At 44.1% G+C, this 68,647-nt stretch overlaps 1 protein-coding gene across 1 annotated transcript; it reads right to left on the bottom strand.

The window, feature by feature from the left end:
• Positions 1-17,085: 17,085 nt before the first annotated feature.
• Positions 17,086-19,974, bottom strand: LOC148042704 (uncharacterized). The gene has a single exon (XM_087728515.1). The coding sequence runs from the start codon at positions 19,852-19,854 to the stop codon at positions 17,440-17,442; it is 2,415 nt and encodes an 804-aa protein (XP_087584641.1). The 5' UTR covers positions 19,855-19,974; the 3' UTR covers positions 17,086-17,439.
• Between the last annotated feature and the right edge of the window lie 48,673 nt (positions 19,975-68,647).

Genomic DNA, 68,647 nt, shown 5'->3' with positions numbered 1-68,647 from the left:
TTGTATTAATCAAGGAGAGAAGCAACTTAGAACTGAGGAGAAATTTCCTGACAGTGAGAACAATTCATCAGTGGAACAACTTGCCTCCAGAAGTTGTGAATGCTCCAACACTGGACATTTTTAAGAAGACGTTGTAGAACCATTTGTCTGAAGTGGTGTAGGGTTTCCTGCCTGAGCAGGGGGTTAGACTAGAAGACCTCCAAGGTCCCTTCCAACTCCGCTATTATATTGTATTGCATAAAAAGCCTACTGAAAACCCAACTTGGAGAATTAATTCTGGGCACCAAAAAAAAAAAAATCATCTACTTCACACATGTGGTTGCAATTAGCGTTACTGACCAGCACACCTGCCATGGTAATCTAGAAGCTTCTGCAGGCAATTCTTGTGAGGAATTTGTTTAATGGTCAAACTAAGACTTTGAGAAATCCTTTGGAGAAAAACCTTACAGCAACCTCCAGGGAAGACAAAACTACCCTGGTAAGTCAATTTAAGGGTTATTTTTTGCAGTATTCAACTTGGAGTGATTCAAACAAACAAATAATAATTTGCATGAGGGAAAGAAATACTGTAGGATTCTAGCCCACCATAGTTTTTTCTTTTCAAGGCTATAGAAATGTGTTGGAAATGTTTGTTTATTCTTTAAAGTGTTTTTTTTCCAATTCAGTAAACTGTATCTCCCCCGCCCCTGTGTTTATTTATTACTAGTAGTAAATACCCAAAAGGGGCTGTTTCATTACTGAGAAATAACATTTCTCTGGACTTGTAAAATGTTTGTACTTCAATGTCTCTGGAGAATGTGCTTGACATATGTTACACATATGTTGCTTCCTTCAGTTGTGTAGTTTGAAAACCAATCAATGTTTCGTCATCTAAGTCAGGGGGTATCCCACTGTGGCAACTTTAGGACTTGTGGACTTCAACTCCCAGAATTCTACGGAGTTGAAGTCCAAAGGTCTGAAAATCACCAAGCCTGGGCAGCCCTGCTCTAAATTAAGAGGTTGACTGGGGAATTCTGGGAGTTGAAGTCCACAAGTCTTAAAAGTCACCAAGGTTGTTCACCCTTGCTCTAAATTAAGAGGTTGACTGGGGAATTCTGGGAGTTGAAGTCCACAAGTCTTAAAAGTCACCAAGGTTGTTCACCCTTGCTCTAAATTAAGAGGTTGACTGGGGAATTCTGGGAGTTGAAGTCCACAAGTCTTAAAGTAACCAAGGTTGTTCACCCTTGCTCTAAATTAAGAGGTTGACTGGGGAATTCTGGGAGTTGAAGTCCACAAGTCTTAAAGTCACCAAGGTTGTTCACCCATGCTCTAAACCAGTGGTCTCCAACCTTGGCAACTTTAAGACTTGTGGACTTCAACTCTCAGAATTCCCCAGTCAACCTCTTAATTGTTGTTCACCCTTGCTCTAAATTAAGAGGTTGACTGGGGAACTCTGGGAGTTGAAGCCCACAGGTCTTAAAGTTGCCAAGGTTGGAGACCACTGCTCTAAACCAAGAGCCTGGCTGGGGAATTCTGGGAGTTGAAGTCCGCAAGTCTTAAAGTTGCTAAGGTTGGAAACCCCCTGATCTTAAGTTGATCCTTAGAGGGGACTAATGCAAACTGCAATGAAATTTTGCAGTATTTCCTCATCTTGTAGGCGTGCTCTGATTCAGTTTGCTACTTAGCCTGCCCCACATGTGGGCATTTCTGCCAGGCCCTAAACCAAGGACAACACGAGGCTACTGCTTTCACACATGTAGACAAAATCTTGCCAGACTGAGCACTCAACTATCTGCATCTACAATTCACAGAGGAGTCCTTGACTTGCAATGGTTTAATGACCATCTGAAGTTACAACTGCCCTGCTCACATGCATCCCCCTGGTCACGGGATCAAAATTCAGATCCTCAACTCATATTTATGACGGTTGAAATGTCCCGGGGTCATAGTGATCCTCTTTTGTCACCTGACAAGCAAAGTCAATGGGGAAGCCAGATTCATTTAACAACCGTGTTACTAACTTAATGACTGCAGTGATTCACTTAACAACTGTGACAAGAAAGGTTGTAGAATGGGGCAAAACCCATTTAAGAACTGTCTTGGTTAGCAACGGAAAGTTTGAGCTCAATCTTAGTCATAAGTGTAGTCTTTGAGCTATTAGGGAAGAGTCTGTCTTCACCCTCTTTCTCTTTCACACAATTTCCAGACTGAGGTTCTAGTAAGTCCAGACTTACTCTTCTGGACTGCACCCCCTACCTCCTGGAGTCCCACCTCCCTTTTACATTCTACCACATCTTAATTTTTTTTCTCTAATTCTCTATAAAATAAAAGCCAAATACCACTCACTCATCATGAAATCTCCAGAACCGTAAAACCTACAAATTTGAAATTTGGCATATTTGTTCCTCTTGGCTTCTCACTAAGAAAGAATTTTTCAAAATGAATCATTAGTATTTCTTATATAGTAATTATCACGCTCGGATGATAAGGAGTTCTACTCCCCCTGCCCCACCTGAAAGGAACTCTGTTCCAACTGCCAGTCGCCTCACATTCCGTTACCTCAGTTCAAACTAGCAGACGTTCCACTCCTTCACTCAGGAGCAGCCTGGGGCTTCCTTACAGTACTAAACATCAGTATCTCACCAAAATGTCTACACCTTCTACCCATGAAGCTGCTTCCAGAATCAAGGCAGTGGGAGCAATATGTGTTTCAATCACCGACAACAACTGAGGTAACCGAGTGAAGCGGATTTCTCCTGCATAGCCCGATCACATAGTTTTGTCATGAAGTATGGGTATACAGCTGGTTCTCTATAAAAAAAAGGGCAGTCAATTTGGCTTTTGTCTGTGAAACTAGGGATGCCCCATCAGTTCATATATTATCTCTATGAACGAAGACATGCAATTCTATCTCATCCTCCACCCCCACCTTTTCCCATTAAGCCCCTTTGGGCTCCCATGACCTCAAGGTGACAATACTTGAGAAAACAAATTACACAGTCCGATTAGATCACCGAAAACACGGTGCTGCAATTCCTTAGCAGGTTCGACATCATTTCTCATAGATTAAACACAGATAAAAGGCTATTTGTCACCCCTATTAACTAATTGCTAGTTTATGTGCTGCCAAAGTGAACACAATTAATTGTTAATTAACTGTTCAGTGCAAAGAGTCTGGGTCACACCTAACCTCTATTAATATCTGGCCATTAAAGCAATTTCGGCCTTCTGCTTTCTCCTCACTGCTTCCTTTTTTTTTTTTTTTTTTTTAAATCCTCTGTCAAGGCAAGAGGGTGACTTAATAAATTCCTTTGTCCTTGAGATGCTGTGGGATGGTATCAATCACTCTTGATTGATTGATATGCAGGTGGCCCTGGACTTACGACCGCAATGGAGCCCATGATTTCTGTTGCAAAGCAAGACAGCTGTTATGTAAGTTCTGTCCCGTTTTACGACCTTTCTTACCGCAGTTGCTAAGTGAATCTCTGCAGTCGTTAAGTTAGTAACATGGTTGTTAAGGGAGTTGCGTTTCCCCCCACGGATTTGGCTTGCCGGAAGGTCGCAAAAGGGGCACTTGGGACATTGCAACCGTCATAAATATGAGCCAGTTGCCAAACGTCTGAATTTGGACCATGGAAATGCTGCAGCAGTCGTAAGTGTGAAAAATGGCTATAAGTCACTTTTTTTCACTGCTGTTGTAGCAATAGCATTTATATACCGCTTCACAGTGCTTTACAGTCTTCTCTAAGCAGTTTACAAAATCAGCCCATTGGCCCCAACAATCTGGGTCCTCATCTTACCAACCTTGGAAGGCTGAGTCAACCTTGAACCAGTGAGAATCGAACTCCTGGCAGTTGGCAGTATTAGCCTGCGGTACTGCATTTTAACCACGGTGGTCGATGGATGGATGGATGGATGGATGGATGGATGGATGGATGGATGGAAGGAAGGAAGGAAGGAAGGAAGGAAGGATAACACTTGGACTTATATACCACTTTCCAGTGTTTTACAGCCCTCTCTAAGCAGTTTACAGAGTCAGCCTATTGCCCCCAACAATCTGGGTCCTCATCTTACCAACCTTGGAAGGATGGAAGGTTGAGTCAATCTTAAGCTGGTCAGGATCGAACTGCTGGCAGTCGGCAGTCAACAGAATTAGCCTGCAGTACTGCATTCTAACCATTGTGCCACCACGGTAACTTCAAAAAACCATTAAATGAAGGGTTATGGGCAGGGGTGGGTTGCTGTCGGCATTACTGCCTGTACAATGCATGCAAAAATTTTGAGAATAAAATACAGTCTTAGTAAATTATTTGACAGTGTTGTTGGAAGAGTTGTTAAGCAGAACAATTAGACACAAGGATAGCTTTTCGCCCGAATGCCATCACTCTGCTTAACAATTCTTCCCACAACGCTGTCACATAATTTACTAAGATTGTATTACTATTATTATTCTCTTCCTTACTAGTATCTATCTCTTCCAACTTATTACCGTAACCATGTTGCTTGTATCTTTCCATTTGTATTGTTTTTATTTGTTTCCTAATAGGATTTGATAGCTTATTAGTAACCTTGATTATCACTAAGTGTTGTATCTTTTCATTCTTGATGAATGTATTTTATTCTCCTTATGTACACTGAGAGCATATGCACCAAAGACAAATTCCTCTTGTGTCCAATCACACTTGGCCAATAAATAAAGAATTCTAGAATGAGCAATTTCAAGCAAACTTGGTACACAGGTGACTTACTCTCTGGAAACAAATACTGTGAGGTAAGACACCCCTAACACCCCTTGGGGTGCGTGTTCTGTTACAATACAGCCTGTTGTGCCTTCAAGTGGCTTCCACAGTACTGCTGTAAAATGGCTTCTACTGTACAGCGCGGTGGAGTTGCCATGGTAACGGCTTCACAGTACTCCACAAGGGGGCTCCCTCTGGTAAGGGGGGAAAATCCAACGTTAGAAATTACGTTTGGTCCAGTTATTTCCCCCCCTATAAATAAATACCCAGGCAATGCTGGGTTATCATTTAGTGGGCAATAAGACTTAAGTGAGATGAGTTGGTGCCTTTGGGTTCTGCAGTAGAAAAATGGATAGATATTTTTTCCAACTGGGAAGTCAGAGCACCTCCCGAGAGACATCTTGACAGTCTTGAGATCGGGGTAATGAGCTTAGAAGGAAGTTGTGAAGCTGGAGAGCAGCTAACAAGAAGGAAGGAAGACATGGGAAAGGGATGGTGTTATTAGGAGAGAGAGCTTTTGCTTAAAGACATTACGGTGGGCCCAGGCAATTATTGTGGAGACCACTGACTGCAGTGTGTAACACACAAATTATTCAAAGAAGAAGGTACAGGTCCTGTCTCCTTAGGAAATTAAAAACAAACAAACCAATCCTTTTCCCCAATATATCAGGACATCGTATCATTAAAACTCCATTGTTCATGTGAGCTAACTGCCTCTTGATTGATGATAATGACTCTATCTTTTCTTAATTGACAAGTAAACTCTTCCAAAGATTCTTGTTTCAAAATTTTAAATCAATCTATGGGTAAGCAAAGGTGGTTTCTTTTCAGTTACGGTCCCAGAAAGAAATTTTAGCTGTAATGCAGAGTCCAAAAAAGGAATCTTTTCTTTCTGTCTTTCTTTGTCTGCCTTTCTTTCTTTCTTTCTTTCTTTCTTTCTTTCTTTCTTTCTTTCTTTCTTTCTTTCTTTCTTTCTTTCTTTCTTCTTTCTTTTTTCTTTCTGTCTTCCTTCCTTCTTTCCTTCCTTCCTGTTTTTCTTCCTTTCTTCCTACCTTCCTTCCTACCTTCCTGCCTTCCTTTCTTTTTTTCCTTCCTTCCTACCTTCCTTCCTACCTTCCTTCCTTCCTTTCTTTTTTCCTTCCTTCCTTCCTTCCTTCCTTCCTTCCTTCCTTCCTTCCTTCCTTCCTTCCTTCCTTCCTTCCTTCCTTCCTGTCTTTCTGTCTGTTTCTCTCTCTCTCTCTCCCTCCCTCCCCCCCTCTCTCTCTTTGTTTCTGCTTTCCATATATCTACTTGCAATTTTAATCCCTCTGCATATGCAGTATTTAAAATGTTATTCTACATTGCCACAAAGACAAAAGGCATACTTTTGATCTGTACAGGTACTAGCCCAACTACTTATTTTAGATGATACTGGTTTTGCATTTCATGTATTCACATCTTCTGGACATTTATTTTATATGCATTTCTGTGTACTTTCAAATCAGATCAAAACAGAAAATTTGGGGTTAATTGTGGTTGTAAGTTGAGGACTATCCCTAGATGGAACCCTCTATGGGGAACCCAAACCAGGGGAATATCTTGTGACAACATAGTATTTTTGGAGCCAACCAATCTCTTTGCAATGAATAGCTTAGCTCCATTGTTTCCTATGTCATATGATGAATGTTTTTTGACCTAAGGTTGATGAAGTTATTGTTATGCCCTTGCCATAGAAATAATAATTTTTTTCCTGTTCTTCCTAAAATCAAATCTACCAGGAACGTATTTTCACATATTTGATGCATTTGAGCTTACTAGTTTTATGGCAAAAGGCAGATGGTTCTCTCTTACCCACTTACCCAAAAGCTATTCCCCATATCAGATTATTTTCTAATGACACGGTCTACATTATTTGTAAACATTGGAAAACACTATTTTAAAGTCATTAAGAAAACAACAACAAAAGGGTGCCTTGGAGGGCAATATTCTTTTTCGTTCAGTTGAGTGCTGAACTGTCAGGCGCAAAGAATCAGGACCAAAGATTAAGTTCCAGCTATCAAGATTTATTTTTCACATCTGTACACAAGAATCTGGCCAACTAAAGGCCAGCACTACATTGGCGCTAGATTAGAATCAACAGCAGGGGTGCCAAACTCAATTTCATTGAGGGCTTCATCAGGACTGTGATTGACCTGGAGGGGTTGGGTGGGCGTAGCCAACTGGGTGGGTGTGGCCAACTGGGTGGGTGTGGCCAACTGGGCGGCCACAGTCAGCTTAGCACCACTCCCCAAACTGCTGGCATCTTTCCTCTTTGCATTGAGTAGACCGGGCCGAAGTAACGCTGGCTCGATCTTTCTTTTTTTAAATTTTAAACACTTAAACACATCGACAAAACCATACACATAACACACAAACAACACCGGAATGACACTGTCAGCCCTTCTTACAGCAGATACCTATCGGTGCATCTTTACAGTTATTGTTTCCCCTACTATACATTCTAATTTTACACTTAAGTTCCTTTTATTTCTTACTCCTTTGCTTAGTACTCTGTGTTTAGTCATTTGTATCAGGCAATCATATTACCCTTATTCTATTGTATATCTTTTTCTACTTTTGTATATTCTACTTTTCTGTTCTGACCCCTCTCATCCCACACCAACACACTCCGAGCCAAAGATAAGTTACGGCATTTAATTAACAGACAGACAGGTCCTTGGCAGCAAACCGGCTCAGACAAGCTTGGGCAGCAATCCAGCACAGATAAGCCGTGGCAGCAATCCAACCTGCCAGGCTCACAATAATGTTCTCCAATGTTAGTTCCTGCGTTGACTTCTGCAAGAGGGGCGTGTGCACAAGCAGTCCTTTTTATAGTCTGGAGAGGAGCCTAATGACCACCAGCTGAGTGCAATTACCTCCTGTAACTGCGCAACTGTTCCTGACGCCTATTAGCTCTTTGGTGCTGGGCATCCAGGAACAACTTACTGCTGGCATCTGGATCACTCTGCCTTGTCTCCTCCCCACTGGTTCAAGGCTCAGGTGCCTCCTGGTGGCCAACCAGCTTCTTTGTGCCCTGCTCGGAGTCGGAACCCTGTCCAGGATCCTCCACATCCTCCAGAGCTGACTCATAGGGCTCCTCTCTGTTGGAGTCCGGTGGCAGCTCCAACGGCTCCTCCTGGGCCACAACATTTTCCTACTTCCTTATCACTGTTTCCTAATTCTTCTACAATGCATTTTACACCTCCCAAATTCTTATATCTTATTTCTATCATCTAACCATTTGTACCATTTTCCCCAAACTAGATAGTCCTCTGATTCCTCCTTTCCTTGAATTTCCTTGTTCAAGGAGGCCCTCACAACAGTCACTCGTGCCCTTGTGACCTCTAGACTGGACTACTGCAACGTGCTCTACATGGGGCAGCCCTTGAAGAGCATTTGGAGACTCCAGCTTGTCCAGAATGCAGCCACGTGAGCGATCATGGGTGCACCTCGGTTCACCCACGTAACACCTATCCTCCGCGAGCTGCACTGGCTGCCTATTGGTCTCCGGATACGCTTCAAGGCGCTAGTCGTCACTTATAAAGCCCTCCATGGTATTGGACCTGGGTACTTGAGAGACCGCCTGCTGCCAATTACCTCCACTAGACCGATTAGATCCCACAGATTAGGCCTCCTCCGAATTCCATCCGCCGGCCAGTGTTGACTGGCGACTACCCGGAGGAGAGCCTTCTCTGTGGCTGCTCCGACCCTCTGGAACGAACTCCCCGTGGAGATTCGAACCCTCACCACCCTCCAGGCCTTCCGCAAAGCCCTTAAAACCTGGCTGTTCCGACAGGCCTGGGGCTAAAGAGCTGTTGCCCCCGTCTCGAATGGTATGACTGTTGTGTGTTTTTAAATTGAGTATTGTTTTGTTTGTCTTTTTTATTCTTTATTTGTACCCCTTCCCTTGACTTGGATTGTGAGCCGCCCTGAGTCCCCTTCGGGGGGAAAGGGCAGCATATAAATATAATAAACAAACAAACAAACGAGTTGTCTATCTCCGCACATTCTAAGATATTCCGCATTACCTCGTCTTCGTTCAGTAATGTGTTGTTGTTTTGTTTCTGTACATATATTATTCTGTCTGGCCCGACCTTTCATCTTTGCATTGGGTAAATCATGTGGCCCCGCACTCCAGATCCAATCCTATTGCGGTCCTTGATTTTGACACCCCTGATCAACAGAATACAGGAGGGGTTGCTTGTGGGAATGTAACGAGCCCAGGATGATTCCTCTCTTGACTCCACCCTACATGAATAGGACCAACTTTGATAGCACGCTAAAAAATTGCAATTGCATTAGATTTACTGAAAAATCACCAGAGAATATAATTCCCGGAACCAATTTTTTCTATTCCCCGCCCCCTGAAAAAAAAGTGTGTCACACTGCAGAAATATGTTTTTTTCTGCCTTTAAGGAAGCAAAAAAGATTTGTTGGACTCTCGGGGAAAAAAAAACTTTTCATGTACAGGCTGCCTTGTGATACCCACTAAAGTAGCTCTGTTTTGGCAGCGTAATTTATTTATTTTTAATTGTTTTTCTGCAGGTGGCGGTTTTTAAGTATTGACGGAGGGACGACGCACAGCCAGGGTTTCAAACAAGAAGAACTCTTTATTCGGTTGAAGGCGATTCAAGGGACGGAAAACTCCCGCCAAGGTATTTATATTCTTGTTTAACCAATCACTGGCCGGGGACGCGACAGCAACTGCTGACGTCAGTCCCTCGGCCAATCAACAATAACAGTGCGTCGGCAACACCCTCTGGAGCTCTCAGCCAATCAGAGAGCTCAGAGGATGTTACTGACAGTCAGAACAATTAACCAATATTTAACACCCCTTTCCCCCAGTTCTGCGCATGCCCGAAACGGAGCATGCGTAGTCCTTAAGATATGCTGGGCGGCGCCGGACCCGCCCAGATCTTCTCATTGCAGGAGAAGTCGTCGGCGGAGGAGGACCTCCTCGTGGTAGCTCCTCCCCGAAGGGAGTGTAGCTCCGAGGCACGCCCTTTCGGGAAGGCCCAGAAGGCGGGCTCAACTGCAACGGTAGGTGTAGCCGTGGGGGCGCGTCACTTGTCGTGGGGGGAATTCTCTGTGCGTCCTCGGATTGAGTTGTTGGATTGGCGTCCCCTTGGGCGGCGCTTGGGTAAGCAGGGCCTGGTGTGGCGAAGGCCCTCGGTTGCGGACTGCCGGATTGAGGACGCTGTTGTTGAAACAGGAGGGGGCCTGGTGTGGCAAAGGCCCCTGGATGTGGTCTCTCGGATTGAGGGGTTTGTGCTTGGTGCAGGTTGAGGCCTGGAGTGGCGAAAGCTTCACATTGCAACCCCGGGGCTGCGGTGTTGTCGCTCAGGGGTTCGCGGCCACCAGCCTGCGACGGGAGACGCCTCCTCAATTGATCCAGGTGGCGTCTCCATTGGGTTCCATCAGCCAATTGGACCCTGAAAGAACATGGGCCAGTCAGGGCAACGATAGCACCCGGCACCCATTTTGGTTCCCCCGTAAACGACCGAGCCCACACTGGATCTCCTAGCTTAAAGGACCGGGGAGGGAGGACCCCCAGATTGCTCGGCTGATCCCCTGAATAGAGCGGGTGAAGCCTATCCAGGGGAGTCCGCAGGCGCCTGCCCATCAAGAGCTCCGCGGGGCTTTTGTTGGTAGTTGGGCAGGGGGTGGAATGTTGGCTTAGCAGGTAAGCCGCCACCCTCGCCTGCCAGTCGCCCCGGTCCATGCGGCTCAGTGCCTCCTTAGCTGAGCGGACCGCCCGTTCCGCCCGGCCATTGCTGGCCGGGTGGTACGGGGCTATGGGCGCATGCCGGATCCCCTGCTCGGCCAAGAACTCCTGGAAGGTGGTGGACGTGAACTGTGGCCCATTGTCCGAGACCACCACGTCCGGCAACCCGTGGGTTGCGAACATCCTCCGCAGGGCCCTGACCGTACTCTCGGCTGTGGTGGAGCCCATGAGGACTAGCTCCACCCATCGAGAGTAGGCGTCCACCACTACCAGGAAGTTTTGGCCGTGGAAGGGACCGGTGAAATCGATGTGGAGGCGAGACCATGGGCCTCTCGGAGCCTCCCACTCACGAGCAGGCCCGGCTGGGGGGTTGGGCCTGGATAATTGACAGGTCGTGCAGCGGCCCACATGGGCCGCTATTTCTGTGTCCAGCAAGGGCCACCAGACATAGCTACGGGCCAATGCCTTCATTCGTGCTATGCCCGGGTGGTCCTTGTGGAGCAGATCCAGAACCAGTGGCCGGAGTGCGGTGGGGATCAGCACCCGATCCCCCCAGATGAGACAACCCCCGTGGAGGGAGATCTCAGCCTGGCGATTTTTAAAGGGCTGGAAGCCCTCTGCCACTTTGTCTGCTGGCCATCCCCTTAGAACCCAGGAAGAGACCTGGGACAAGATCGGATCGGCCTTCGTGTGGGCCGCCACGTCCGCGGCAGAGAGTGGGAACCCGGAGGCGGCAATGGAGAGGACTGAGAGAGAGGGCACGGGGGCGGTGTCCGTCTCCGGGAGTGGGCAACGGCTGAGGGCATCTGCATGCCCTAGCTGTTTGCCTGGACGGTACAGCAACGTATAAGAATACGCTGCGAGGAACTCCGTCCAGCGAGTCATGCGGGGGGATAAAATGGAGGGGGTCGGCTTGTCCCCCGCCAAAAGCCCAAGGAGTGGCTTATGGTCGGTGACAAGGGTAAAGTGCCGACCGTAGAGGTAATCGTGGAACCTCTTAATCCCGGACACTGCAGCCAGAGCCTCCTTGTCGATCTGGCTGTAATTGCGCTCCGCCGAGGAGAGTGTCCGAGAATAAAAGGCCACAGGGGCTTCTGAGCCATTAGGGAGGATATGGCTCAGGACAGCCCCTACTCCAAATGGGGAGGCGTCACACGCCAACGTCAGAGGCAACCCATCATGATATTGAATGAGGACTGCCGATGACGTCAGCGTCTCTTTGACAGCCGCGAACGCATGCGCTTCGCGGCTTCCCCAGTGCCAGGCCGCGGATCGGTCGAGCAACCGATGCAGCGGCTCGGCTAGTGACGCCTTGTGAGGAATAAAGGGGGCGTAAAAATTGAGCAGCCCTAGGAACGCCTGTAGCTCCGCCCTGGAGGTGGGAGCAGGGGCGTTCCTAATGGCGGCAATCTTAGAGGGTGTAGGGTGAATGCCTTGGGCATCTATTAAGAAGCCCAAGAATTCTACCCTAGGGACAGCAAATGAGCATTTGCTGCTTTTTAATTTTAATCCCGCGCCCCTGAAACGACAGAGGACCTTCCTTAATACTTCGATGAGTTCTGAGCGGCTTGTAGCAGCGATCAGAACGTCATCGAAATATGGCACTACCCCCGGAAGTCCATGGAGCAGGCGCTCCATGAGACTTTGGAAGATCCCCGGGGCCACGGATACGCCGAATTGTAGGCGGCGACAACGAAAAGCCCCACGATGAGTGACGATGGTCTGGGCAGCCGCCGCATCGTCATCCACCGGGAGCTGTTGATAGGCTTGCGCCATATCCAGTTTAGCAAATATGCAACCCTGCCCCAGGGAATGGAGCAGGTGTTGCACAACAGGGACTGGATAGGGGTTTGCCTGAAGGGCCAAGTTGATCGTCGACTTGTAGTCGGCGCAGATTCTCACCGAGCCATCCGGCTTGACCGGAAGAACTATGGGAGTCTCCCATGGAGCATGATCGACTGGCTCGATGACACCCTGCGCCAATAATTTGTCAAGTTCGGCGTCAACCTTGGCCCTTAAGGCAAAAGGCACCCTGCGGGCTTTCAGCCTAATAGGAGCAATCTGAGGATCTAAGCTAAGGGAGATGGGGGTTCCCTTATAACACCCCAGCTGTCCATCAAACACATCAGAGAACTCCTGCAGGACGTCCTCAATTGTCGCAGTTTTCACTTGGTGGACCCCCCCAATGGACAGTCCCAGTGTCTTAAACCAATCAAGGCCAAGAAGAGCCGGCAAATTGTGTTTTACAATTATGATTGGCAGCTCTCCCTTGAAATTGCCATATCTAACAGGGATAGGAAAGGATCCCAGAACAGGGATCAACTTCCCTTGGTAGTCCCTTAAGAGTACCCGGGATGGGGCTAACTTATTTTGGGAAACTGTAGGGCAGAGGTTTGAGAACATGTCCCAAGATAATAATGATCGGGAGGAGCCGGAGTCCACCTCCATCTGGCAAGGCTGACCTGCCAGGTGGACATTGGCCTTGATCTTGCGGTTGCCTGAGGAGGCCTGGTTGATGGAAGTCTCCACTTCCTGCGGCTCGGAAACAGTGTGGCAGTCATCTCCTCTGCGAGCTGGTCTCTGCTGGCGGCGCTGTTGCTGTTGCTGCTTGGTCCTCTCAGAAGATTGGAAGAAGGCAGGGGCCGGCAAGGAGGCTCGGCACACTTGGGCGATGTGCCCCTGCCTCTGACAGCGGTGGCAGATTGCATTTTTGAATTGGCACGTTTGGCGGTCGTGGCGGCCTCCGCAGCTAAGGCAAGGCACCCTGGCGTTTTGCGGTGCGGCTGTGGATTTGGCAGGTGGCTTCCGCCGTGGTTGTGCGCGGACTTGATCGATGTTGTCTGGCTCCCGGTCCTCACAAGGGATTATATCATCATAGTCAATGTCATGCACTTGTGAGGCCGGTGCCGGGTTAGTTGACAGCTGTAGCCGTTCCAAATCGGCGGTCGATTGCTCCGAGAGCTCAGCTGCTCTGGCGATCTCGACTGCTTGGAGCAGCGTAATGTCATGGTGGCGGAACATGCGGCTTCTTAAGTGTACATCCCGCACACCGCACACAAACTGCTCGACTAGGTTTTCTTCTAGGTTCGAAAAATCGCACTGGGCCGCCACAGTGCGCAGGGCCTCCAAAAATTGACTGATCGTCTCCCCCGGCTTCTGTACCCGCCTCCTGAATGCGAAACTGCGGGCAATTTTGGATGGCGTTGGGGCATAGTGCCCCTTTAATTTGGCCATCAAGTTGTCCCAGCCCAATTTGTATGCGGGTCTGGGAGCAGCCATGGCTCTGGCTGAGGCAAACATTGAGGGTTCGCAGCATGATAAGAAAAAGCTGCACTTCTCCTCATCCGTTTGAGCCTGATTTTTAGTTGCGATTAAATATGTTTCAAAGCGCTCCATGAATCCTTCCCAGGATTCGCCGGCGGAGCCGAAAGGAGCGAAAGGCGGCAATGAATTCATACTGGCTAAACTGACTTGTGAGGAGCGGATGGACTGAAGTCGTGACAGGAAAAATTTTCCTCAGCGTTCGGTGCTGGCGCGGACAGCGACTTACAGCAGCTAGCTGGAATAAACTCTCTGTCTTTAAACCTAGGCTTGCGTGGAATCGCCGTATCCCACCCTCGTCGCCAGTTTTAAGTATTGACGGAGGGACGACGCACAGCCAGGGTTTCAAACAAGAAGAACTCTTTATTCGGTTGAAGGCGATTCAAGGGACGGAAAACTCCCGCCAAGGTATTTATATTCTTGTTTAACCAATCACTGGCCGGGGACGCGACAGCAACTGCTGACGTCAGTCCCTCGGCCAATCAACAATAACAGTGCGTCGGCAACACCCTCTGGAGCTCTCAGCCAATCAGAGAGCTCAGAGGATGTTACTGACAGTCAGAACAATTAACCAATATTTAACACCCCTTTCCCCCAGTTCTGCGCATGCCCGAAACGGAGCATGCGTAGTCCTTAAGATATGCTGGGCGGCGCCGGACCCAGCAGCGGTGGGGGAGTGGGAGGTGAGGGAAACAAATGAAGGCCTGTCAAATTTTGCATGCGCAAGGAATATTCTCGTTATCTTTGCAAGACAAAGAAATGGCTTGTTTTTCCCAGTCAGACAGGATGTTTGATGCATGAAATGAAGCTTTATGTTGAGAAATCATGTGAACATTTCCTCCCTTCCCGCATAATTCTTCGGACTTTATATTAAAATAGGAGGCAGGCTGTTACAACTTATCCTTACTCTCTGTTGTGGCTTGCCAAAGGCCAGCAGAGCTGGCAGCAGATTCAGACAGTGAGGAGGTTGGGGAGGAACATGGGCCAGTCCTGGAGTCCGGGGAAGGCTCGGATGAGGGCTCTGTGTTGGAGGCAGAGAGGGGGCCAGGGCCATATGCCAGTTATCAGCTGCCTTCAGAGTCAGACATCAGTGAGGCAGTGGAACAGCTGGAGTCTGTTCCCGGTGTGCACATCCGCAGAGTTGCCAGACGAAGGGAAGAGCTAAAGACAGGGGTTGACTTGGGAGTAAGGCCACAGGTGGATGATGAATGGCCCCTCCCATAGGAAATAAAAGAGGAGCGAAAGGGGAGTGGAGTTTGCAGGAGACAATTAGTTCGCTTAATTGGTTCGTGACTCTCCGAGACTCCATGACAAGTTCTGCAGATATCGGCCTGTGAGCTCTCCAAGCCAGAGAAGGTCTGTGACTAGGGTGACCAAATTACCCGATTTCAGCGGGACAGTCATGATTTTTAACAATTTTTCCCGCGTCCCTCCGCCTTTTAAAAAAGTCCCGATTTTTTTCTGGCTTCATGTTGAAAGCCCAGTGGATTTGCTTAAGAAATCCTAACCAGGGCAAGACAAAAGACACCCTGTCTAACCTCTCTTTCTGTCTCAGTACTTTCACTGAAGATATTAAAACGTTAAAGCAACAAAACGGACCTCCCCCCCCCGCGCCACTTTTTTACCTTATTTTATAAGAAAAAAAATGAACTAGTACCATAGAGCTGCAGGAAATGGCTAGAGGGGTCGCCAGTGTTACTTCCTGGATTTTCTGGAGGGGAGGGGCACGGAGGTTGCAGGACTGCTCAAAATGGTGGGAAAAGAAACTTTCTGGTAAGTGTGCTGGGTTTTTTTCTTTTATTTTTTAATGCATTTTAAAATAATGTAGGTTTTTAAAAATGTGCAGCTGCTGTTTTTTTTATTCAAAACAATATGTGATGTGCCATGGAAAAATCATTAATAAAAAACCCTGAAAGAATAAAAGGTTTTTTTTAGGGTATTTTCCTGATCAAAACTATAATTGTTTCTGCATGACACCCTTAATCAGAAATAGCCAACTACGCTTCATTCTAAATAGTTTTATTTCCTTTATTGTATGTGATTACTCAAGTCCAAAAACTGAGTTAATTGGATAAACCCAGCTCCACAATTTACTAAATATACAGTTACAGGAATTTCATGTATAGTATGCTGTCTCTTAGGGTTCATTGCACATAGGAGAATAATATGAGAGGGATTTGATGTAAAATAAGCTCTTTTAATGAATTCAAAATCAACGCAGCAGACAAGACATGGGAGTGAACATAATACACACTTTAACAATATATTTTTTTCTTTTAGCCATCAAATACTGCAGCAAGTGTGTCAGTAATAATAGCAAGACAGGCATAGGATTTTCCAGCCAGGTTAATTTTACTTTTTTATGGTTTTGATGTTGTATTTAATTTTATCTGTATTAGAAACTTATGAAGGCTGTGCAACATTTTGAGGTGATATAGAGTATGTAAAGGCATGAATACAGTAGAACCTCTGGTCACAACCATAATTCGTTGCATAACTTTGGTCGCAAACCGATTTGGTCATGAATCAAACCTAATTTTGGAAATTTGGCGCTTACAAAAAAAATGGTGCAGAAGGGGAAATCAGCAGCGGGGGGGGGGGATGTGAATATTTTGGTCAGAAGCGTTCGTGACCAGAGGTTCTACTGTATAACATCTTCACTTAAGACTTAAGATTCACTTAAGATATAACATCTTCACTTAAGATTCACTTAAGAACTGTGGCAAGAAAGGCTTAGTTACCAAAGTTACAATGGCATTGAAAAAAGTGACTGATGACCATTTTTCACACTTAGCGACCATTTTCACACTTAGCGACCGTTGCAGCATCCTCATGGTCACGCAATCAAAATTTTGATGTTTGGCAACAGATTTGTATTTATGATGGTTTCAGTGTCCTGGGGTCATATAATGGGGAAACCAGATTCACTTATGTTACTAACTTATCAGCTGCATTTATTCACTTAAGAACTGTGGCAAGAAAGGTGGTATAGTGACCAAAGTTACAATGGCATTGAAAAAAGTGACTGATGACCATTTTTCACACTTAGTGACCATTTTCACACTTAGCGACCGTTGCAGCATCCTCATGGTCACACGATCAAAATTTGGATGTTTGGCAACAGTTACAATTTATATTTGTAAATTGTAGTTATGTTGAAATAAAAAAAAACCATTACAATACTATTTTTGCGTTGTATGAAAATTTTTGTTGCTCCGTATAAAATTTTTAATCAACACACACCCCCCCCCCCCCCGGTCAAAGGTGTCCCTCTTTACCAATCTGAAAATCTGGTCACTTTACCAATAAAGAATTCCCTTCTGCTCTGTCCTATTAACGGAGGACATTTCTTGGGTGAGAAGTGAAGGGAAAGAAAATCCAGTTGCCTCCTGAAAAAGCACCTTCGGGATGAGATCTGCTGCTTGAGCAGAGGGTTGGGCTAGAAGACCTCTAAGGTCCCTTGCAGCTGGCTTGTTCTTATTGTGTCAGCTCAGAAGGGAACTTCCTCCATTGGTCTAAGCATCACTGGGCTCCAGCATCAGATTAGCTCAGGTCTTCAGTGCAAAACGAGGAGAACATTAAAAGAGCAGAAAACTCCGTGGCCCCTTCAGCTTTTGCTCGCCTGGCTACCCCCCCAGACCTCCCAACCCACCTTGCCTAGGGGAGGACCCCGGAGGGAGGGAACGTCTGCAGTCCCAGGAGGGCCCCTCGGCCTCCCCCTGCCTGAATGCGGGGATTGGGCGGAGGTTTTTCTCCTGAATGGATCCTTTGATGTTTATAAAGGTTGCTCCTCTCCCTGAAGCTCTTTCCACACTCCAAACATTTATGAGGTTCTTCTCCTGTGTGAATCCTTTGATGTCTATAAAGTTTGCTCCTCTGACTGAAGCTCTTTCCACACTCCAGACATTTATGAGGTTTTTCTACTGTGTGAATATTTTGATGTGCATAAAGATTGCCCCTCTGGCTGAAGCTCTTTCCACACTCCAGGCATTTATGAGGTTTTTCTCCTGTGTGGATCCTTTGATGTCTATAAAGGCTGCTCCTATGACTGAAACTCTTTCCACACTCCAGACATTTATGAGGTTCTTCTCCTGTGTGGATCCTTTGATGTGCATAAAGGTTGCTCCTCAGACTGAAGCTCTTTCCACACTCCAGACATTTATGAGGTTCTCTTGTGTGGATCCTTTGATGTTTATAAAGGTTGCTCCTCAGACTGAAGCTCTTTCCACACTCCAGACATTTATGAGGTTTTTCTCCTGTGTGGATCCTTTGATGTCTATAAAGGTGACTCCTATGACTGAAACTCTTTCCACACTCCAGACATTTATGAGGTTCTTCTCCTGTGTAGATCCTTTGATGTTCATAAAGGCTACTTCTCTCACTGAAGCTATTTCCACACTCCAGGCATTTATGAGGTTCTTTTCCTGTGTGGATCCTTTGATGTCTATAAAGGGTTCTACTCTCACTGAAACTCATTCCACACTCCAGACATTTATGAGGTTTTTCTCCTGTGTGGATCCTCTGATGTCTATAAAGGGTTCTACTCTCACTGAAACTCATTCCACACTCTAAGCATTTATGAGGTTTTTCTCCTGAATGGATCCTATGATGTGCATAAAGGTTGCTCCTCAGACTGAAGCTCTTTCCACACTCCAGACATTTATGAGGTTCTTCTCTTGTGTGGATCCTTTGATGTCTATAAAGGCTGCCCCTCTCACTGAAGCTCTTTCCACACTCCAGACATTTATGAGGTTTTTCTCCTGTGTGGATCTTTCGATGTGTATAAAGGCTGCTCCTATGACTGAAACTCTTTCCACACTCCAGACATTTATGAGGTTCTTCTCCTGTGTGGATCCTTTGATGTGCATAAAGGTTGCCCCTCTGACTGAAGCTCTTTCCACACTCCAGACATTTATGAGGTTTTTCTCCTGTGTGGATCCTTTGATGTCTATAAAGGCTGCTCCTATGACTGAAACTCTTTCCACACTCCAGACATTTATGAGGTTCTTCTCCTGTGTGGATCCTTTGATGTGCATAAAGGTTGCTCCTCAGACTGAAGCTCTTTCCACACTCCAGACATTTATGAGGTTCTCTTGTGTGGATCCTTTGATGTCTATAAAGGTTGCCCCTCTCACTGAAGCTCTTTCCACACTCCAGACATTTATGAGGTTTTTCTCCTGTGTGGATCCTTTGATGTCTATAAAGGCTGCTCCTATGACTGAAACTCTTTCCACACTCCAGACATTTATGAGGTTCTTCTCCTGTGTGGATCCTTTGATGTGCATAAAGGTTGCTCCTCAGACTGAAGCTCTTTCCACACTCCAGACATTTATGAGGTTCTTCTCTTGTGTGGATCCTTTGATGTCTATAAAGGTTGCCCCTCTCACTGAAGCTCTTTCCACACTCCAGACATTTATGAGGTTTTTCTCCTGTGTGGATCTTTTGATGTGTATAAAGACTGCTCCTATGACTGAAACTCTTTCCACACTCCAGACATTTATGAGGTTCTTCTCCTGTGTGGATCCTTTGATGTGCATAAAGGTTGCCCCTCCGACTGAAGCTCTTTCCACACTCCAGACATTTATGAGGTTTTTCTCCTGTGTGGATCCTTTGATGTCTATAAAGGCTGCTCCTATGACTGAAACTCTTTCCATACTCCAGACATTTATGAGGTTCTTCTCCTGTGTGGATCCTTTGATGTGCATAAAAGTTGCCCCTCCGACTGAAGCTCTTTCCACACTCCAGACATTTATGAGGTTCTTCTCTTGTGTGGATCTTTTGGTGTGTATTAAGGTGGCTCCTCTGCCTGAAGCTCTTTCCACACTCCAAACATTTATGAGGTTTTTCTCCTGAATGGACCTTTAGATGCTTTCGAAGATACTGATTTCTCTTGAAGAATTTTTCACATTCCGGGCACTGATATCTCTCTTCTTCCTCCTGGATCCTTTGGGGATTCCGGGGTCTTCCGAAGGACCCTCCGCCCTCCAGGCCCGTCTCGGCGTCTCCGCCCATTTCCTCCTCCCCACATCGCCCTCCAGGCAGCTGCCTTTCCCGGGCTCCCGCTGGGCTCATCCCTCCTGCAGCTCCGGAGCCCCCCCGGCCTTTCCCCGCCGTCTCCCGGGGCTGCTCCGCGGGGCCCGCTCTCCTCCTCCTCCTCCTCCTCTCGGGCGGCGCTTCCTTCCTTCCCTCCCCCGCCGGGCTCCTCCGTCCTCCTGCAGGGGAGAAAGAGAGGCAGGTCATGGCGGCATCCCCCTCACTGCAGGAGAGGCCCAGGCCGAGGCCTCCCCTCACGAGGACCCGAAGGAGACCCTCGCAGGCTGCCACTCCGTCCCAGGAGCCTCTACTTACTTCTGGTTTCTCCGCCTCCGAAGGGAACCGCTCCTTCCATCAGCTCTCTGATTCCGAAAGTGAAGGCGCTCCATATACCAGCCCCGCCTTTCTGCGAAGCCCCCCCTCCTCCTCTCCAGGCACCGCCTCCTTGTCGTTCCCCCGAAGGAGAGAAAGGGACCCGCTAGAACCAGGGACGTGCAGTCACTAGAGGCAGGGGAGGCGGGGACTCACCAGTCTCCTGAGGGAAAGGAAGAATTTTAAATATTTTTTTTTAAATAATTAAAGCCAGGGTAGTTGCTACCAGATTCAAAGTCACAGTGGCTTGGTGTCTGCTCTCAGTGTTAACTATGGGAGGAGGCCAGAGAACTCGGGGCCTCTTTTGCCTAAGGAATTGTTTGCCTTTTAAAAGTTAAGGAGGAGTTAACAAGTGAACATTTTCATATGCAAAAGAGGCACTGATTCTCCCGCCTCCTGATCGGGGAGCAGCGAATCATGCCTTAGGAGCTTACGTTGAGCACGCTTACGTTGGGCGGACAAGAGGAGAGTTGAGAGAGTTTCCACAGCTGGAAAAGGTGGATCGGACAGAGGGAGGGCGGGGGGATTCAAATTTATTGTAATTTAATTTGTAATTTGTAATTTAATAAAAAAAAATAATTTTTTATTGTGAGGTTTGTGTGCGTTTTTTTCTTTCTTTCTTCACAGCGGTGGGGTCGGAGGAGGCAGGGGGGCGAGGTGGTGGAGCACGGAAGCGGCAGGGACGTTCTCGCCGCTGTGTTTCAACAAGCCAGGCGTCTCGCATTTATGTCCGCCATAAACGCGAGACACCTGGCCTGTTGGACACAGTGGTGGTGGGGGGAGGAATTGGCTGGGTGGGCTGGCTGGCTGGGGAGGGGAGACCCCTTTAAAGCCCAGCACCGAGCGGGGAGGAGGAGGAGGAGGAGGAGAGCGATGAGTCCAGGCAGGGAGCAGGTCGGGCGGGGGTGGGTGGGCTGACTGCAGGCTGGGGCAGCAGGATTGTTCGTATGAAGAGGCGGGGGGGCAAGGCGGTGGAGCGTGACGGTGGCGAGAAGCATCTCAGATGGAGCCAGGACACACGGAAGGCAAGCCAGCACTTAAAGGCATGCTGCCTGCAGCCAGCCCAGCACTGAGCGGGGACGAGGAGGAGGAGGAGGAGAAGAGCGGTGAGTCCAGGCAGGGAGCAGGTCGGGCGAGGGGTAGGTGGGCTGGCTGCAGGCCGGGGCAGCAGGATTGTTCATCGGAGGAGGCGGGGGGCAAGGCGGTGGAGCGCGACGGCGGCGAGAAGCAACACCCCCGCCACTGTGTCCGACAGGTGTCTCGCGTTTATGTCCGCCATAAATGCGAGACGCCTGTAGACACAGTGCCGGGGACGTTGCTTCTCACCGCTGCTGCAGTCTTGCCTCACCAACGGTAACCGTCACCGCACGTCACTGCTGGACTACAAAAAAGAGTTTGAGTCTTTGGAAAAAGTGCAGAGAACTACGATGATCAAAGGCCTGGAGACTGAAACATACGAAGAACAATTGCAGAATTTGGGTCTGGCTAGTCTAAGGAAAAAGAAGAATTAGGGGAGACAGCATAGCAGTCTCCCAGTATTTGAGGGGCTGCCACCAAGCAATAGCAATATAGCAATAGCAGTAGACTTATATACCGCTTCATAGGCCTTTCAGGCCTCTCTAAGCGGTTTACAGAGAGTCAGCATATTGCCCCCAACAATCTGGGTCCTCATTTTACCCACCTCGGAAGGATGGAAGGCTGAGTCAACCCTGAGCCGGTGAGATTTGAACCGCTGACCTGCTGATCTAGCAGTAGCCTGCAGTGCTGCATTTAACCACTGTGCCACCTTGGCTCTTGGCTCCAAGAAGAACCAAGAAGAACTGGTCAAATTATTCTCCAAAGCACTGAAAGACAGGACAAGAAACAATGGTTGGAAACTAACCAAAGAGAGAAGCAACCTGGAATTAAGGAGAAACTTCCTAACAGTGAGGACAATTAACCAGTGGAACAGCTGGCCACCAGAAATTGTGGGTGCTCCATCACTGGAGGCTTTTAAGAAGAAATTAGACAGCAACTACACAAAGAGTATAGGTTCTCCTGCTTGAGCAAGGGGCTGGACTAGAGGACCTCCAAGGTCCCTTCCTGCTCTATTCTATTGTAGGAATACCAATGCCCTAAAACTAATGCTGGAAATTGGTGCAAGGTGTGGAATGTTTTTTTTAAGATCCAGTTAAGGGAAAACGATGTTAAGTTTGAAATTCGTTGCAAACTGTTTGTTCCCTAATCTAAGGAAGAAGTTCTTTCCACCCATCACATCTGCTCCCCCTCGTAGCTTATCTGCAGCAACTTATGTTCTCTAAATATGCCAGAGTCTTACCAGAAAAATCCGAAATGCTTCGTTTTGAAGATCCCGTTTCCACCGCCCCAAATTCCCCATCTAATTGCATTTCCATGCTCTCTTTCTATTTCTCCACGTGAGTATAAATAGGGCCCCAAAGATGGATCCGCACGCCTCCATGAGACCATGCGTGGTCTGTTGGGGTGGCCTTTGCTCCAGGCTAAAATGCATCACATGCTGCTCACAGGGCTACTCATGTGCTACTCCTTATTTTTCTCTCCCTCCCGTTGTATGTCCTTGTATGCATCTTTTCCACACTGTCCTTGCTGCAAACTAAGAACAGAATAACAGAGGTGGAAGGGACCTTGGAGGTCTTCTAGTCCAGCCCCTTTGCTCAAGCAGGAGATCCTTACAGAATAACAGAGTTGGAAGGGACCTTGGAGGTCTTCTAGTCCAGCCCCCTTGCTCAAGCAGGAGATCCTTACAGAATAACAGAGGTGGATCTTCCAACTTCACTCTGATTCCAATACCACTCCAGAAATGGTTAAGGGCCAGTGGTGGGTTCCGGATCTGGCATTGTCCACATGGACGCGCGCATGCGTCGTACCTGCCTGCGATGCCCCCACAAGCCTCCACGCCGCTCCAGCTGCTTGGCGGAGCATCGCACAGGTGCTGTATGCGCCATGCGTGTGCATGGAAGTGCCGAAGGCTTAAAGCACCAGTAAGGAGCTCGGGCAGGTGGGTGGGCCCTCCGGAGCACCATCCCGGAACGGTACCCGGTACTCCAGGCAGGCTCCGGTACGCCCGTACCAGGGCGTACCATCTGCAACCACCACTGGTAAGGGGGCTCATGAAAGCCCCAGACGTTGCATTCAAAAAGGTTGTCAGAAGAGGGTCCATTACACACACTCGGATTTCAACCTAACAATTTGGTAATTTAGTGCGTGAGCATTTCAGCATCCAATCCCAAAGTAGTTTTACAATTATTTCAATTGCTTTTCAGCATTTAGATATTTTTGTGCTTCACTTTTGTCTTTGTGGTATTTGGCAGTTTGAGATATTTTATTTCCTTCCGCTACTGTTCAAAAAACTATTTCTGCATTTTCACTTTACACAAAAATTGTATTAAAAAAACCCCTCACTGGCCCTAACCAAGATACTGCTGTTAAAAATTGTCTACCTTTACAAATGCATTTGATGATTAAAATATTAACATATTTTAAATCAATATATTTCTTGGTGATTATAAAAATATTTCTGTATTCTCCAAACTTTGGGGTTTTTGCTTTTAAAAAAAATCTGTTTCCTGTTTTTAACTTTTTCAGTTCCTCTCGTTTTTTTCAATGTTTTGTGGTTATTTGACTACATGAAATGAAATGGGACTTTGAAATGTTTATTTACTGCTCTGGACCTGCAGTATGTTTGGATATGAAATTGAATTTTTAGTCCTCTTAATTTAAGTAGCATATTCCCACAAAACATAAATAATGGCGTTATCTATATGTTTCTTATATTTTGTAAAGAAAAAATGCAGAAAATGTTTTCTATTTCTTGTGCTAGAATTTATTTCAAACTTATCTCCCTTTTTCTTGAGGTTCTCCAACTCAGCTTTTTGGGTGGAGATAAAGTTCCACCGCAGTTTTAAATCTTTAAATCTGAAAATTATGATGAATCCAAAAAACAAAACATTCATTTCAGTCCTGGTTTGAATCTGCTAGAAAGACAGTAAAAACAACTTACCAGCTCTTAAGAAAAGCACTGAGAAGCACAGTCGGAGAACAATCTTGTGAGACATTTCAAAGAAACTTTGTCCAACTTTTGCAAAATGTATCTCGTTGTCCGCAGTTATCACTGTAAACAGGCTTCCCCTTTTGTGGGAGGGGAATTGAAACTTCAAAGTCAAGAAATCAGGTTACCACATTTTATTTAGTGATATATTCAATGTATGTAGCTGCCATTAAAATTAGAACATAAACAACCCCCCAATAAGCCCCCCAAAATAAAATAACAATAAAATCATTGAAACTATTTTGTTAAAAAATATACAATAGAAAAATGGAAGGAAAAAGATAGCAAAATTCAGAATGGGGCATGTTCCCACCAGGCAGCGCTTGTAGGTCTTGTATAAGGTGACCAGATTTTCAGATTGGTAAAGAGGGACACCATGGACCGGGGGGGGGGGGGAGGGGGGGGCTTGACTAAAAATTGTATATGGAGCAACAAAAATTTTCATACAACGCAGAAATAGTATTGTAATATGCATCCTCTTTTTCTTACTCATTATGTTAATAATCTAAAAAAAGTTAAAATTATACGATTTTATATGATATAAAATTCAATGAGGGTGAAACACACTTAATCTGGCAAAGCTGCCTTGCACCAACCTGGCCTGCCCATAGAATAGCAGCCACTTTGAGACACATAAAGCTGGTCTGAACATATTGCATTTCTTGTAGTAAATATATTTTATAAACAATTAAAAAATAAATTTCCCCCAAAAATAATTAAAAAAGATATTCTATAAATAAAAGAAATCCTTAAAAACCATTGTTAAGTATTACACCAGCAATAATTTACACTGTAACCATTTCAAACTATTCCACAAAGAATAAGTTGAAGTAAAACCATTTAAAAAAATTCTATACTCAATACTTAGAAATGCATTATGCATAGAATTTTTAAAAATTCTATTCTATCCAAAATAAATTGAAATAAACCATTTTTAAAAATTCTATGCACAATATTTTGACACACTTCCCTCCTTGCTAGGTTTTTTTAAAATGGTCCCCATTACTCTTCATTGCAAGGCAAGAAGAACATTACTATCTAACTATGATTTGGAGACTCAATCTCTGCTTTTATCTAGTTATTTTACTGTTAACATTAAGTAGCTTTTAGGATTGTAACTTTGGTCACTAAATGAACTGTTTGAAAGTTAAGGCTAGCTTGCATTATAATGCCTTATGCTAGCTTACATTTTCAAGAGAGAGAAGCTAAACTCCTTATTAGAATTGAAATAGAAATGAGTAGAGTCGAGTAGAATAGAATAGTTTATTAGCCAAGTGTGATTGGACACACAGGGAATTTGTCTTTGGTGAATATGCTCTCAGTGTACATAAAGAAAAATAAAATAGAATACATTCATCAAGAATCATAAGCTACAACACTTAGTGATAGTCATAGGTTACTAATAAGCAATCAAATTATACTAGGAAACACATTATTGGATTTTTAAATTATTGGATTTTCTTTCAAAGAAACTCAGTATGTGCTTCCTGATTATTAAAAGTGCAAATTCAGTGTCAATGACTCCTGACTATTTAAAAAAAGATTTTATCCAAAATAAATTGAAATAAACCTTTTAAAAAAATTCTATGCACAATACTTTGAAATGTATTGTGCATAATTTTTTTAAAAATGGTTTATTTCAATTTATTTTGGATAGAATCTTTTTTTAAATAGTCTAAGACAATTTAAAAAAAGAATCCACACAGAATAAATTGAAGTAAAAAATTTCAAACTATTCCACACAGAATAAATTGAAATAAACCATTTTTAAAAGTTCTATATTGTGCATAGAATTTTTAAAAATGGTTTATTTCAATTTATTTTGGATAGAATCTACAGGGACGTGCAGTCACTAGAGGCAGGGGAGTCGGGGTATAATTTTAATTTTTTTAAATTAACATAATGAGTAAGAAAAAGAGGATGCATATTACAATATTGTTTTTGCGTTGTATGAAAATTTTTGTTGCTCCATATACAATTTTTAGTCAAGCCCCCCCCCCCCTCTGGTCCATGGTGTCCCTCTTTACCAATCTGAAAATCTGGTCACCTTATCTGTGACTGTAAATCCCTGTAAATCCTCCCTTGAATCAGGGACTGTCCGTGGATATGCCTGTTCAGTACATTAGGCAGCTCCACAGAGGATCCAGCCTGATTCAAATGTTGCTTCTGCAAGAGGCTACCCCAATGGGAGAATTCACCTTTTCCCCCCCACTAGGGTTGACTGTTTCAGAAGCTTTTGGTTCCAGAAATTTCACGACAGCATTAAAATTCTTTTCCACCCCAATATTGGAACTTCGGATAGCAAATCCTTTGTGTGTGCCTATGATTAAAGCTGCAGATTGCAGGAGGAAGCAGCTCATAACATTCTCAGCCCGCAAATCCATTGGGGGGGGGGGAAAGAAACCCCAGATTTCCTTTTTTTTGTGAAAGAAACAGAATTTTAGGGATTTGGAAAAAGATTTTTAAAAACGTATCGGTTTAGTTTTGCAGTTGCCACTCCTGCAAATGGTGTTTGGTCATTTCCAGAATGTCCACAAGATGGCACTGTCAGATTTCTCCATCAGGGCTCAGCCTCCTGGCTCCTTACTTCTTTCCATTTTTCATAGTAGTAACTATTCACTGCAGCACACAGTTGTGGTTGAGTGTTTTTTTTTTTAATCCTAGCTTTTTGTTGTTGAGAAATCCAAGGCAACCAGAAGAGAGAGCCAGAAGAAAGGGGAAGCCATGAAAACTTGAAGATGTGCACTCACCTGGGATTAACGACTGCGTTGTTAATGAGAATTTACACAATTGTGACCTGCTTTCATGTTAATGCTTCCCAATTGTCTCTTACAAGTACAAAAGGCTTAGCATTCCTTGCTTCCTATGTTGCAAGAGGAGAATCAGAGAGGGAGACTCCTTGCCAGGTTTTGCAGATATCGGCCTGGCAGCTCTCCAATTGCATGTCTCTACTGAGTTCTCCATTCAAACTTGGTTGAGTAGGGATGGATGTTGTTGTTGTTAGTTGCAAAGTCGCGTCCAATCCATCGCGACCCCACGGAGAATGCTCCTCCAGGCCTTCCTCTCCTCTACCATTCTCTGGAGTCCATCTAAGCTCACATCAACTGCTTCGGTGATTCCATCAAGCCACCTCCTTCTCTGCCGTCCCCTTCTTCTTTTGCCCCCCATCTTTCCCAGCATGAGGCTCTTCTCCAGGGAGTCCTTCTTCCTTCTCATTAGGTGGCCAAAGTACTTGAGTTTCCTCTTCAGGATCCGGCCTTCTAAAGAGCAGCCAGGGTGGATCTCCTCTAGGACTGACCGGTTGGATGGCCTTGCAGGCCAAGGGACTCGCAGGAGTCTTCTCCAGCAACAGAGTTTAAAGGCCTCCATTCTTTGGTGCTCAGCCTTCCTTATGGCCCAACCTTCAAAGCCATCCATTGCAACTGGGAAAACCATAGCCTTGACTATACGCACTTTTGTTGTTAGGGATGAATACATAACTCTTTTAGGGATGTTCTAACCCTACTAGGTTGATTTGGTTGAGGCCTACTAATAGAGTATTTTTACAATGGGGATATGAACATACCAGCTTTATGGAGAAGAAGAAGAAGAAAAGTTCTTGCTCCAAAGATCGTAAAATAATAACCCATCACACTTCATAAACGTAATGGGCAGACTCCATTCTAGTTGTAAGTTGAGAAGTATTTGTACAACATGTTCAATTTACAAAATGATACAATCATCCATTAAAAAAGCAGATAAAACTAGAGAATGAAAACCACTTTAATCACACTTAAACCCTAAAATAAAGATTAAAAATAGCTAACCTATTCAAGGCATCGGTCTAATTTCTGCAAGAGACGAAATAAATAATCAATTTTTTACCCCGTCTAACGAAGAGAGTTTGCTGGGCAGCCGAGTTAAGCACGCAAAACGGAGGTAGAAGCAAAACACTATATATGTATTTTCAAGGTATTGTAAGTACTGTGCAACCCACACACTTCAATCAACCAGCGGTAGGCTTTAATAAGCAATAATAAAATAGAAAAGGGGCGGGTTTTCTCAGATGGATAGAAAGTTATATCCTTGTATAATTACACACCCAGAAAAATACAACAAACGAAAACAGACACACCATGTTGCCTTTAGTTATGCCACTCAAAGTCAGCAGTGCCAACAGGGTGTAAATTGGAAATGAGACAACTATGGACCCAGGGACTCTAAATGGGGAGAAAGTGACAGAGGGGTTATGTGAGATTGGTGCAAAGAGAGGATCAGTCATGTAGGGGTGGGCTTCAAATTTTTTAGCAAGGGGTTCTCTGCCTGATTGCTGAGTGGGCGTGGCCATGGTGGGCGTGGCCTAATTGGCCTCCTGCACCACAGCGGGGGGTGGATGGGACACTTTTGGCCCTACCTGGGCTCCTGAGGCTTTTCTCGAGCCTCAAGGAGGACAAAAAATGGCCTCTGCAGGCTCCGGAAGCCCTCCGAAGACTGGAAACAGGGCCACCCCAAATTTCTGGTAGGCCTGTTTTTCTCAACCAATTGAAGTGACTTCAGATGCATGACTACAGAGTTTTCCGTGTGAATGGAAGTTCTTGTGTAACTGGGGCCAGCTTTTGTACCAATGCCTAGGCACACAGGTCAGCTCCGCTTGTTGAACTGTTAGAAGAAGAGCTAACCAGCATACCTGGAGTCGGTGAAAGCCAATAGGTTCTGTTCTTACTACTTTTACAAGTTCATCTCTGAGGGTGTCTATGAAAGAGCCCTGGAATTTCTGTGGACCAGCTCAGCCTGGTCCAGGGATTAAGACATCAAGTTAGAACCCAGGAGACTGGGAGTTTTACAGGGGTGGGTTTCTCGCCCCGTTCCAACCGGTTCGGTTGGAACGGGGCGGGCAGCGTCCTCGTGCACGTGCGCGGTGCACGCATGCGTACTAGCATCTGTGCGATGCTCCAGCTGCTCCTGGAGGATCGCGCAGGCGCTGTATGTGTCCTGCGCATACGTGGAAGCGCAGAACTCGTCAAAACCGGGTAAGAAACGCGGGCGGGCGGGTGCGCCCTTCGCCGTTCCCGGAAGTTACTTACTTCCGGGTTCGTCGACCAACCGGTTCGCAGGGACCGCCGCGAACCGGTTGAAACCCACCCCTGGAGTTTTAGTTCTGTCTTATCCATGAAAGCCATTTGCTTGATTTTGGGTGAACCACCAGAAGACTGTTGAGTTCTAGTCCCACCTTAATCATGAAAACCAATAGGGTGACTTTGGGCCAATCACCAGGAGATTGTGAGTTCTAGCCCTGCCTTATCCATGAAAGCCACCTGGGTGACTTTAGACCAATTACCAGGAGACAGCGAGTTCTAGTTCTGCCTTAGCCATGAGAGCCAGCTGGATATACCTTGATCAGTCCTTGTCTCTCAGACCGACACACCAGATAGGGTGGTTATAGGGAAAACAGGAGAAAGAAGGCGTGTTGGATATAGTCACTGCCTTGAGTTATTGTAAAAATAATAAAGGTGGGATACAAATAAATAAGGCAGATGTTGCATTCCTTTCTTGATGATCCAACTTTTTGGATCCAAAAATGTGGAGAGTGAAAGCTTGAAGGTGCAGATGAACAAGAGATCCTTCCATACAGTTGTGACACAGCAATGCTCAGAAACTGTGGATAGTTCTTGAAATCTGTCTGGTTTGGTTCTGCAACTCAACAAGACAGAGACAGGCTTCAACGGATAATCAGAACTGCAGAAAAAACAATGGCTACCAACCTGCCTTCCACTGAGGACCTGGACATTGCACGGGTCAAACAGAGGGCTGTGAAAATATCTACAGACCCCTCGCATCCTGGACACAAACTATTTCAACTCTTACCCTCAAAACGACTCTATAGAGCATTACACACCAGAAGAACTAGACACAAGGACAGTTTTTTTCCCCTGAATGCCATCACTCTGCTAAACTACCAACCCCCACAACACTGTCAATAATTTTACTAAGACTGTTTTACAATTATTCTTCTCTTCCTTCCTAGTGCCTATCTCTTCCCACTTATGACTGTAACCATGTTGCTTGTATCTTTCAATTTATATTGTTTTTGTTTCCTAGTACAATTTGATTGCTTATTAGTAACTTACGACTATCACGAAGTGTTGTATCTTATGATTCTTGATGAATGTATTCTATTCTATTTGTCTTTATGTACACTGAGAGCCTATGCACCAAAGACAAATTCCTTGTGTGTCCAATCACACTTGGCCAATAAAGAATTCTATCCTATCTATTCTATTCTTCTTCTCATCCTTCCTATTACCTATCTCCTTTTCTACATATGACTATACTTTGTTGTTAGTATTCTTATGATTTATATTGTTTTATTTGTTCCGAGTACGATTTGATAGCTTATTAGTAACCTTGATTATCACTAAGTGTTGTATCTTTTCATTCTTGATGAATGTATTTTATTCTCCTTATGTACACTGAGAGCATCTGCACCAAAGACAAATCCCTTGTGTGTCCAATCACACTTGGCCAATAAAGGATTCTATTCTATTCTATTCTATTCTATTCTATTCTATTCTATTCTATTCTATTCTATTCTATTCTATTCTATTCTATTCTACTCTACTCTACTCTACTCTACTCTACTCTACTCTACTCTACTCTACTCTATTCTCAATTCTATTCTCAATTCTATTATATTCTCTCCTTTCTTTCTTTCTTTCTTTCTTTCTTTCTTTCTTTCTTTCTTTCTTTCTTTCTTTCTTTCTTTCTTTCTGTCTGTCTGTCTTTCTCTCTCTCGCTCTATCTCCTTCCCTCCCTCCCTCTCTCAGAGCATCTGCACCAAAGACAAATTCCTTGTGTATCCAATCACACTTGGCCAATAAAGAATTCAATTCTATTCTATTCTATTCTATTCTACTCTATTCTCAATTCTATTCTCAATTCTATTATATTCTCTCCTTTCTTTCTTTCTTTCTTTCTTTCTGTCTGTCTGTCTTTCTCTCTCTCTCTCTCTCTCTCCCTTTCTCTCTCTCTCTCCTTCCCTCCCTCCCTCTCTCAGAGCATCTGCACCAAAGACAAATTCCTTGTGTGTCCAATCACACTTGGCCAATAAAGAATTCTATTCTACTCTATTCTATTCTATTTTACTCTATTCTATTCTATTCTAAATTCTATTCTATTCTATTCTCTCCTTTCTTTCTTTCTTTCTTTGTTTCTTTGTTTCTTTCTTTCTTTCTTTCTTTGTTTCTTTCTTTCTTTCTTTCTTTCTTTCTTTCTTTCTTTCTTTCTTTCTTTCTTTCTTTCTTTCTTTCTTTCTTTCTCTCTCTCTCTCTCTCTCTCTCTCCCTCTCCCTTTCTCTTTCTCTCTCCTTCCCTCCCTCCCTCTCTCAGAGCATAAGCACCCAAGACAAATTCCTTGTGTGTCCAATCACACTTGGCCCATGAAGGATTCTATTCTATTCTCAGTCCATCTAATTATTTCTCCCAAGTCCTTCATGGGCAGCCTCCGTTTGGAAGCCATGGTCAGGCAGACCCTTTTAAACTATTATTGAGGATTTCAATCAAGAGACGCTCTTGAGGGAGAGGAAACCCTGTCACACTATCAGATACAAGGCTGTGGTGAGTCTTAATTTCCTGCAGCTGTCTCTGAAGGTGGAGAGGATTTGTGGTGGTTGTCATATCATGTGAATTAAATCTCCTTTTTCAAAGGATTTGGGTTTCTCTTGTTGTCAGGCGTGTCAACCGAAGCAATTTTCTTGCCAACCTCTTTGCAAGCCAAATAGATTTGTTTTGTTTTGTTTCTAACCCTCTTTTTTGATTCCCGTGGATATTTTCCTGTTACTTTCCATTCCTGTTCCGATAACCAAGGGAAGGTCACTCCAGCTTTGGAAAGCAACAAATGCATTTTTTTTTTAAAAAAATATTTAGTTTGTCAGACATGTAAAAGATAACAGGTGTAAGTATGAACATGGGCATGAACAAAGGGAATGGATCAGAGGTGGGTTCCTACCAGTTCGCACCTATTCGGTAGAACCGGTTCGTCAAATCTACCGAACCGGTTAGAAGAGGTTCCACCAGTGGACCCGGAAAGCAGGCCACACCTACAGAAGAGGTTCCAAATTTTTGAAACCCACCACTGGTCCTTGGATATGATTATTCTACACTATCATGCTCATATTTATAAAACTCAGTGCCTCTGTGAAAGGTAAGGATGACTACTGAGTTTGTGGTACAATCAGAACATTGCGTGTGTTGAAGTTGTTTTAACGCAAACCAAAGATGCCTCTTAAAAAACAAGTTTCCATCATATTCTTATGCATGCCAGTGCTGTGTGTGAGATAATTTAAGGTTGTTCTGAAAAGTGTCGTTGGCATCTTCATATCCGGTCACATGGGCGGCAAGCTACTCCCATCCAGTCACATGGGCGGCAAGCCACTCCCACAAAGGAGGCCACACCCACAGAGTAGGTTCCAACAATTTTTGAAACCCACCACTGGAATGGATGCAAATAAATGGAGTGAGTAGGAGAGGGATGGTAGGCATGCTGGTGCGCTTATGCATGCCCCCTTACAGACCTCTTAGGAATGGGGTGAGGTTGATAGTAGACAGTCTTAGGTTAAAATTGTGGGGGGTTTGAGGATGTAACAACGGAGTCAGGGAGAGCATTCCAGGTGTTGACCACTCTGTTACTGAAGTTGTATTTTCTGCAATCGAGTTTGGAGCAGTTTACCTTGAGTTTGAATCTATTCTTTGCTCGTGTATTATTGTGGTTGAAGCTGAAGTAGTTGTTGATGGGTAGGATGTTGTGGCAGACAATTTTGTGTACTATGCTTAGGTCAGACAATAGGCAGCGTAGTTCTAGGTTGTCCAAGGCCAAAATTTCGACCCTGGTGGCATAAGGGATTCTATTGTGAGCAGAGGAGTGAAGGACTCTTCTTGTGAAATACCTCCGGAGTCTCTCAGTTGTATTCATATCCGATAAAGAGTGCGGATTCCAGGCAGACAAACTGTATTCGAGAATTGGTCTAGCAAAGGTTAAAAAATGTTAAAGGTGCAAGGAAAACAAATGTTATCTCCCATCCAAGCTGGTGCAACCGTCAAAGTTTGGGGTCTGGCTACTGAGAAAACCTTCATTCCCAAGCCCTTGGAACCCATATCCTCGTTGAGTTCCTCTGCTAGGAGATGAGTTTTGAAGGGATGACAAGTTGGGGGATGCACTTCAAAGCAATTTTCGTTGGGACACCCAGATTCATTGTTGGTGGTCTGGTGGCAGAGGTAATTCTTTCATGTTCAATGAATGGGGTAAATCAGTAAATCGATCAGAAAGGTTGGCAGTTTGGCGGTTCGAATCCCTAGCACTTCATAACGGAGTGAGCTCCTGTTACTTGTCCCAGCTTCTGCCAACCTAGCAGTTCGAAAGCATGTAAAAATGCAAGTAGAAAAATAGGAACCACCTTTGGTGGGAAGGTAACAGTGTTCTGTGCGCCTTCGGCATTTAGTCATGCCAGCCACATGACCACGGAGACGTCTTCAGACAGTGCTGGTGTCAGCGTTCCAAGTATCATGCAGAATTAAATCAGAGTCCAAGGGAGAGCTATCCTTAAGGTTCCAATTTAATAAGACAGACATGTTGGCACATTGCTATGGAATCCCAATACTGGAATGACATCAGAATTCCACCCAGTTAAAAGTTCATGAACTTGTCCCCACACCCACAATCCATCACATGGTCCAATCTTCTTCTTCCACGCGGGCATCCACACCCAGCTGCTTCTGGTCAGGTGTCAAAGTACGGAGACAAAGGATGACCTTGGCTTCTAGTAAAGAATGAAAACAATACATTCCACAATCCTACTCCTTCTATTCCCCCCTCCCATCGACTATACTAATGAAACAGCATAATGAAATAAGAGAAGGTGTGGCAGGCCAAAATTCTAAAAAGAATATAATTGAAGGCATGACAGCTGGCTCTTCGGCTTTGAAGGAGATGAGCACTGCCCCCTAGAGTTGGGAACGACTAGCACATATGTGCAAGGGGAACCTTTACCTTTATGGTTTTCGGGTGACTCAGTTGGGAGACGTGATTAAAAGGAGAGACATGGTCAAATTGCCTCTGAAAAGTATCTTTAGATAAAGCTGATTGTGCTGATGAGATCCTGTCTCTCTTTCAAGAGTTCTTGGGGTACTTTAAAGGCTAACAACATTTACGGATGAAAACGCCCGCCCTTCTGGAGGGAAAAATAAATAACCAGGTGTTTCTATTAATATGTATCTTAAGAAAATGAACAGAAGACACATTAATTTATATTCTAATTTGTTTTCATCATGCAGACTTCAAATTTTATTTTATTCTAAACTTGTATCTGAGAATAGTCTTCCAATATTTGAGGGGCTGCCACAGAGAGGATGGGGGGGGGGCATCAAGCTATTTTCCAAAGCACCCAAAGGCCAGACAAGGAATAACGGATGGAAAGTGATTCAACCTGGAAATAAGGAGAAATTTTCTGACAGTGAGAAAAATTAACCAGTGGAATGACTTGCCTCCAGAGATTGTGGGAGCTTCATTCCTGGAAGCTTTCAAGAATAAATTGGACTGCCCTCTGTCAGAAGTGGTGTAGGGTCTCCTGCTTTGGCAGGGGGTTGGACTAGATGAACTTAGAGGTCCCTTCCAACTCTGTTAATCTGCATATCTGTAACTGCACTGCAAAATTTGGGAAATATAACTCATTTATACAGGAGATGGAGATTCAGGTCACATCACATCAGAATTGCCAAGAAAAAAAAACTTTTGCAAGAAAATCCCTTTTTTTTAAATATCAGGGGGAAACCAAGGAAGGTAGTGGAAAATTAATAAATATGAACCTGTCTCTAAGCAATCTCTGTTTGCAGCGGAGGTTTATTCCCATGCTAAGACTGCAAAACTTAATTCAAATGTTTATTCCATGGAATCTAAGAGCCGAGGGACGTCTACATTTGTAAGAAGAGTTTAGGTTTCTCATAGGAAATCTAGCCTCAAGTTCAAGAAGTCTTTGGAGAAAGTAGGACCAAAAAAATAATCATCTCTTGTCTTTGATATTGAGATGGACATGCAAGACACAAGAGGAAAGGACAGGTGAACTGCTGAGGGGTGATGGGAATTGTAGTCTTGCCTGTCCAAAGGGCACTCCAAGAAACTTGTCTTCTGATGCCTTCTAGACTACAGAAAAGGTGAATTCATGCCGTGATCCCATTTCACCTGGAATTTTCAATAGGAACCCAGGAGAACTTGTATGTTGTGGCCTGCAAGAGGAGCTGGTGGCAGAGTTGGACAATGAGGAGGTTGGGGAGGAACTTGGGCCAGTCCTGGAGTCTGAGAAAGGCTCTAATGGATGCTCTGCACCGGAAACAGAGATAGAGCCAGGCCACCCGACATTTTCCAGCTGCCTCCGGAGTTGGAGATAAGTGGGGGAGGACAAACAGCTGGGGCCAGATGCACATATGCTCAGAGCTGTCAAGACAGGGGAACAACTGAGTACCAGGAGCCAACTCAGGAAGAAAGGCACACGTGGATGCTGAATGGCCCTTCCCTGGCTGGGGAATAAATAGAAGCAAAAGGGGAGTGGTGGTTGCAGGAGACAACAGTTCGTATTTCTTTCGGAAGTCTTGCTTATCATGGCTCCTGCCTCAGAGACTGCTTGAGAGAGTTTAATTGACAGCTTTGCGACTGGTAGCTCTCCGGCTGGCAATAATCCAAGGAATGATAAGGTCTGTTATTGCAATTAACCCTTGGAGGCTGTGAGTTCGATCCTAGGTAGAGGCAGATATTTCTTTCCTCTGGGCACAATGAGAATATATCTGCTGAACAAAACTCCGCATTGGTGACAGGGCAGGCATCCGGTCAGTAAACACTCAGCTCCATTCAGTTGCCCAGACTCCACCCTGCAAGGGATTATGGGACTGTTAAAAGAGATTTGCTGCAAAACTGTCTTCCTTAATTAAATTGTGCAATTCAGATGAATTCTTTGTAGCAGAGCAAACCGGAAAAAAAAAACCTTGGTTAGAGGATCAATGGATTTGTTTCTGTTACATCCACCAGCTCTGCTACTCCATATAAAGTGGCCACCAGCCTTCCACTTTTAAATGCCTGCAGGAATTTTATATTTTTTAATGTCCTCAGTATTATCCTCAGTAATGTTATTATGTGACAAATGTACACATTTACAACGGCTGCAGTCATTCAAGCCTAGTCATTAAGCTTTTTTTTTGACATGTACCAAAATGATCTCTAAACACTGATGATTAAGAATTGTGTAATGTGTTATAATGAATTCACAATATTTATGGAAAGATGCTTTATCCCCACATTTTAGTATTTCTGACCTTGTCATATGCTTCTGATTAAGTACAGACATCTACGTGGGGGGGAAAAAAAACCCACCCACAGCTGAGCGTGGAGAACAAATTGTCTAAACATAAATTACATAAAATGAAAGTATTATTGTCAGACCCTAGATAAATACTAAGTAATACCAAAATGGGATGGAAGAAAACATATACAAATGGAAGAAAACATATATAAATGGGGCGCGCGGCTAAATAAAGAAGGAGGAATGTTTTTGGATGTTTAAAAATAGGAAACCAGGTAATTTTATTAGCATTATAAACAGGATGCAGAATTCCCACTGCCAGAGCTGAGCTTCTCCTGGGTTTTTGAACTGGTCCAAAAATTGGGGTTATTAATTAGCTTTGGGGTGTATATATTCCATGTTCAGATATTGACAGCTGATAGCTCAGCTATTGATAGATATTACGTTTCTCTCAAGCTTGGCAGAGTTCTGCGAAGGAATAAATCCTCACGGGCAATTTTATTGTTTTATTTCACAACTTCTGGAGGCAAGCTGTTCCATAGAACAATTAATCGGTGGAAGAGCTTGCCTCCAGCAGTTGTGAATGCCCCCACACTGGAAGTCTTTAAGAAGATGCTGCATAGCCATTTGTCTGAAACGGTATAGGGGGTTGGACTAGAAGACCTCCAAGGTCCCTTCCAACTCTGCTGTTGTATTGTGTTGTATTTATGAATACCATATTTTCCCCAAAATAAGACTTTCTTATTTTTCTTTTGACCCCCAAAATAAGCGCTTGGCCTTATTTTTGGGGAGATCTTATTATTTTTGAGGTGCAGGAGGCAGCAAGCGTGGTCACCCCCTGGCTGCTGCTGTGTTGCAATATTTTTGGGGAGGGCTTATTTTTGGGACAGGGCTTATTTTAGTGTATAGGCTCAAAAATCTGATGTGGGGAGGTCTTATTTTTGGGGGAACAGGATATGCATGTATGTTCTGATCCCCCTCATCCCACACCAACACACACTCTGAGCCAGAGATAAGTTATGACATTTAATTAACAGACAGACAGGTCCTTGGCAGCAAACCAGCACAGACAAACTTGGGCAGCAATAAACACAGATAAGGCTTGGCAGCAATCCAGCCTGCCAAGCTCACAGTAATGTCCTCCGACATTCAAGCCTTCTGCAAAGAGGGCCGTGCGCACAAGTAGTCTTTTTATAGTCTGGAGAAGAGCCTAATGACCACCAGCTGAGTGCAATTACCTCCTGTAACTGCGCAACTGTTCCTGACGCCTAGTAGTTCTTCGATGTTGTGCATCCAGGAACAACTCACTGTTGGCTCACTCTCCCTTGTTTCCTCCACACTGGTCCAAGCCTCAGGTGCTTCCTGGTGGCCAACCAGCCTCTCTGCGCCCTGCTCGGAGTTGGAACCCTGTCCAGGGTCCTCCACATCCTCCAGAGCCGACTCATAGGGCCCCTCGCTGTCGGAGTCTGTTTGCAGCTCCAACGGCTCCTGCTGGGCCACAACACATGTATATATGGATAATGGTGGTCTTAGACTTACAGCCATTCATTTAGTGAGCATTTGAAGTTGCAGCAGCATTGAAAAGAAGGGACCTGGGATTGGTCCTTGCATTTTATGGCCATTGCAGCAACCTCCATGGTCACATGATCAAAATTTGGGTACTTGGCAACTGGCACGTACTCACAATGGTTTTCAGTGTCCCCGGGATCACATTATCAGCAAGGTTTGGGACCTTGCAAACTGGCTTCTGACAAGCAATCAGTGGGGGAAACTGGATGTTCTGACCAAGCTCCCCAAACACGAGAAAACCCTCTGAAGTTAACTCAGAAATTCCTTTAATTAGGAATGCTGGCAGCCCTGGCAAAATGTTTCTCTCTCACTGCGGGCTAACAAGTCTATCCGGCAAGGAGATGAATAGTTGTCTGCCACATCTATTCATCTCTGCCCCCTGCTTTTTATCCCCAGAGCTCAGGTGGGGCTTCGCTAGCAGCAGTGGCTCTTCCATCCCAAGGACTGGCCCATAGATTTCCACTGCTCTCCTCTCCTCTGCTTTCGGCACAGCGGTGATCTTCCATCCCAAGGACCGGCCCATAGATTTCCACTGCTCTCCTCTCCTCTGCCTTCTGCACATCCCCGCGTCAGGCACTGGACCCAGCTGTTCCTCCTCTTCCTCATCAGCCACCTCCAGACCTTCTGCCGCTAAGCAAGGCGGTCTTGCCTGATTTTTGTTTGCAACAGTTGTTAAGTGAAACACCTTAAGTTGACTCTCCATCTGAGGACTGACAGACGGCCCAGACTCCTCCTCCCCCCCCCTCTCTCTCTCTCTCCCTCTCCCTCTCCCTCTCTCTCTCTCTCTGACAGCTGCATTCCCTCTTCCCCCTCGGAGTTCTCAGGTTGCATTGATGCTGGCCGTGACTCCCACACCTCATCTGATTTGGCTGCTGGCGGCCAACAGGCCACAACACTAGGTTCTCTTAACAACTGCACAATTCACTTAACAACTACACAATTCACATAACTCTATTATTCACTTAACAATTGTATGACTCTCTTAACAATTGTATGATTCACATAACAATGGCGTGATTCACTTAACAGCTGCAGCAATAATGGTTGTAAAATCAGGCATGACTCACTCAACAACCACTTGCTTAGAGCCGAGGTGGCGCAGTGGTTAAATGCAGCACTGCAGGCTACTTCAGCTGACTGCAGTTCTGCAGTTCGGCTGTTCAAATCTCACCGGCTCAGGGTTGACTCAGCCTTCCATCCTTCCGAGGTGGGTAAAATGAGGACCCGGATTGTTGTTGGGGGCAATATGCTGACTCTGTAAACCTCTTAGAGAGGGCTGAAAGCCCTATGAAGCGGTATATAAGTCTAACTGCTATTGCTATTGCTATTAACAACAGAAATTTTGGTCCCAAGTGTGGTTGTAACATCTGCCTGTGTCTCTGTCTTTTGTCTATATCTGCATATCTTTATATAATATTTGGGATTTTTTTATATGGCTAGTCCAAGTTTATATTATCCAGATGGCAAATTTTAATTTCTTCTTAGATGTGTGTTGCCGGAGCGAGTCTTTTTTAGCATATTTGATTTAATATTGTCTTTTAGCCATTCCCCCCCACCCCTATTTTGTCTGTACGTGCCTATCCTGGCAATGTCAGTGTAGTTTTGGATATTTTTGAATGTTTGAATAGCAATTATCTCGTGCGGGTTAACGACCCCAATGAAGTGAAGTAAGTAAGTAAGGTTAATTTTGGAATGAAATTCTCATTCAACAAATGGCAAGACAACAGCTGTTCGCTAACTCTAAAGCTATTTTACAGCGCTGGAAAGAAAGGGGGGGGGGGAACCCCAAGCAAATAAATGTAAAACTGATGGAAATGCACAGGTAGTCCTTGATTTGTGATTGGGACCAGAATTTCTGCCGCTAAGCAAGGCGGTCTTGCCTGATTTTTGTTTGCAACAGTTGTTAAGTGAAACACCTTAAGTGATAGTTAAGCAAATTCCAGCTTTCCCCGTTGACTTGTTGGAAGTTTACTGGCAAGGTCACAGGTAGAGATCACATGACCTCAAGATGCTGCAATCCGTCAGTGTATGAGAATTCATGAATTGGAATAGACATGGTAACAGGTCAGCCAATGGAGACTGTTTGGAGACAGATGGCTCGGAGGCTGGGCATGACTTAGCTTGACTGATTTGTAACGTAGCCTCTGTATTATATGGCTTCTAATTGATTCTGTGCGTCTGGATTCTGAGATCTGCTGCATGGGTATTATATACATACATCATGCTTTTGTTGTTGTTAGTTGCAAAGTGGTGTCTGACCCATTGCGACCCCATGGACAGCATTCCTCCAGGCCTTCCTGTCCTCTACCCTCCTCTGGAGTCCATTTAAACTCATGCTGACTGTTTTGGTGACTCCATCCAGCCACCACTATCAGTCAGGTCTTTTCCAGTCCCTCTGCCAACATGGGCTTATATTTTTCCCCTTCTCCAATCATGTGACGATTGTTTGAGTCAAACAGCAGCTGCTGGTAGGAACGTCTAAGAAGTAGTAGAGAGGACATTAATTGAAAGAGTCACATTAAATAAATACGGAAGATAGAAAGGAGGAGGGGGATAAATATGGTAATGCTATCACCAATAGTCGATTAGGTGAAAAGCTATTTCTTTAAAACCTTCAACCGACTCATCTCTTCATGACTTTTGTTGTTAGTTGCGAAGTCATGTCCGACCCATCGCGACCCCATGGACAACATTCCTCCAGGCCTTCCTGTCCTCTACCATCCTCTGGAGTCCATTGAAGCTCATGCCCACTGCTTCAGTGTCTTCTTCTTCTTCTTCTTCTTCTTCTTCTTCTTCTTCTTCTTCTTCTTCTTCTTCTTCTTCTTCTTCTTCTCCTCCTCCTCCTCCTCCTCCTCCTCCTCCTTCTTCCCCCTCTTTTCTCTTCTTCTCCACTATTCCTTCTCTCTCTCTTTCTCTCTTCACATTCCTTGATTGTTGTTGTTGTTGTTAGTTGTGAAGTTGTGTCCGACCCATCGCAACCCCATGGACAACATTCCTCCAGGCCTTCCTGTCCTCTACCATCCTCTGGAGTCCATTGAAGCTCATGCCCACTGCTTCAGTGACTCCATCCAGCCACCTCCTTCTCTGTCGTCCCCTTCTTCTTTTGCCCTCCGTCTTTCCCAGCATGAGGCTCTTCTCCAGGGAGTCCTTCCTTCTCATTAGGTGGCCAAAGTCTTTGAGTTTCCTCTTCAGGGTCTGACCTTCTAAAGAGCAGTCAGGGTTGATCTCCTCTAGGACTGACCGGTTGGATCGCCTTGCAGTCCAAGGGACTCGCAGGAGTCTTCTCCAGCACCAGAGTCCAAAGGCCTCCATTCTTTGGCGCTCAGCCTTTCTTATGGTCCAACAGCATTATGCCTTATATTGTTGTATATAAAGTTTCTTTTATAAATGAATCCTGCTGAATTCTTTACTTGTGTGCTTGTTGGATTGCTGCAAACTCTCTAACACAACCATTGCAAATACATCGGTTGCCCAAATCACATGACCAAATCACATGACCAAGGAGTTGTATGTGTGAGGATCAGCCTCAAAGTCACTTCTTACAGTAACTTCAAACGGCCACTAAACAAATGGTCGTAAGTTAAGGACTTACCTGTATTATCAACACAATGCATTTAATCCAGTATTAACAAAGTCATTGAAGTCTCCATGGTGTGTCAGGAAGGCATCCAGATTGTGAATGGAGTTTATTTCATCACAAGACCATGGACACATTTCTACAAAAACAAAAAAACAAAAAAAAAGCTTTAGAGATGAGAAATTTCAAATTAGACCTTTATTCTATAATATCGATTTGACGCTCAAGAGTTTTGTGTAGCGACTGGGGGAGTTTATAATTACAGCATTTGAAAACGATCAAGAACTTAAACGATAATATTGCCAGCCTATGATTACATTGCTTCTTGCTGTTTGATTTTTCACTTTCTCCATTTATAGGAAGTTGCTGTCTTTTATGTATGCATATGAGAGACAGAGATAGCAGTAAAACAAGGAGGGGAGAAAATAACATAAAAACAGAACTTTGGACAGCAAAATAGCGTAATGTGGGAGAAAGGCATTTCCTAGGAATCCCATTTAAAACGAGCATTTGTTATGTACTTAGGGAGGGACGCGGTGGTTCAGTGGCTAAGATGCTGAGCTTGTCAATCAGAAAGGTCGGCAGTTCGGTGGTTCGAATCCCTAGTGCCGCATAACGGAGTAACCTCCCGTTACTTGTCCCAGCTTCTGCCAACCTAGGAGTTCGAAAGCACGTAAAAATGCAAGTAGAAAAATAGGAACCACCTTGGGTGGGAAGGTAACAGCATTCTGTGTACCTTCGGCGTTGAGTCATGCTGGCCACATGACCACAGAGACATCTTCGGACAGTGATGGCTCTTTGGCTTTGAAACGGAGATGAGCACCGCCCCCCAAAGTTGGGAACGACTAGCACATATATGCGAAGGGAACTTTTACCTTTACTTTACTATTGCTATTAATGAAAAGAAGAACTAGGGGTGACATGATAGCAGTGTTCCAATATCTAAGGGGCTGCCACAAAGAAGAGGGTGTGTGTGTTCAACCTATTCTCCAAACACCTGAAGGCAGGAAAAGAAGCAATGGATGGAAACTAATCAAGGAGAGAACCAACCTAGAACTAAGGAGGAATTTCCAGTCAGCCAAACAATTAATCAGTGAAACAATTTGCCTCCAGAAATTGTAGGTGCTCCAACATTGGAAATTTTTAAAAAGAGACTGAACATCCATCTGTTTGAAATGGTAGTGGGTCTCCTGTTTCAGTGTGGGGGGGGGGGGTTGGACTAGAAGACCTCCAAGGTCCCTTCCATCTCTGTTATTCTTCTGTATCCTATCCAGCTCTGGGTTGTCGTGCTGCCTCTGAGCTCGTCCCCTTTCTGGATTCCCCTCCTTGCTGGGAATGAGTTCATGAGTAGACCTGGACAGGACTCGATAGTCAAACCAAACTCATAAAACAATGGAGTCACTCATCATTATCTAATAACATAAGCTGTATCTTGACTGCGACATTCAGCGCCTCGGAAGTATAAATCAAGCACACTTCAGAGTAATTTGGGGCCTGTTCTGATTTGGGTGGAAAGATTTTTGTTTTTCTGCTCTTATCCGAGCTCCTTAATTAGACTGATTCCCTCTTTCCTATGTATAATTAAAAAGAAATGCATGTATGTTGAAGGCAGTAATTTTTATGTGTGTGTAAGTTGTGATTAGGCATAGGCTGTGGCTGCTGCGCCTCTTGTTAAAAGCAGAGTGTAATTAAGGCTTCCTATTTCCCCCGGAATAAAATTTGCTGCTATTCTTTACGAAGAAGTTAGAAAGAAACAGACTGGATGCGCAGAACTTCATCCAAATGTCCCATCTCATTCTCTTATAACTTCATTTTCTTATCCACACCAGAGGTGGGTTCCTACCAGTTTGCACCTATTCAGTAGAACCGGTTCGTCAAATCTACTGAACCGGTTAGAAGAGGTTCCACCGGTGGACCCGGAAAGCAGGCCACACCTACAGAAGAGGTTCCAACATTTCTTGAAACCCACCACTGGTCCTTGGATATGATTATTCTACACAATCATGCTCCTATTTATAAAACTCAGTGCCTCTGTGAAAGGTAAGGATGACTACTGCGTTTGTGGTGCAATCAGAACATTGCGTGTGTTGAAGTTGTTTTAACGCAAACCAAAGATGCCTTTTAAAAAACAAGTTTACATCCTATTCTTATCTGCCTCTGACACAGAGCCTTCCCCAGAGCCTTCCCCAGACTCCAGGACTGGCCCATCTTCCTCCCCAACCTCCTCACTGTCCGAATCTGCTGCCAGATCCTCTGGCAGGCCCAACAATCCCATTGAAGCTGCTTTCCTCCAGATGCAACCTCCGTGAGAAGCTCCATTGATGGAGCCACGATTTTTCAATTCAATACGCTTATGGCGGAGAAAGAGGACGGAATCTGCAGTTCCAGCGACATGGTAGCCAAAAAGATGCGTTTGCAGAAGAAGCAAGAGGAAGGGGAAGGAAAAACTGGCCACAAAAAAAATCCCAGTAAAAGGCTTTTTCTTTGAGTTCCGTTTCCCTTGGCAACGGTTTAGGCGAGTGTCTTGCATAACCTCACCTAAACGCTAATGGTTTTCTTCTTCTTCTTCTTTTGCCCCTCTATCATTCTCCTCCTCCGTTTCCCTTTCTCTCACCTCTCTCTCCCATGGAATAAAGATTAATGAGTTAATAGGTGCCAATTGACAGCTGGAAGGTAGAGCGTAAGTGCTATTAAGAGGGCAAAAGGGAGAAGTTTAAATGAATCACAGATATGGATAGCCAATTGCAGCTCCCCCCCCCACCCTGAGAACAACTGCAGAGATTTGGATAATCCCCCTGAGTCGAATACTTGAATATTAATGCCGAATGCATCCTAAGTGCAATTCTTATTTCAGGGGAAGAATTCCCCAAAGGAATGCTTCTGAAATATTCAATACTCCTGGATTTACTACGGTTGGGGGGTGTCTTTCCTCCTGGTTGAATTGCTTCCTCATCAACAGCAATCGGCCTTCCTCCCCTTGGGAGAATCTCTCCACAGTGATTAGGATCAGCGAAACTTTGGGGGAACAGAGAGGGAGGGGAAGACAACTCTCCAGTAATTTTAAGGGAGTTATCAATCTTTGGGTAGTTAGACTTTGTTTATTTACTATTTGTTTATGTGTTAAATTTATTTGGGGCTATTCCAAGCCGCTTCCAGTAATAAAAAAAGAAGCAAATGAAACTGTAAACAGAACAGAAGTAAAATACCAGTAAAGGAGAATATTTGTAACTCATAGTTGAACTGCTGGGTCCTGGGTTCTCTCCGAACTTGATGGTTTGCTTGCAGGGATTTCATTACCCTAACTAGGTTAGAATAGAATAGAATAATAGAGTCAGAAGGGACCTTGGAGGTCTTCTAGTCTAACACCCTGCTTAGGCAGGAAACCCTATAGCATTGCAGGCAAATGGTTGTCCAACATCTTCTTAAAAACTTCCAGTGTTGGAACATTCACAACTTCTGGAGGCAATTTCTGTTCCACTGATTTAATTGTTCTAAGGTGGGGTTGTTGGTTGGATGTGATAATAAGGCAGTCCTTCAAATAGCCTGGCACTTTTTGCAAAGCTTGTGTTTGCTTGGAAGAATTTAGTTGGGTTCGCCCTGCATCCTAAACTCTGATTTATTATTTCTTTTTAAAGATTTTGGTTGGATTCACACAGCCTTTATTGATCTGCAGTGGGTAGCGGAAACTCTTGAAATCTCTCTCTCTCTCTCTTTAGATAGATAGATAGATAGATAGATAGATAGATAGATAGATAGATAGATAGATAGATAGATAGATAGATAGATGATAGATAGACAGACAGACAGACAGAGATACAGATACAGATACAGATATATAGATATAGATAGATAGATAGATAGATAGATAGATAGATAGATAGATAGATAGATATAGATTATATATATATGTGTATGTGTATATATATATATATATATATGTATATCGATATAGATATATATATAGATATATAGATATATAGATATATAGATATATAGATATATAGATATATAGATATATAGGTATATAGGTATATAGGTATATAGGTAGCTAGCTAGCTAGCTAGCTAGCTACCTAGATAGATAGATAGATAGATAGATAGATAGATAGATAGATAGATAGAAATAGAGATAAAGATATACAGATACAGATATATAGATATAGATAGATAGATAGATAGATAGATAGATAGATAGATATAGATATAGATATAGATATAGATATAGATATAGATATAGATATAGATATAGATATAGATATAGATATAGATATAGAGAGATAGAGATAGAGATAGAAATAGAGATATACAGATAGAGATACAGATACAGATATATAGATTAGATAGATAGATAGATATAGATATAGATATAATAGATATAGATATAGATATAGATATAGATATAGATATAGATATAGATAGATATATAGATATATAGATATATAGATATACAGATATACAGATATACAGATATACAGATATACAGATATACAGATATATAGATATATAGATATATAGATATATAGATATAGTCCTGGAAGTCAACCAGGCAAATGGGGGACCATCCACACAACAGAGGATTTTCTCAGTCAAGGCACACGGGCCTTTTTGCTATATAGCTATATAGCTATAATAGCTATAATAGCTATAATAGCTTTAGGTATAATAGATATAGATAGATAGATAGATAGATAGATAGATAGATAGATAGATAGATAGATAGATAGATATAGATATAGACACACACACACACACACACACATACATACACAGACACACAAACACCCCTTCCCCCCAAGATCCCCCTCCATTTATTTACATATCACATGCAAACTGTTAACCTAAATACAGATGGATAATAGACTGTTCTCAAGAGTTTGGGATTGCCGTGGTAATAATAAGCATACTTGAAAATGCAAAATCGCAGCAAGGAGAGTTTCATTAAGATAGCTTTCCCTTGCAATTATGGAGATATTTTCAGAAAGCCTGCTGTGAAGCAGCTTTCCTCCCCACACTTTCCCCCTGCTGAAAGCAACTTAAAGGCCCAGAGGAGGCTCATTCATCACGGCCAGAAAAGTGGGAACCGATCTGCTCCTGGGGCACAGCCTCCAAAGGATAAGCAAGCCACACAACATCTGATGATCTTTTGGCCAATACAACCTTGACATGATGTTTGATGAAGTCCTGGAAGTCAACCAGGCAAATGGGGGACCGTCCACACAACAGAGGATTTTCTCAGTCAAGGCACACGGGTCTTTTTCATAGATCAGCATTGATGACAAATGTTAAGACTCTGGAAAGAGGGCAGAGAAGAGTGACAAGAATGATTAGGGGGATAGAGGCAGCGGTGATATTCTAGCGGTTCGGACCGGTAGCGGATATCACAAGTGGCTCCACCCACCCACCCCTGCTCTGTGACATCCCATTTAGGCCCTTTTAAAGCCAAAAGTGCATGCGTGGAAGGATGAGCGCACACTCACATTTGCCAACAGGTAGGGAAGGTAAGTGAATACCAACCCCTGAAAACTGTCTCCATGCCATGGGAAATGCAAATGCTCCATTGGATATCGGGCATCTCCCTTCTTGACCAGAGGTGGTATTCAACAGGTTCTGACCAGTTCTGGAGAACCAGTAGCGGAAATTTTGAGTAGTTCGGAGAACCGGTCAATACCTCCTCTGGCTGGCCTCGCCCCCAGCTATTCTCTGCCTCTCAAGTCCCAGCTGATCGGGAGGAAATGGAGATTTTGCCGTAACCTTCCCCTGGCACACCCACCAAGCCATGCCATGCCCATCATGCTACATCCACCAAGCCATGCCACGCCCACCAAACCAGCCACGCCCATGAAGCCATGCCCACAGAATTGTTAGTAATTTTTTTTGAATCCCACCATTATTTATTTATTAATTTATTTGTCAACAAGTACAAGGAAACAAGTATGAAAGCACATGAAAAAATGGCAGAAATAAATGGATATAAATAAGCAAAACATAGTCATAAACGCATAAAAAGAGTACATATCAATGGGGACAGTAGGCCAAGGACAGTAGGCACGCTGGAGCGTTTATGCATGGCCCCTTTACGGACCTCTTAAGAAATGTGTAAGGCCCACGGTTGACAGCTTAAGGCAAAATGTCGTGACCCTATCATAAATGACACCGTTCGACAACATTTTGGTGTGGCACCAATTATAGAGAAGATGAGGGAAGGCCGGCTCCGCTGGGATGAACATATCCTGAAAGCAGCACTTCTCACCATTGCCAAGATAACCTACCAACTAGAGGTCAATGGCTGGTGACTTTGCAGGTGTCCCAAAACAGAGATGGCAAGACACCATCCACAAAGATATGAAAACCACGGGCCTGCACCCTGGAGAGGCAGCTGACCATACAAAATGGCGCTCAATGAGCCAAAAAGCAGACCCCTGCACCTGTGGGAATATGCGAGGAGGAGGAGGAGGAGGAGGAGGAGGAGGAGGAGGAGGAGGAGGAGGAGGAGGAGGAGGAGGAGGAGGAAGAGGAGGAAGAGGAGGAGGAGGAGGAGATAAAGAGGAAGAAGAAGAAAAGAAGGAGGAGGAGGAGATGAAGAAGAAGAAAAGAAAAAGAAGAGGAGGAGGCGATGAAGAAGAAAAGAAGAAAAGGAGGAGGAGAAGGAGGAGATGAAGATGAAGATGAAGAAGAGGAGGAGGAAGAAGAGAAGGAGGAGAAGAAGAAGAAAAGAAGAAGAGGAGGAGATGAAGATGAAGATGAGAAGGAGGAGGAAGAGGAGAAGGAGAAGAAGAAGAAGAAGAAGAAAAGAAGAAGAGGAGGAGGAGAAGGAGGAGATGAAGATGAAGATGAAGAAGAGGAGGAGGAGGAAGAGGAGGAGGAGGAGAAGAAAAGAAGAAGAGGAGGAGGAGGAGGAGGAGGAGAAGAAGAAGAAGAAGAAGAAGAAGAAGAAGAAGAAGAAGAAGAAGAAGAAGAAGAAGAAGAAGGGTAAAACATTATAAAGAATGGTTGCAGGACTAAGGGAAACATGATATCAGTGTTCCAATATTTGAGCAGCTCCTACAAAGACAAGGGCATCAAACTATTTTCCAAAGCACCAAAATGCAAGACGAGAAACAATGGATGGAGACTAACCAAGGAGAGAAGCAACCTAGAACTAAAGAGAAATTTTCAAACAGTGAGAGCAATCAGCCAATGGAACAACGTGTCTTCAGAAGTTGTGGGTCACTGGAGGCTTTCAAAAAGAGACTGGATAACCATTTATCTGAAATAGTATAAGGTCTCCTGCTCAAGCAGGGGGTTGGACTAGAAGACCTCTAAGGTCCCTTCCAATTCTGATCTATTTTTCCAGTATGTGCATTTTCTGAATATATGAAAAAGTGAATTAAAAAAAAAACTTTCTAGAACTACAAAAAAAAAAAGAACCTTCAATCAAATAATGAAAAGTAATCATGCATCCAATCCAGACTAATAGGTATATTTAGATATCTTCTAAATATCCGATTGCTCCCAATGAATGAGAAAATCACTGAAACATTAAAGATTTCTAAAAGCATCAAAAGTTCAACTGAAGTATAAGATGCAATTTCCTGCAACAGCCCAGGAAATGCATCCAATTTATTGCTTGAGCATCAAATGCGCATTTCAAATCTGAGTTTAATTTTTTTTTAAAATGGCTAGGTTTGCATATACCATCTCCTTTTTTTTTTACACTCCTATTTATGAAGAATAATAATTATGTTGGTGCTGCAATAATTGTTTTAATTCAAAGGCAAAGTAAATTTATTTAATAAAGATCTCTGCACGGAAAGATTTTAGGGCCAGATTAAATACGGTACTTTATTGCATTCATGTTATTAATACATAATTAAAAAAGCCAACTTCTCTTGGAGAGCCCATATAATTACAGATCTGCAGTGAGTATGAAGGAAAACTCTTAACTTCTTCTGCACTCTACTTTTAACCTGGAGAAAAAGCATATGATTTGTTCTTCCAAGGTGGTGTTTACTCCTTTCATTTGATATCTGGTAATTACCTTAAGCAATATAAAATTTCTGTTCAGCTTGATTCTTTGTGGCTCTTTTTTATTAGAGAAAGGAAATCAGTGGTGTGATGAATTAAGGCAAGGAGCTAAACAGGCTAACCTCAACTTAGAATAGAATAACAGAGTTGGAAGCAGAGGTGGGTTCCTACCAGTTCGCACCTATTTGGTAGAACCGGTTCATCAAATCTACCGAACCGGTTAGAAGAGGTTCCACCAGTGGACCCGGAAAGCAGGCCACACATACAGAAGAGGTTCCAAACTTTTTTGAAACCCACCACTGGTCCTTGGATAGGATTATTCTACACTACCATGCTCCTATTTATAAAACTCAGGGCCTCTGTGAAAGGTAAGGATGACTACTGCGTTTGTGGTGCAATCAGAACATTGCGTGTGTTGAAGTTGTTTTAACGCAAACCAAAGATGCCTTTTAAAAAACAAGTTGACATCCTATTCTTATGCATGCCAGTGCTGTGTGCGAGGTAATTTAAGGTGGTTCTGACAAGTGTCGTCGGCATCTTCCTATCACATGGGCGGCAAGCCACTCCCATCCAGTCACATGGGCGGCAAGCCACTCCCACAAAGGAGGCCACACCCGCAGAGTAGGTTCGAACAATTTTTGAAACCCACCACTGCTTGGAAGGGACCTGGGAGGTCTTCTAGTCCGACCCCCTGCTTGGGCAGGAAACCCTACACCACTTCAGACGAATGGTTATCCAACATCTTTTTAACAACTTCCAGTGTTGGAGCATTCACAACTTCTGGAGGCAACTTCTGTTCCACTGATTGATTGTTCTCACTGTCAGGAAATTCCTCCTTAGTTCTAAGTTGCTTCTCTCCTTGATTAGTTTCCACCCATTGCTTCTTATTCTACCCTCAGTTGCTTCCCTCCTTACTTCCCATAACCACATCCTACCCATTTTCCCTCTCCCCATTGATTTAGTGGTTTACCCGTACAATTTCAAGGAAGCAGCCAAATTTTCATAATGCAAGTAATTCTCAAGTAACAACAGTTCATTTAATGGCCATTCCAAATTACAATGCCACTGGAAAAAATCACTCTTACAACCGTTGAAGCATTCCTAATTGTCACATGATCAAAACTCAGACGCTTGGCCACTGATCCATATTTACGACGGTTGCACTCTCCCGGAGTCACCTGATCTCCTTTTGCGACCTTCTGGGAAGCCAGATTCACTTAACAACCATGTTACGAACTTAACAACTGCAGTGATTCACTTAACAACCGAGGCAAGGAAGGTCATTAAAATGGGGAAAACTCAGACAAATATCTGGCTTAACAACAGAAATATTGGGCTCGATTGTGGTCGCAAGTCGAGGACTGCCTGCATGTCACCATTTTAATTCCTGCTTAGTATTTACTTTTTGAAATGATGTTTGTCTTGTTGAATCTGGGAAGGGAGTGTAGAGATTTTAAATTGAATTTTCTATAGTTTAAGGCCCTTAAGTTATATATTTAAAAAAGTAAGCAAATAGAATGCCAAAATGACAAAAACCAGAAACTTCCAATTTTAAAGTTTCCTCAAATGAAATGAAGCTTGTGTTAAAAACAAGAGAGCCGATTGAAGTTCATTTCCCCCCCATTTCTTTATCCTGGAGCAAAAGAATAAAAGAAAGATAATTTGCTTCACTTCTGGTAACTTAATCATTGCTCTGAGTTTCTCATAATTGGCTCGCTGTTAGAGAGGATGACCCTAAAGGTATTTCCTTGTCACCACTAACTATGACTGAAACTTTCTGTCAAAATAATAGTTTGAATTTTAATTCATGTTTTCTTTGGGATTTTTGAAACATGTAAAATAAATATAATGTGTTTTAAGGGCATTATTTCTTAGATTTTTAAAAATAAGCAGAATATAAAAATTCCTTCCTTCCTTCCTTCCTCCCCTCCCTCCCTCTCTCTTTCACTTTCAATATTCTTCCTCCCACCCTTCCCTCTTTCATTCTCAATATCCTTCCTCCTCTTCCTTCCTTCCTTCCCTCCCTCCCGTCCCTCTTTCACTCTCAATATTCTTCCTCCCGCTCCTTCCTTCCCTCTTTCATTCTCAATATCCTTCCTCCTCTTCCTTCCTTCCTTCCCTCCCTCCCTCCCGTCCCTCTTTCACTCTCAATATTCTTCCTCCCGCTCCTTCCTTCCTTCCTTCCTTCCTTCCTTCCTTCCTTCCTTCCTTCCCTCCCTCCCTCCCTCCCTCCCTCTTTCATTCTCAATATCCTCCCTCCCCTCTTTCACTCTCAATAGCCTTCCTTCCTTCCTTCCTTCCTTCCTTCCTTCCTTCCTTCCTTCCTTCCTTCCTCCCTCCCTCCCTCCCTGCCCTTCCCTCCCTCCCTCCCTCCCTCCCTCCCTCCCTCTCTTCCATCCATCACTGCTTGCTTTGTTGGCAGTAGCTCCTCAGGTAGAAAGTCCATACAGAGAGTGGTAAGGACAGCTGAGAAGATTATAGGAAGCTTGCTTCCCGTTATTCAGGATACTGCTTATAAGCACTATGTGCTTAGAGCATCGTTAGAGACCACACCCACCCACTTCACGGCCTGTTTCTGCAGCTCCCTTCTGGGAGGAAGTATCTACAGCAGGATTGCTAGAATCTGGATCAGCTTTGTTCCTTATGCCATCCATCTGGTAAATTCACAGGATTCCCCCCCCCCCCGTCATGTATATGTATACATTTGAACTGCACTGTTATGTTTCTCTGTGTCATATGTGTGTGTAGGTGGGTATATGCATAACAGTAATCTTTTGAGAGCTGAATGCAATAAAATTTCATTTTAATGTATGCTGGTTAGCGTACATTTTAAAGTTAAGTAAAAGATTCTATTCTATTCTGTTCTATTCTATTCTGTTTTGTTCTATTCTATTCCACACTACTCTAGTCTTCCTTATTCTATTCTACTCTATTCTATTCTATTCTATTATTCTACTCTTCCTCCCGCTCCTTCCTTCCTTCCTTCCTTCCTTCCTTCCTTCCTTCCTTCCTTCCTTCCTTCCTTCCTAGTAAGAGCTGAGGTGGCGCAGTGGTTAAATGCAGCACTGCAGTTCAGCAGTTCGGCTGTTCAAATCTCATCGGCTCAAGGTTGACTCAGCCTTCCATCCTTCCGAGGTGGGTAAAATGAGGAGCCAGATTGCTGACTCTGTAAACTGCTTAGAGAGGGCTGAAAGCCCTATGAAGCGGTATATAAGTCTAACTATTGCTATTGCTCTTTCCTAATTCTATTCTATTCTATTCTACTTTTTCCTAATTCTATTCTATTCTATTCCATTCCATTCCATTCCATTCAGGGGTGAGTTTCTACTGGTTCGTCTCAGTTCGGCTGAACTGGTAGTGGCATGCCAGCCTAGGTCACAGAAGCAGCAGTGACCCAGGCTGGCCATGCCCCAGAACCAGTTCCCCAGTCGCCACCACCACCATCTTTTTTTTTAGTTCTGCACATGCCCAGAACAATTTTCATTGAACTGCGCATGTATGTGCAGCACACGCACGAGAGAACTGGCAGTAACGCCAGCTGGAACCCACCCCTGATTCCATTCCATTCCCTCCCAAATACAATGGTATCAAACTTGGTGCTGATGATTGACTAGCGTGTGGGTGATCAATGTTGCTGGAAATTGTCTGTATCCAGGCAATTTCATCATTTTTGACTTTGATTAATGGGATCTTTTGGTCTGGCAACTGGAAGCATTGATTACTGTGATAAGTTACACATTTGTCACTTTGAGGCAACTTTTAACACCAACCCCTAATTTCCCATTAGTTGGGTGGTTTAACAAGACATTCAAGTGGCTTCATCTCAGAGACAGATATTGAATGGTTTATGGTTTGTTTGTTTGTTTAGAAAGCCAGGGATAACAGGGTAGAGTTTAAGGGAAGCCTGCTGTTTCAAGCACTCAGCCTGGTAGGGAAGAGGGGTCAAGTGAGGAGCTATCCTGGAATCCCTGCAGAAAGCCACATACTTCCTCCAAAACCACTCGGAGGGAAGGATAGACGTCCTCCAAGTTCCTCCAAGTTGTCCAATTGTTCCAAGAGAATCCCGGTGTTGGGGTTCCAAGTGACACCCCCAACGAAAGAAGACTCCGAGGCTTGAGGTTCCTCAAAGTTCCAGTTTATTAGAGATGTAACATTGACACATCTGGGAAAATCCGAATCAGAAAGCTTCCAGGTTTTCCCCACCCAAACGAAAGTCCAAGTCTCTGCCCAGCACCCACATGTCCATCCCATGGTTCAATCAGGCACCATCCCAACTGGAGATGCCTCCCAGTCACACCACTCCAGGTGCAGGGCAAGATGTCTCTGTCCCTCTGAGAAAGGAATGTTATTTAGACTATATTTATCTCTCATTCTCTATATAACCTTCCCTCCCATTTTCCCACAGCACAAAATGTGGCAAATATAAAAGATGGCTTCCAGGTCAGACTGGGAGATTCCTGTATTATAGGCAGAACACAATAAAGTAGTTAGCTCAAACTCTGCCTGTGTGGATCTGGTGGTTCCTGCCTGACATATATGTTGTTATTGATACTGTATCTCTGACTCTTTAGTAGAGAGACAGAGATATCAATGTCTGGTAGAAACATTGTCTGGTAGACTGGCTGGTAGAAACATTGAGATCAGGTTTTCCAATCCTGTAACCGAAAAGTTCTAAATTAGGCTCCTAGGGAATACGAGATAGCAAGGAGATGCATTCGCTCGTGTAATTATTTTTTGCAAATCACTCTACGGCTTACAGCTTAACATGGGCTGCATATAATGCACTGCAATAAATAAAAAAAGTGATCAAGCTTATATAGAGCGATTGTCGTAACAAGGAGCACCATCCACACAAATTCAATTTAAAAAAGGGGCCTCGTAAAATCACAACAAATGCATATTTAAAAAGGCGAGCGTTTAATTGCATCAGATGAAGTAACAAGATGGAATGGTATTGTTGGAAGAAACGTCCATCTGGGTTCGGTTCCAAGTGGGGAAAAAAGACACTGGATTCATGGAAGTGGCTTGGAAAGGTGGTTTATTGATGGACAGGATCAGATGGCTTGAGATGCTGGGTTAAAAAGGGAAGAATTTCGGAGCGTGCCTGAGTTTCATGCCCTCTGTTGGGGTTTGAATTTGAGCTTGCATTCTGATTGGTTGTCAGACTCCCATGGGGCCACCCAGGGGCAACTCAGTAGGCTGCCCTGAGTCCCAGGCTTGGTTGAGCCTTGCTGGGTGATGTAATCTTCCCAGTTGCCAGATGGTGAGATGGGTAGAGGGCTAATCCTACCGTTGCTGGATCTTGGGTGAGGGCATTTGCCTATGAATAGACTAAGCTATCTCTTTATCTCTTAAGTGCGCACATCTGCTGTGGGCTATTGAGGAGGGTGGGGGCTATTAAGAGTGAGCCTCTTTCGTGCCTAAAAAAACCCCACATCTTTCTCCATTTCTCATCCAGGCAAATATAATATTCTGCCTTTTTAATATTTCCTAGAATATTTCATTTCTCTAGGAGAGGGGTGGGTGCTAACTTCCTACAGTATGTTGGATGGGCCTTGAGAAACAGGAAGCTGCAGATTAGAGAGTGTTCAGCTCAGCAGCAGCTGAATCTGCAGAAGGATTGAGGCAGAGATGGGTTCCTACCAGTTTGCACCAGTTCGGTAGAACCGGTTTGTCAAATCTACCGAACCGGTTAGAAGAGGTTCCACCAGAAAGCAGGCCACACCTACAGAAGAGGTTCCAATTTTTTTTTGAAACCCACCACTGACACACACACACACACACACACAAACAGAGAGAGAGAGAGAGAGAGAGAGAGAGAGAGATATTCACACAGAGAGAGAAAAAGAGAAAGAAAAAGAGAAAGAAAGGAAGAAATAAAGAAAAAAGAGAGAAAGAAAGAAAAAGTGACAGAGAGATGAAAAAAAGGAAAAAGGGACAGAGACAAAAGGAAGGAAAGAGAGAGAGAGAGAAAGAAAGAAAGAAAACACATGGCCGGCAAGCCACTCCCACCAGGTCACATGGCTGGCAAGCCACTCCCACAAAGAAGGCCACACCCACAGAGTAGGTTCGAAAATTTTTTGAAACCCACCACTGGATTGAGGGCAGGGGCAGGCTTCAAATATTTCAGCAATGGGTTCGCTGCCGGGTTGCTGGGTAGGTGTGGCCATGGTGGGCATGGCCTAGTCTTCCTGCACCATGGCATGGCGGACTCTTTTGCCTTCCCCAGGCTCTGGAGGTTTTCTTATAGCCTCTGGGAGGGCGAAAACGTCTTCCCCTCCGGCTCCGGAAGCTGGAAACGAGTCTTTTTCCAGCCTTCTGTAACTTCCAGTATGCCTGTTTTCCCCCCTCTCTGAACCTGCACTTACCTTGCATCCAAAACGGGCCACATGGAGACTCCTAGGAGGGGTGGAGCCAGCCAGGGGTGGGATTTGGAGGTTCTTCAAACCGGCCATAACATTAGCTACAGGTTCTCCCAAACCAGTGGTGGGTTCCGGATCCTGTCGCAATTGGTACGGTTGCAACATGGCCCGGCGTCCACCACATGTACATGCACAGTGTATGCACAGCGCGTATGTGCATTCTTACCTCTTGCAATGCCTCCGTGAGCCTCCGTGACACTCCAGCTGCTCAGTGCGTGCAGGGAAGCGCCAAAGAGCTCAAATACGGGTTAGGAGCTCGGGCGGGCGGGCCCTCTGGAGCATCGTACTGGAAAGGTACCCTGTGCTCCGGACAGGCAACGGTACGCCCATATCGGGGCATACCACCTGCAACCCACCACTGTCCCAAACCTGGGCGAACCTGTAGCAGCCCAACCCGATTGAGGGGATAGCAATAGTCCCAACCAGAGCTGCCTCTGTCTGTCTTGTCTGTTTTAAAGATAAATGAATACGTAAAGCATTAATTCTCTTTTGCTCCCGGGGTGGGGTAACACACCAGCAAAATCAAGTTAGGCATTTTCTGAATTTTTGGCACGTCGAGTCTAGAAGATTCACCACCACTGGAAGAGACTCTCTATTCTCCGGGACGCTTAATCAAGTCAGGAAAACCCTGACAAGTTTATCACTGACTTTTCCAGCTCATTCTGATGCTGTAACGATGGATGACTCTTATCAGTCTCACAATATGCTGCCAATTATTGTCACCGCCTCCTTTATAACAATGATAGATGCTTCAGCTGTCCCGTTTTTAAATGAAACGACGCACATGGAAATGGGCTTGCATGAAAACAGTGGCTTCTTGATTAGTCAACCCTTGTATACAACTCCACCTGGATTGGTATCGTAAGTCTTTGGTGGCTTCCAGAACAAGGCAATATATCATTTGGGGGCTTTGTTTTTTTTCTAGCTCCCTCCCGTTTGTGGTGGCTTTATGCGTGCTTTACAGAAGTGCATTTCCCAAAATTAATTCTGCATTAAAATAGAATAGAGAATAGAATAATAGTAGAGTAGAATAGTGTAGAGTAGAATAGAATAGAATAGAATAGGAGAAGAGAGGAGCAGAGAGGACAAGAGAGAAGAGAGGAGAGAATAGAGAATAGAATAGAATACAGGAGAGAATAGAGAATAGAGAATAGAGTAGAGTAGAGTAAAGTAGAGTAGAGCAGAATAGAACAGAACAGAACAGTCTAGAATAGAGAATAGAGAATAAAGAATAGAGTAGAGTAGAATAGAGTAGAATAGAGTAGAGTAGAATAGAATAGAATAGGAGAAGAGAGGAGAAGAGAGGAGAAGAGAGAAGAGAGGAGAGAATAGAGAATAGAACAGAATAGAACAGAACAGAGAATAGAGAATAAAGAATAGAGTAGAGTAGAATAGAGTAGAGTAGAGTAGAGTAGAATAGAATAGGAGAAGAGAGGAGCAGAGAGGAGAAGAGAGGAGAGAATAGAGAATAGAATAGAATAGAGAATAGAGAGTAGAGTAGAGTAAAGTAGAGTAGAGTAGAGTAGAACAGAATAGAACAGAACAGAATAGTATAGAATAGAGTAGAGAATAGAGAATAAAGTAGAGTAGAGTGGAGTGGAGTAGAGTAGAGTAGAGGTAGAGTAGAACAGAACAGAACAGAATGGAATTCTTTATTGGCCAAGTGTGATTGGACACCCAAGGAATTTGCCTTTGGTGCATAAGCTCTCAGTGTACATAAAAGCTATACGTGATAAATCATGATCATAGTCATCATAAAAGTGAATTTAAAAAACCCACAGTAGAGCAAAGAACCAGTGTATCTAAAAGTGGTGAGTTTGTTGATCATTGAAGAGGGGAAGCCAACTTCTGGGTGTGTGCAGAAGAACCCAAGACATATTATAGGATAGGGTGGGATTTGGGGAGAAAAGATAGCGATCAATTCTGAATCCATATTTGATGACCAAATGATTTCAAACAATGGAACGAAGCTTGCTTGCTTGCTTGGAGAGCTTGAAAGCTTCTGTTGCAGTTCTAACTGGTTGGCCAGATGATGGAGAAGCAATTCCTTCCAATTAATTAGCTGGCCTGTTAGGGTACCAAGCCACACGTCTCAGCTGCTCCTCTCGTTTTTGACACATCTCATTATCACCATTGGCGAGGTGCACCAGCAGCTTCAAACCTTGAAATCCAGAACGACGGGCAGCAGTTCAAAGGGAACATGGGAGCAGGGCAGGCAATCTGATTTCATCATTGCCAACAACAAGAGAATAGGTTGTCATTCTTTGTTTTTGTCTCTGTAAGATGAAACGAGTGTCAAGACAAGACAGGAGTTAGGAAATCAGGAAGGGAGGTAAAGAATAGAAGCAAAGTAGCAGCTCAGAGATTTCAGGTTGACTTATGACCAAATGGAGCCCAACATTTCTGTTGCTAAGAGAGACAATTGTTAAGTGAGTTTTTTAAGTGAGATTCAGATCTGTGGGGTCCTTGGTGCTGTCTAAGCTTGGTTCCTCTCCTGCAGATGTTTTATGGTCCAACTAATTAATATCATCAGTGCAAGAAGGGGGTGGGCTGTGTGGAAAGGAGGAGGAAGAGGAGGAGAGACTTGAGAAACCGCCTACTGCCAATTACCTCCACTCGACCAATTAGATCCCACAGGTTAGGCCTCCTCCGAGTTCCATCAGCCAGTCAATGTCGTCTGGCAACTACGCGGAGGAGAGCCTTCTCTGTGGCAGCTCCGACCCTATGGAACGAACTCCCCGTGGAGATTCGTACCCTCACCACCCTCCAGACCTTCCGCATAGCACTTAAAACCTGGCTGTCCCGACAGGCCTGGGGCTAAAGACCTTCACCGTACCCGAATTGTATGAATGTTGTGCTTTTAATGATGTATTGTCCTATATGTAACTCGGTTTGTCTCCCCCTCCCCTTGAATTGTGAGCCGCCCTGAGTCCCCTTGGGGAAAAGGGCGGCATACAAATATTAATAAATACAAATACAAAATAGGAGGGGGTGATGGTGGAAGAGGAGGAGAAGAAGGAATACCGCATTCAGTTTTGGTCTCCATGATGTAAAAAAGATATTGAGAGTCTAGAAAAAGTGCAGAGAAGAGCAAGAAAGAGGATTAGGGGACTGGCGGCTAAAACATACGAAGAACGGTTGCAGGAACTGGGTGTGTCTAGGTTTAATGAAAAGAAGGACCAGGGGAGACATGATAGTAGTGTTCCAATATCTCAGGGGCTGCCCCAAAGAAGAGGGAGTCAAGCTATTCTCCAAGGCACCTGAGCGTAGAACAAGAATCAATGGGTGGAAACTAATCAAGGAGAGAAGCAACTTAGAACTAAGGAGAAATTTCCTGACAGTGAAAACAATCAGTGGAACAAACTTGCCTCCAGAAGTTGTGGATGCTCCAACACTGGAAGTCTTTAAGAAGATGTTGGATAGCCATTTGTCTGAAGTGGTTTAGGGTTTCTTGCCTAAGCAGGGGGTTGGACTAGAACGGTGTTTTTCAACCTTGGCAACTTGAAGATGTCCGGACTTCAACTCCCAGAATTCCCCAGCCAGCATTCGCTGGCTGGGGAATTCTGGGAGTTGAAGTCCGGACATCTTCAAGTTGCCAAGGTTGAGAAACACTGGACTAGAAGACCTCCAAGGTCTTTTCCAACTGTTATTGTAATTCTAACGTAGGGTCCTTGGTGCTGTCTGAGCTTCCTTGTTTTCTTGCAGATGTTTTATGATCCAATTAAGTAACACCTAATTGTGCTAGAAGGATGTGGGCTGTGTGGAAAGGAGGAGGAAAAGGAGGAGAGGGGAGGAGGAGGAGGGGGAGGAGAAGGAACAATGTAGGGCTTTTGGTGCTGTCTGAGCTTGATAGTTTTCTTGCAGATGTTTTATGATCCAACTAGATAACATCACCAGTGCTAGAAGGGGGTGAGGTACAATGGTACCTGATGATATTTACCTAGTTGAGTAATGAAACATCTGCAAGAAAACAACCAAGCTCAGACACCACCCAGATGTGAATGTGTTTATGGAATCATTTGTATAGTGCTGTAGTAGTAACCATTGCTTTTAATTGACCAAATTATCCTTGTTGTAAGTCATGTGGCAGATAAGTGGCAACTTGGAACTTTCCATATTGAGAAGGATTTATCTCTTGCACTGAAGTTCTTTGATTATTTTGATGTTTCTTTCATAGTTAAGACCCCTCTACACAAATAATTAGAGGAATGATCATAACGAGGTTTCCTTTCACAGCATACATGCTGTTATTGTTAACATTTCTCTTTTGTGTTTGAGAGAATGTAATGTTATCCGACTTTGTACGAAATGCAGAACGAGCCAAAAAGATTATAGAATGAGGCTGGGAAGGGGGGGGGGCAGGGGGAATCTTGTCATCTGCTAATTTGACACGACTTTTATTATCTATTGCATAAGACTTCTGAGAAGGCAGATGGTAACCAAATCAGCAGCTTAATTGCATTTGGGATATTAGCTTGCAACAGTTTCACATTCTACAGAAAAAAATGTGCCTTCTGATCAGACGACATAAGGCAAATGATAGATGAATCACAGTAGAAGAATAGAATAGAATAGGAGTAGAATAGAGTCGAGTAGATTAGATTAGACTAGAATAGAGTAGAATAAATAGACAAGACTAGACTAGAACAGAACAGAAAACAGAATATGGAATGAATAGAGAGTAGAGTAGAGTAGAATAAATAGACTAGATTAGAACAGAACAGAATATGGAATGAATAGAGTAGATTAGAGTAGAATAAATAGACTAGATTCGAACAGAACAGAGAATATGGAATGAATAGAGAGTAGATTAGAGTAGAATAACTAGACTAGATTAGAACAGAACAGAACAGAACACAGAATATGGAATGAATAGAGAGTAGATTAGAGTAGAATAAATAGACTAGATTAGAACAGAACAAAACAGAACAGAGAATATGGAATGAATAGAGAGTAGAGTAGAATAAATAGGCAAGACTAGACTAGACTAGAACAGAACAGAACAAAACAAAAAACAGAATATGGAATGAATAGAGAGTAGATTAGAGTAGAATAAATAGACAAGACTAGACTAGAACAGAACAGAACAGAACAGAACACAGAATATGGAATGAATAGAGAGTAGAGTAGAATAAATAGACTAGATTAGAACAGAACAGAACACAGAATATGGAACGAATAGTAGAGAAGAGTGGAATAAATAGACAAGATTAGAACAGAACAGAACAGAACAGAAAGCAGAATATGGAACAAATAGAGAGTAGAGTAGAGTAGAATAAATAGACAAGACTAGATTAGAACAGAACAGAACAGAAAACAGAATATAGACTGAATGAATAGAGAGTAGAGTAGAGTGATTGGACCTTGTGATGGACATGTGGATGCTGGGCAGAGACTAGGACATTCCTTTGGGTGGGGAAAACTGGAAGCTTTCAGATTCGGGTTTTCCCCAGATGTGCCGATAGGACATCTCTAATAAAATGGAACTTTGAGGTACTTCAAGCCTCAGAGTCTTCTTTCGTTAGGGGTGTTACTTGGGGCCCTGACAATATTTTATTTTAAAAGAATGAGATCATTGTACACAAGCAGACAGCTTCCTTCAATCTAGTGTGCATCAAAGAATTTTGGCAGGTAGGGTTATCCTGACTACAGGTACAGTCCTCAACTTGCAATTTTTCATTTAGCGACCCTTTCGAAGTTACTACGGCACATTTTTTCACATTTATAATCTGCCTCTTCCAGGTCCTTGGGTAGGACTCGATAGGTGGACAAAAATGCCAGATACAGCCTCAACATCTGGCTCCCTGTGCTATGATACATAACCCTTTGAATGTGTTCTTTCTACCATTTCTCCAAGCACGCCTGGATTTCTTTCCCGTGAAAGCTAAAGTTTTTATTATGAGAACATTCTCCAGGCTACGTTTACCCAGAAATGTTTCGTTGGCCTCCTCTGCCTTCCTCCCCATAGGGCAGTTTGATATAAGTGGAGACTGCCGGCTTCCACGGATGCGCCTAGTGAAATAAACAGCTTTTCAGCATCTTCCTGCTGGCACGCCATAGGACAATAAAGGTCTATTGTCCTTGATCCCATTTCATTGCATTTGTTTGTTTGGGAAGAAGAGATTTCCTCCTGCCATTTGTTTTGAAATGAAACAGTGCAATTATTTTGAGCATCAACTGAGTGGATCACATCCAGAAAAAAGGGGGCTATTTCGGGTGGGTTTTTTTTCTTTGCTGGAAAAAAAGAGAGAATTACTGATGAACAAAACTGATCAAATCCAATATGTTTGTTCAATTACAGTTGGCACCCAATAGAATCCGCTTTCGATAGCAACAAAAAGTCTACTTGTTCACCTAAGTTTTTAGAGGCGGTTGATGCTGCCGGCTGGCATTTAATATGCTTCTCCTGCTCTTATTCTGTTTTATGGATCTGACTTTTGCAATTTGGGAGAGGCAGGCACGCTTTATTGATTGGCTTTATTGTGCCCCCTTTGAGGCTCCTTTTCATATGAAGCAGATTACAAAACTGTACATGAATGCAGGGAAAGGAGGATGAAAATAAGCGGAACAAAATGTTGACTTTGCTTTATTTGGCTGTTGATATCTGTGTACACCCTCGAAAGGGGTCTATGACAGTTTGTCATGGCCAACTTGCCATGGCCAACTCACCATGGCCAACTTGCTATGGCCAACTCACCATGGCCAACTTGCCATGGCCAACTCACCATGGCCAACTTGCCATGGCCAACTCGCCATGGCCAACTCACCATGGCCAACTTGCTATGGCCAACTCACCATGGCCAACTTGCCATGGCCAACTCACCATGGCCAACTTGCTATGGCCATCTCACCATGGCCAACTTGCTATGGCCAACTTGCCATGGCCAACTTGCTATGGCCAACTTGCCATGGACAACTCACCATGGCCAACTCACCACAGGACAACTTGCTGCAGGACCAAATCATTGCTGGACAAATTCCCTGTGGGACATTGAGTTACACTAATATCAAAGAAGTGGTGGAATAGAATCATTAAAAAAAAGAATGCAAAAGTAGGAGCAGAATGAAATGTGAATGACAACAATTAATGAAAAATATTTTAAATAATTAAATTGAATTGTTCAATTGTCCCACAGTGAGTTGCCCTGCAGCGAGTTGGCTGTGATGAGTGAGTTGGCCATGATGAGTTGGCCATGATGAGTTGGCCACGCTGAGTTGGCTGCAGTGAGTTGGCCATGGCAAGTTGTCCCATTCTGCTCGAAAGTGTGCAGAGAAGAACAGCAAAGATGATAAAGGGTCTGGAGGCTAAATTATAGGATGAATGGTTGCAGGAACTAGGCATGTCTAGCCTACCAGATAGAAGGATCAGGGAGGGACCGCTTCCAGTATTTGAGTGCCTGTCACAGAGAGGAGGGGATTGGCTTATTCTCTAGATCAGTGATGGTTAACCTTTTTCTAAAGGTGTGTCAAAACTGTGTGTGCATAAGCTATTGCATGCGCAGGCGTGCCCACCCACCTGCACATGTGCAAACGACCCCTCCCACTGCATTCTAACCACCTCATTCCAACCTATGGTTCCATGTTCTACATCTCTATCTGTTTCCATGTGCACATAGACAACTTTACTAGCTGAGCATGCTCCAAGGAAGGGAAAACAGTTCAACTAGGTTTACAATAGCAATCCACAGTGAGTCAAGGTTGGCATCACGCATCTGTTGCATCTTGTAGCTTCATCCTACGTGTACATTTCCATTGGCACCCGTAAGGAAGCCCTGGAACTTAAAACGCGAAGCTTCTAATGTGTATAAACAATAGGCACCCAGCTAAAAGTGAGTGTGTCCTCGTGAATTCTGCTGAGCGTAATTTGTAATGGAAAGTTAAGTATTGAGCTAACGCCCCTGCAGCTAATGTTTACAGAATCTTTCAAAGAATGAGCAACACTTTTTAAACGATACTGAAAGAACACATTTTTTGCCGATTTCAAATCTGCTTCTTTTGCTCTGCCAACTTGACTGTCTTAAAAGTTGTGGTTGATTAAGGCTGATTAAGTGGGGAGAGAGAGAGGGAGAGAGAAAGGAAGGGAAGGAGGGAGGAAGGAAGAGTAATTGCATTATAGAGAAATGTTGCTGACATAGCAGGCCATAAGAGACAAAAGGATAGCAGGGCATTGTGTAATTGTGTTAGGATGCTTAATGCAGATAGATAAGGTGTGCCCTTAAGACGACGACATGATGCTCACCTTGTCATTGTCTCCCCTTGTGATCTCTTCCTAAAAGAACATCACACTGGGATCTGGATCAAGGACTGTCCCATTTCCTCCTGGGCTCTAATCGATGTCTATACCATATTTTTCGGAGTATAAGACGCTCCAGAGTATAAGACACACCTTAGTTTTGGGGGAGGAAAATAGGGGGAAAATATTCTGCCTATTCCTCTGGCTAGTGTCCTTAGCCCGGCCAGCTTTAGCACATTAGTTCCCTGGTTGTGAGTGAGTGTGCCTCATTGGGGTTGAAAAGCAGCTTCTAAAGCACAGCTGATCATCGCAGGGAGTTCCCATTAGTAAAGCAGGTGAAGCACGGAAGCAGTCAGACAAGGTGGCAGCTATTCCGGGTTGCCATTTTGGACTCCAGACCTCACGTTTTCAGCCTCCGAATCAGAGGTGGGTTCCTACCAGTTCGCACCTATTCGGTAGAACCGGTTTGTCAAATCTACCGAACTGGTTAGAAGAGGTTCCACCAATGGACCCGGAAAGCAGGCCACACCTACAGAAGAGGTTCCAAAAGTTTTTGAAACCCACCACTGGTCCTTGCATATGATTATTCTACACTATCATGCTCCTATTTATAAAACTCAGTGCCTCTGTGAAAGGTAAGGATGACTACTGCGTTTGTGGTGCAATCAGAACATTGCGTGTGTTGAAGTTGTTTTAACGCAAACCAAAGATGCCTTTTAAAAAACAAGTTTACATCATATTCTTATGCATGTCAGTGCTGTGTGTGAGGTAATTTAAGATGGTTCTGACAAGTGTCGTCGGCATCTTCATATCCGGTCACATGGGCGACAAGCCACTCCCACAAAGGAGGCCACACCCACAGAGTAGGTTCGAACAATTTTTGAAACCCACCACTGCTCCGAATGCTCTGTTTTTTTTAAAAAAAATATATTTTTATTCTTTTTATACAAAACAACACATACAAGACAAAGCAAGAGAAGAAAAAAGAACAACTTTCCTCCATTTCATCCAGCATCTCGTTTGGTTACAAGTTTTTGTGCATCAGTTCTTAAGTTTAGGATTAACATCACTGGTTTACATTAAACATAACTGGATATTTTGCTGTTATTGAGCATTATGTGTTCAAATTACCATTAATATTCTTTCATTTGTAACAATCCTTATTTCCCTAAATTCATAATTATCTATCAAATAACAATGAGTCTTTAAAGTATTATAGTATCACCTATCTCTAAGGAGAAAAAGCGAAGATTAGAACAAAGCATTCCCATTAATTTATAATATACGTTCATATTTTCAATTGACCATAATGTCACCAATCATCCAGAGTTCCAAGAATAGTTTTCCATTGTTAAATATTAATCCATATAGTGGTTAAGTATTTCAGTTCATATATATATATATATATGATGGTCTGGATGGTCTCTTGTGACGAGCCGAAGGACAGAATGGAAGTAGTGATCTTCCTCCCATATTTGGGCATACTGGGGGTTGTAAAAATCATATATATATATATATATATATATATATATATATATATATATATATATATATATATATATATATATATATATATATATATATATATATATATATATATATATATATATATATATATATATATATATATATATATATATATATAATTACATCATTATTGATCCGTTTACTATACAAAGATCTTTCTAATATAAAATGGTCACTACATACAATTATACCAAAGTATTCAAATCATCCTACTCTTAATACATTAAGATCATTATTGTCCTTTATATATCATGTGAATAGTACTCTATATCATAACAAGAAAAAAACCTATTACTACATAAATAAACAGTTTCATTCGCAGGTTTTTGTTTATCTAACCATTGGTAAAACAAGTCCCATACTTTATAATATTGATCGTCCTCTCATTCTCTAATTTCAAATGTTACTCATTTCGGCACACCCCATTATTTTCCAAATAGTTTCCTCCTGTGATGGTACTTTCTCGTTCGAATGCTCTGTTTGAGACCCATTCAAGGCTGTAGGGATCGCCAAAACACATGGCTGGCAGTCGCGGCCTCAAAACGACATGCAGAGGCCAAAAAACAGGTTGTGCTGAGGCCTAAAACGTGATGCACAGAGGTCGAAAATGTGATGTGTGGAGGGGGGACGATTGGTGGCAATCTGCTCTCGCCATCCCAGCAGCCTTGAATGGGTCTCAAACGGAGCGTTTGGAGGCTGAAAACGTGGGGTGCGGAGATCAAAAACACAAGCCATTGTCTGTCGGCAATCTCTGAAGCCAAAAAGAGGACGTATGGAGGCTGAAGGGTGGGGGCCGGCAGATGGGCAGGGCTACATTCGGAGTATAAGACTCACCCAAATTTTCAGCTTCTCTTAGCGGGAGGGAAAAGTGTGTCTTATACTCTGAAAAATACAGTACATTGTGAAAAGAACCGCTAAGTTTATGCTTAAAGCAGTTGAGCTAAGAACGCATGATATCGAACAGATGGGGTATGCTAGGAAGGTGATGTCCTTATCTCATGGTTGATTCTCTGTATTGATCACATGTGTATTTTAGTACTGCTTTTTTTAAAAAAATATTTTACTTACTAGAACACCTCTGAGAATTGGATCTTGCATTTATTTTTGTTTTACTTTTTGACTTTATTGATAGCAATAGCAATAGCAGTTAGACTTATATACCGCTTCATAGGGCTTTCAGCCCTCTCTAAGCGGTTTACAGAGTCAGCATATCGCCCCCACAGTCTGGGTCCTCATTTCACCCACCTCGGAAGGATGGAAGGCTGAGTCAACCTTGAGCCGGTGAGATTAGAACCGCTGAACTGCAGATAACAGTCAGCTGAAGTGGCCTGTAGTACTGCACCCTAACCACTGCGCCACCTCGGCTCCCAAGGCTAATTTCATACACAATATGCTATCTATCTGCTCCCCTCATAGGTCATTGGGTAGATAGTGAGATAGGCAGCACATAAATTCAGTAAGAATCAATTTGCTGTAGTAGTTAAGGGCCTGGTTCTGAAACAAGAAGACTGGGAGTTCTAGTCCCACGTTAGGCATGAAAGCTGCTGGGTGACTTTGGGTCAATCAACAGGGAATAGTGAGTTCTAGTTCGGCCTTAGCCATGAAATCCAGCTGGGTGACTTTGGGCTGGAGTGGGATTCATCTGGTTTGCACCAGTTCGCTGAACCGGTTGTTGAAGGACTGGCTGGCCCTGCCCTGCCGACCCCTCCCTGCCCCTCCCAGGAGTCTGTACACGGCCCATTCATCATGCCAGATAAGTGCAGGGCTCGCGCGGAGGCTCTGGGAGGGCGAAAAATGGGCCTCCCGGACGTCTGGAAATGGGCCTGTTTCCAGCCTCTGGAGGGCCTCCAGAGCCCGGGGACATTTTCACCCTCTTGGAGGCCCGTGGAAAACCTCCGGATCTTAGAGAGGGTGAAAAATGGGCCGACCGGAAGTACCAGAAGTCTGAAAATGGGTCTGTTTCCGGCCTCCGGAAAGCCTCCGGAGCCCAGGAGAGGACGTTTTCATCAGTGGTGAGTTCCGGATTCCGTTCCAGTACGGTATGGTTGGAACGGCCCTGGCGTCACCCACATAGATGTGCGCAGCACACGCAGACACAGATGCACACACGTGCGGTGCGCGTATGCGTCGTACTTGCCTGCGATGCTTCCGCAAGCCTCTGCAACGCTACAGCTGCTCGGTGGAGCATCCCGCAAGCACCGTATGTGCCATGCATGTGCGCAGAAGCGCCAAAGGATTAAAGGACAGGTAAGGAGCTTGGGCAGGCGGGTGGCCCTTCGGAGCATCGTACCGGAATGGTACTTGGTGCTCTGGGCAGGGTCTGGTACGCCCGTAGCGGGGCGTACCGCCTGCAACCCACCACTGGTTTTCACCCTCCCAGAGTCTCAAGGAAAGCCTCTGGAGCCTGGGGAGGGCCAAAATGCCTCCCCCTACGTGCAGGAGGCCACGTAGGCCATGTCCATCCAGCAACCAGACAGAGAACCAGTTGCTAACATTTTTCAATCCCACCCCTGACTTAGGGCCAACCCCCCCTCTCTCTCCATCCCTCCCTCCCTCTCTCCCTCTCTCCCTCTCTCCCCAACTCACTCATAAATTTGTTGTGGTGGGAGTGGGTGCAGAAAGTATAATCCCATGTAAGTCTTTAGCCCCAATTAGACTCATCTACCTGAAAAGCTGGCCCAGAACCAGTCAATTCTTCTCTGAAGGCAGCAGTTTCTGGTGCGTAGTTGCAATCGCATCAAGAT

Source organism: Thamnophis sirtalis, unplaced genomic scaffold, assembly GCF_051295495.1.
Source record: "Thamnophis sirtalis isolate CommonGarterSnake01/CBP01778 unplaced genomic scaffold, rThaSir2_p1.2 scaffold_14, whole genome shotgun sequence".
In the NCBI taxonomy this organism is placed as follows: domain Eukaryota; kingdom Metazoa; phylum Chordata; class Lepidosauria; order Squamata; family Natricidae; genus Thamnophis; species Thamnophis sirtalis.
This window is presented reverse-complemented; position numbering and strand designations above follow the sequence as displayed.

Excerpts from the sequence above, each read along its gene's own strand:
- LOC148042704 (XM_087728515.1), bottom strand. The coding sequence starts at position 19,854 with ATGAGCCCAGCGGGAGCCCGGGAAAGGCAGCTGCCTGGAGGGCGATGT.